This window comes from Zalophus californianus, chromosome 4 (genome assembly GCF_009762305.2).
Source record: "Zalophus californianus isolate mZalCal1 chromosome 4, mZalCal1.pri.v2, whole genome shotgun sequence".
Lineage (NCBI taxonomy): Eukaryota > Metazoa > Chordata > Mammalia > Carnivora > Otariidae > Zalophus > Zalophus californianus.
In genome coordinates this window covers 29009855-29072601 of record NC_045598.1, presented here as the reverse complement: position 1 = coordinate 29072601, position 62747 = coordinate 29009855, and the positions used below count along the sequence as shown (strand labels likewise).

General features: G+C 53.6%; 2 protein-coding genes across 2 annotated transcripts; both read left to right on the top strand.

Annotated features, from left to right (window-relative positions):
* The first annotated feature begins 7598 nt into the window (after positions 1–7598).
* Positions 7599–8060, top strand: LOC113908501 (small EDRK-rich factor 2-like). The gene is made up of 2 exons (XM_027568690.2): positions 7599–7712; positions 7823–8060. Exons 1-2 carry the CDS (start codon positions 7599–7601, stop codon positions 7907–7909), a joined length of 201 nt encoding a protein of 66 aa, XP_027424491.1. The 3' UTR covers positions 7910–8060.
* A 33310-nt stretch (positions 8061–41370) lies between these two features.
* RSPO1 (R-spondin 1) lies at positions 41371–60127 on the top strand. The gene is made up of 6 exons (XM_027623537.1): positions 41371–41625; positions 46089–46472; positions 55182–55373; positions 57365–57514; positions 57776–57964; positions 58735–60127. The coding sequence occupies exons 2-6, from the start codon at positions 46379–46381 to the stop codon at positions 58893–58895; spliced, it is 786 nt and encodes a 261-aa protein (XP_027479338.1). The 5' UTR covers positions 41371–41625; positions 46089–46378; the 3' UTR covers positions 58896–60127.
* Positions 60128–62747: the final 2620 nt, after the last annotated feature.

The window sequence follows — 62747 nt, the reverse complement described above, 5'->3', positions numbered from 1 at the left end:
TTAAATTGTAAAACAATAATAAGTGTTTTGTGGGGCTGGAGGATGGACAAAATAGGTGAAAGGCAGTAAAGGGCACAAACCTCCAGTTATAAGTTATGGGGAGGTAAAAAAAAAAAAGTGTTATATTTGACATTAAACGGAAGAGAGGGAACACCTGGGTGGCTCAGTTGGTTATTAAACAACTGCCTTTGGTTCAGGTCATGATCCCCAGGGTCCTGGGATCGAGTCCTGCATCCAGCTCCTTGCTCAGGGGGGCGCCTTCTCCCTCTCCCTCTGCTGCTCCCCCTGCTTGTGTTCTCTCTCTCTAACAAATAAATAAAATCTTAAAAAAAACAGAAGAGAGGTGGTAACTAATGGCTTGTCGGAATACTTCATAGTGACAGTGACATCTGAATTAGGACTTGGGGATGGAGAGGAGCACAGGGTGTTGCATGCCCAGGGGATAGTCTAATAAGCAAAAACAGTGTTTGAGAAAGATTGGAATCCAGCATGGATCAAAAGTTTGCTGTGTACCAGGCATTGTGCTTGTTGCTTTTATCTCCTAGAACTGGCAAATGTTAATAGTTCCACTGACCAACTCAGTAGCGTTCATAGAGGGATGGAGGAATGGCTCCCTAGGGTGGACTGGAGTCCAATTGTGAAGAGCCCTGAATGCCTGGCTCGAGAGTATGTATTTTGTTCTGCAAGTGGGAGGTGTGTGTGTGTGTGTGTGTGTGTGTGGTACAGAGCTCTTTAAATCCTGACCATAAATAGATACAAGGATTTTACAGTGCTTCATAACTATGTATTACTTATCACTTTTTATTTTGTTCCTTATTTTTTTACTATTAAAATGCAATCTTTTTAATTGTCCTTCTTAAATTTAAAATAAATTTATCTTTTGAATAAGTGACACATTCACATTGTGTAAAATTCAAAGGGTACAAGAGCACATTCAGTGAAAAGTTCACCTCTCCCAGTTACTCACTTCCCTTCCCTGGAGGCAACCAGTGTAAAACGTTTCTGATGTATTCTTCCAAAAATAGTCTTTACCCATATCCGCACAGTGGTTGGTAGCCTCTAAGATAGTCCCCAAGCGTCCCACCTCTGGTATTCATGTCCTTGTGTACTCTCCTCTCCTTCAGTGTGGGCTGGGCTTACAGATTTGCTTCTATGAACAGACTACTGCAGAAGTAGTGGGGTGTTACTTCTGAAAATAACTGATAAAAAAAAAAAAGACTGCAGCTTCCAACTTGGGTCCATCGCTCACTCTCGGATCCCTCACCCTCAAAGAGGTCAGCTGCAGTGCTCCAAGGCAGCCCCATGGAGTGCTCATGTGAGAAGCCAGGCAGCAACCACATGACAGCTTGGAAGCAAATCCCTAACCTCCCCCCCAGTTGAGCCTTCATTTGAGACCACAGCCCCAGCTAACAGCTCAATTACAACTTCGTGAGGACCTAAGACAAGGGCAACCAGCTAAGCTGTGTGCAGATTCCTGACCCATGGAAACATAATAAATGTTTTTTTTTTTAAGATTTTATTTATTTATTTGACAGAGCGTGAGAGCAGGAACACAAGCAGGGGAAGTGGGAGAGGGAGAGCAGGCTTCCCAAGGAGGGAGCCCGATGTGGGACTCGATCCCAGGACCCTGGGATCATGACCTGAGCTGAAGGCAGACGCTTAATGACTGAGCCACCCAGGCGCCCCAATAAATGTTTTTTTTAAATCATTAAGTTTTGGGGTAATTTGTCCTACAGCAATAGATAACTAATACAACAAACAAATGGGTTTTGGGGTTTTCTTAATTTTGTACGAATAGTAGCATGCTACAGACTCAGCTTTGCACCTTTTTTTTTTCCAATTACTGTATCTTAGAGATCATTCTATGTGAATACATAAGGAGCTTCCTTAATTTTTTTCTAAAACGGTTGCATATTTTTCTGTTGTTTGGGTATACCATAGTTTATTTAACTAGCCCCTTACTGATGGACATTAGGTTTCCAAAGGCTTAGTGTCTTACAGGTTTCTGCAACCTTCCTGTACTCCCACCCCCGTTCGTTATGCCTGTTTTCCCTGGAATTTTTCAGTTAGCTAATCATACCCCACCCAGTCACCCAATGAAGAAAGAACTCTGTTGGTGTTTTTACTGGACTCATATTTATAAAGGAGAATAATCATAGTGGGAATACTTCCAGTGCTCCTTTTTTGTTAAAGATTTTATTTATTAGAGAGCAGTGGGTCAGGGGAGAGGGAGAAGGAGAGAGACAGAATCTCAAACTGACTCCCTGCTGAGCATGGAGCCTGATGTGGGGCTCAATCTCACAACCCTGAGATCATGACCTGAACCCAAATCAAGGGTCGGATGCTCAACCAACTGAGCCACGCAGGCGCCCCCCACCATGCTTCTTCATGCCATAGCTTATGGGTTGAGATATTAGATGTAAGCTGTGTTCTCTTTCCCTCAGGGAAATAGATTCTCGGTGGTCAGGACCCCTTCTGTGCTGATGAGACAATCTGTTGGGATGAAATGAAGAATTTAGGTCTCTTTCCTTCCGGTCTCTACCAGATCCACATTTAGAAATTGACCTCAAAATTCTCTTGACAGAGTAGTGGTTTTTCAAAGCCGGTGGGATCCTAGGCTCTGAAGAGGAGGAATTCTGCCTGCCCAAGGAGAGTCCAGATTGTGCGGTGACTGTATTATGTCTGACTTTAATCTGGATGATGGGGGCCAGGTACCATCTCCAACTGTTCAAGTGTTTAGTTGTTTACAATGCCTCCTCTCTGCACATTTGCATGGGAGGGTGCACATTTGGAGGAGGAGGTTCAGGGAGGAGGGGAAGGAACTCGTGCATAATCAACTCGGGAAAGCTTGCTGAATTGCAAGTGACCCAGACCTGGGTTCAAGTCTCAGCTCAGCCTCTTACCAGCTAAGTGACCTTGGGTAAGCCATCTTCCCTTTCAGTTTCAATTTCTTCTGTATTGATGGAGATGATGATCTATCCCTTACAGGATTGTAAGTTTTAAGTGAGAAGAGCTATGTGAAGGGTTTTGGTAAATTTAGAAACATGGAAGGGGTTGACATTTACTCCAAGCTTATTAGTCACCTAAGTGGGCAGCTGTGCGGTGCTCTTGAGCATCTTCGACACTTAGCAAGTGGTGCAGCAAGCGTGATTCGAGAGACAGTGGGTTTCCTAAGTGCCCACAGCTCATCAGCGACAACCCTGGTTGCACCAGGGTTTTCTTGCTTCTGGTGGAAGGAGTCTTTCCCTTTCACGAATTTCCTCTCGGCATCCCTGACGCCCACTCAGCTGTGATGACAAGAGTTGGGTTTCCTGAAGACCCAGTCCTGCACGGGACAGGGTTCCTCCAAACAAGGCAAGTGCAGCGCGGCCCCCACCTGCCTGGGCAGTGGCACACGCAGGGCTCTCTCGGGGCAGCTGCCACCTTGCCAGCCAGCCTCCCCTCAGGTCCCACCCATTGCTGCGAGAGCTGGAGGGAGTCCTGAGGCTGTCTGCCAGAGTCTCACACTTTTGCCCCTAATTCCTGGGCTGGGAGGAGATAGTCGGTCCTTCTCAAGGAAGGACAGGGGTGCCCCTTCCAGGTGCTCTCCCTCCCCATCATTCCTAGAACGCTCCTCAGTTTGTCTACAGAGTGCAAAGGAAAGCCGTTGTTTTCTGAGACTGGTACCTGGTACAGCATTTGAGGGCCCCAGCCCCAGAGATTCCGACCTGGCACGTGCGAGGAAGGGCTGGATACCTGCATTCTTATCAAGGACCCTCATTCTGTTGCAGGGCCATTCTTTCAGAAAGAGCTTTAATCCTAAGAAACAGCAGCAGAGAGGGAGCTGGGTAGAGAAGCTGCAAAGATTGGGCTTCTCTGGGGAAGAACGTAGCCTTAATCACTTCCTGATTGCACCTCTTCTTCCCTCGGTGTTTCACATCACTTGCTCAGTCCTCAACCCTGACCGGCACCTCAGTTCTCTTCCCCCAACCCCTTTGGGCCGTTTGGAGAGGGGTCATAGTCACTTCTGTATAGGGCACCTTACAGTCTACCACATCCATATTCATTCGTTCAGAGGCCTCCCTGCGTGCCCCACACAGAACCGATTATGGGGGATCCAAAGGTAAATAAGAGAAGTACCCGGTCTAGCAGGCCAGACATGAAAGCCCAGGTCAGAACTGCTGTCATAAAAGGACACGTGGGGAAGGCAGTGAATGGAGGGTGATGGATTCTTTTTGTGGCTTTTTGTGGGAGGCAAGGAAGGGGGATGTAAGAGTAGATCCCCAGCAACTGAATTTCAGGGAGAATTTTCCCTCCGGTCTCTACTGGAGAAAGGAACGAGGGGAGGGTGAGCATGGGCCACTTGCCATCATGTGAGCAGGGAGCAACCCGGGTGCTTGCTTGCTCGGACTCTTCCCTCCCCGATTCCGATGTGCGCACTAGTTCTTAATTTGCACAAAGAGCCCAGACTAATAAATCCACCACTCAATTGCAATCCCCACAGCGCGTTTATAGGCAGCAGCTGACTTTTATCAGCTAGTTTGTTCTTTCCTATAAGCAGAGTTTTATGACGGTCTCCTGAGCTGGCTCATAACGTGGCGAAACGTCTACAAAACTCAACCATAAATTCCCAGCACCTGCCAAGCAGAGGATGCTATTCTCCAGGAACATTTTGTCCAGCTGGTGGCTCTGTCCCCTTGCCCGGTTTGCATTTTTGCACTTGTCTCTTTAAACTTGGATTTGTTTTCCAGCTCTCTGCGGCCTCTTTAAAGGCAACTGAAAAATGAGGGGTAGGGAAAAGGAACTAGAAAGTTACGTCTGTGCTAAAAATTACCCCTAGCTTATGTTCTGGAAGCTGGTTCTGATCCCACTGCTGAAATAGAGACATCAGGCTTCCCAGCCACACGAAGCCCAGGGCGGGGGACTGGAGGCCAGCGCTGACCAAGGCCGTTATTAATCCTTGGTCTCTTTTCTGGGCCATCACCCTTTGTACTTGCCATTCTTGGGTGTCCATTCCGTAAACTAAAGGAACAGCTCCAGACGCCTTTTTCCCAGATGGGCTCCAAGCATGACATCTTTTCCCAGCACTTCGAACTCCCCCAAGACAGGGATGAAAGTTGAATGCCCTCCCTCCTCCAAATAAGGCAGGACCTGGACTGTGCAGATGCTGGTTGGCTGAGGTGGCCTGGGTCCTGGGGGGAGGCACAGATGCCTCAGTGGAGCATGTTGTCCATCCAGGAACTGGAATTGTTCACCTCTGTGTTTACAGGTTTTCTTCGTTTTGGTCAGGAGATCACGAGGGCCAGGAGAAGACCCCTGTGGCTGCCCTTCATGGGCCCTCATCCTTCGCCTCCTCTCCCTAGATCCCACTTGAGGACGGCTTCACGGGTCTGCTACCTGTACTTAGAAGGGTCGCCCAGCTTGGCTTAATGCTCTGTCCTCACCCTCCTGACATTCTTAATAGTTTGGGAGCCGGAGGGAGTATTTTCATTTTGCACTGGGCCCTGCAAAGTGTGTCGCTGGTCCTGCTCAGCTTCCTTCTGGATGTACTGCAAACGGCCACCCCAGAGCTGGGGACAGACGCTCTCTCCTCCCAAGTCCGAGCCTGCACAGAGCCGATGACTTGCCTGTGGGTGAGGAAGCTGGCCTCGCTCCACTCCCAAAGGCTCCTGTTACCCAGTCTTCTGGTCACAGGCAATCCCCAGCATGCAACCATGTTTCTAAAAGCCTGGGAGAGGTGCCTCCCAGTCCCAACCCATGTTGTCAGCTGCTCCTGACCTATTATCGCCTTTCAGAAAAGACTTCTGGTCCATGCACGCCGCTAGGAGGAAGCTGGGGTCTAGGAGCTGGGCTGCATGATGGAAGCCGAACAGGGCAGGAGCGGACCCCCACCCCAACAAAGAGCCTCAGACCAGGCCAGGCAAAGCATCCTCCCTTCCCCAGCCCCGCCTGGCATGGGTTTCCAGATCCACCCGGCATTGCCACACCAGCGGAAATGGCGGTTGCTGTCCCAGCCAAACCCTAGGACTGTGGCGACAACCCCGAATGGGCCCAGCCACCACATCAAGGACACAGCTCCACCCTCCTCTCTGCACCCCCTCCCACCTCGGGCTTCCCCGCCTCTCTCCTTCCCAAGAACCTAGGGCGTAACCTCTGCTCGGGGGCAGGGTTGGTCATGGGTCTTTGCAGCTGCGGCTGTGTTGGGGGAGAAGGTTCTGGACCGGGTGTCAGGATATCTGCCACTCATCCCTGTGGGACCTGAGCAGGTGACCTGACCTCTCTGGACCCCACTGTCTTCATAAAAAAAGCAGAAATAAAGTGGGTGGACAAAAGTTTCAACTTCCTAGGGCCACTGTGAAAAGTAAATGTGTTGATACATGTGAAAGAACTTTAAATTGTATACAAGTAATTTTCCTCTGGGAAGTGCTAGGGCGTGATGGAAAGAAGGATTTGGGAACCAATCTCTGCTTCATGCTTCTATCTAGAGCTTTTATATCCATTACAACCACCCTGTGAGGTAGGCTCCATTTCCCTGGTTTTGCAGATAAGGAGCCGGAGTTAGGAGGGTAACATGACTTCTCCAAGGTCACAGAGCCGATCTTCGATTTTAATCCTCCATGAGCTCCATATCCCAATTTACTACATAGTCGTCTGAGACAGACCTGGCAAGGTATCCCCAGTCAAGTCACCTAAACCTCTCTGTGCCTCAGTTTCCTCCCCTGTGCAGTGGAGACCGTGACAACCGCCGGGGTGAAAGCAGCCCACGTGTGGAGCATATCCAGCACAGTGCTGGGCGCATTTTCTCTCCCTAGCAGCTCTAGCCTCGAGAGCTGCTTTGGGCCAGATGGTGGCTGACTCCAACCCTGAGCAGAGGTTCCCAGCCCAGGCCCGAGAGTCCCTGAAACAGGCCAGGTTTGGGTGACCGCTCAGTGAGGGAAGCATTGCTCACGTAGGAGGTAGGAGCATAAGTGTAGCATACCCTGGCTGTACTTGGCTATACTTCAGAGGCAAGGGCGGTGGATGTGAGACTTCCCCAGGCCCAGGGCAATCTGGGGACCTGCCCCATTTCTATGTCTACCCGCTGAAGTCACCATCATTCTCCATGAGTCATCACAGCACCAGAATCCCACACCGATGCATGGGGCAAGCACGCCCAGTGTAGGGAGCCCTGCAGACGTTTGTGAGAGTAACCAGCACCCCTGGTGCAAGCTGTGGACTCCATCACTTTGATCCAAGGCCCCGGATCCAAGGAGGGCACTCCTCCCCCATGGAGGACTCTGGCCTGAAGAGCTTCCTCCAACCCATCGCCCCTACGCTAGGCGGCCGAGTCCACAGGCGCGACACGGAGTTGCCATGACTTCTACCCTGTGTGACTCTGACCGAGTGAGGAAGAAACAGTGTCTCCATCAGTGAGGATTTCAGGATTTAGACCAGTGGTTCTTATTCTTGGCTGCACATTGGAGTCACTTGGGGAGCTTTATGAAGCACCAATGCCTGCATCTACCCCGCAGATGCTGATTTAACTACCGGGGATGCAGGCGCTTTAAAAGCACAACCCCCGAAACGTCGGACAGAACGAGGGGACGCAAGGGAGGCAGGCCGGAGCCGCTGCCATCGCCATGACCCGCGGTAACCAGCGCGAGCTCGCCCGCCAGAATATGAAAAAGCAGAGCGACTCGGTTAAGGGAAAGCGCCCAGATGACGGGCTTTCTGCTGCCGCCCGCAAGCGGAGGGTGGGAATACGGCAGGCACACGCTGAATTTTGTCCCATCCACTTCCATCTTACCCTTTGTGCCCTTCATCCCCCTGCATCTTGTCCTTTTTGCCCTCTGGTACTTCCCAGTGCCCCATCATCTCTACCCCCAGGGACTCGGAGATCATGCAGCAGAAGCAGAAAAAGGCAAATGAGAAGAAGGAGGAACCCAAGTAGCTCTGTGGCTTCGTGTCCAACCCTCTTGCCCTTCGCCTGTGTGCCTGGAGCCAGTCCCACCACGCTCGCGTTTTCTCCTGTAGTGCTCACGGGTCCCAGCACCGATGGCATTCCCTTTGCCCTGAGTCTGCAGCGGGTCCCTTTTGTGCTTCCTTCCCCTCAGGTAGCCTCTCTTCCCCTGGGCCACGCCTGGGGGTGAGGGGGTTACCCCTTCCCAGTGTTTTTTATTCCTGTGGGGCTCACCCCAAAGTGTTAAAAGTAGCTTTGTAATTTCAAAAAAAAAAAAAAGCACAACCCCCCCCCCCCCCCCATGACTTCAGTATGCAGCTAAGGCTTGAAAACAACTCATTCTTTTAAAAATCTTTTTTTTTTTTTTGAATGTCTACTGTGTATCAGGCACTATGCTGGGCTCCGAGCTGAACAAGAGTTTGGACCTTGCATGGGGCTTGCTTGCATTCTAGTGGGGAGCAACAAAGGAAGCAAGAAAATGGATAATTTCCGACGGTCATAGGACTGGGATGGGCTGCCCTGGGGAGGGAATAGAAGGGGCAGAGAAGGCTTTCTGAGGAGGTGCCGTGTGCACTAAGACCTAAATGAAGTGAAAGGGACAGATGTGTATTATCGGTGCGGCAGTTCTGAGTGTTATCTGGGGACTCTGAGACCTTGTCAGGGCAACTGCAGATGGAAACATTGTATCAGGCAAAGACACTACGTGTTACTTCTACTGGTGTTCTCTCAAGAGTGTACAAGGGTTTTTGCCACACCCCGTGATAGGTAATGATGTCATTGCTCTGACAGCTAATAAAACAGGTGCTTATGTACTCTAATGTTTTAAAACATTCTTGATTTCATTTCCATATTGGCAAATATTGATAGATATAACCCATGTAAACACAAACAGAGGCTCTTTTGGGTCCTCAATTTTTAAGAATGTAATGCGGTCATGAGGCCAAAAAGTTTGAGAACTGCTGATCTGGTGGAAAAGCCTTCCAGAGGGTCCCGAGGTGGAAACAGGAGCAGGAAGGCCAGGGGACCAGAGTGAGGAGAGAAAGGTGTCAGTGGCTGATGAGGTGGGAGGGGAAGGCCAAGGCCAGGCATACAGGGACCTGGAGAGAGGACTACCCCAGGCAGAGGAGGACAAAGAGGCTGTCCAGGTATGAGATAAAAGACCAAACCAGGACTCCAGCAGGGGAGAGGGAGAGAAGCACATTCCAGAGAGATTTGGAAGGTGGGGTCTAGCAAAGCTGGTAATAAATGTAGGGAGTGAGGGAGAGAATGGCTTCAAGTTGCTAGCCATACACCAAGGTAGGGGCCACAGGAGCTGAAAGAGTTTGGGGGTGGCTGGTGGGAGACAGAATATGGGTAGCGTCAGGGCTGGGGGACACCCGGCTGGTTTCTGGACAGATGGGTTTGGATGTCACCAGAGGAGTTGGCACCAGAGTGATAAAGCTTTGGGAGAATGTGTGCAGAGAGAAGACGAGGCATCTGAAGGACCTTGCCAGGGATTCTCATCCTGCATGACAAGGCAGGAGCCAAGGAAGGAGAGTTCCAAGAAAAGAGGCAGGTCTGGGCTGGTAAGGGTGTAGAGGGGTCCTGTAGGGTGAGGACAGAACCATGCAGGCTGAGAGCTCTGTAAGAGTTTCCTGGGTTGTGGGTGAGCTAGCTTGCACGGGCTGAGGGGGGACACGGGCTGAGGACGTGGAGTGATGAGTGCAGACTTTCAAGAGGGGAAGGAAGAAGAGCTTGAAGGAGATGTGGAGGGTCTTTTAGCATGGGGGACACAGTACCGTTTGTGTAGGCTGAGAGAGGAGCCCTGGAGCACGGGTGGAGGGGCTGGCTCGGGACTGGGGCAGGGCAGGACCAGGCAGTCACAGTGGGTTTGGGGGGGAGCGTCGGAAGCTGAGGGAGCGTCATCTGCGTGGCCAGTAGGAGGCAAGGTGGTTTGCTGTGGGGGATCAGCCAGTGGGGGCTTGAAGAGAAGGAAAGTGTGGACAGCCACCAAGGAGGCTGGGTGAGGAAGCTGCAGGGCTCACAGCAAGCCTGGCTCGGGACTTCTCTGCCCCTGTGCCCAGAGTGGCCCCGGGGGCTCAGAAAACACCACAGACTGGCTTGAAGAAGTGCTTCTCTTCAAAGAGCTTCTGGTACCTTTCCCGAAACTTTCCCAGTTATCTTCTCCACATTGGGAGGAAATGGATGGAATAGGGAATAGGGATGGGCATTAACCTCTCGCTCCATGTGGGGAAATGGACGCTGAGGGAAGGGAAGTCCTCGCAGAACTTCTGGAAGCAGCCAGGACTGTAGAGCAGCCGTCCAGGTTCCCCGAGTGGGGACCACTTGAAGGGGGGTGCCTTTAACAGAATCCTCCTCCTCCTTCCCCAGGGCCCCGTCCTGGGCTCCTCCTCTTTCCTGCCTCCTCATTCCCCACCCCCACCCCACTCCAGCTTGTGGTCCCCGCGTGGTGGCACTGTCCACCCCTCTCACAAATATGTCCTTTCCTTTCCTGCTGCCTCCGCCCCCAGGCTCCCTCCTTCCAGTCCACCCTCTACCAAGAGGGTCTCTCTAAAATAGAGCTCTAGGGGCGCCTGGGTGGCTCAGTCGTTGGGCGTCTGCCTTCAGCTCAGTTCACGATCCCAGGGTCCTGGGATCGAGCCCCTCACCGGGCTCCCTGCTCGGCGGGAAGCCTGCTTCTCCCTCTCCCACTCCCCCTGCTTGTGTTCCCTCTCTTGCTGTCTCTCTCTCTCTGTCAAAAAATAAATAAAATCTTTAAAAATAATAAAAATAAAATAAAATAAAATATAAAATAAAATAAAATAATAAAATAAAATAAAATAAAATAAAATAAAATAAAATAGAGCTCTAACCGTGTCTCTTGCCCCTGAAGTCTTTCAAAGATTCCCAGAGTGTCAGGTAGAGACTCAAACTCTTCCTGAAACCAGCATGATGTTCACGGCCCCTCATTAGCCTGCCGACCCCCATTCATCTCCCAGCACACTGCTCAGGTCTCCCCTGCCCCCAAGCCCCTGTTCATGGGGATTCTGCTGGGAAGTCCTTCTTCCTGTAAACCCCCGGGGGAGGTCCTATTCGCTTTCATGGCTCAGTTGAAACATCACCTCCTCCTTGAAGGCTGCCTTGCCTGCTCAGGCCACGCCACCTCCTTCATCTGAGTCCTCCTAGTACCACACACTCCGGGAGAACAGCCCATCCCACCCTGTGGTAACTGGCTATTTATACATCGATCTTCTTTCCTTGGACTGTGAGCTCCTCCAGAATAGGGGCCAGATCTGATCCTGTTATGTTTCAGCAAGAGGAACCGAGTTGGGAGCCTCCTGGGTGCAGAAATGAATGAATGAATGAATCCGTGTTCTCACGGTTCTTGTGTCATCAGTGTGGGAAGCACTGCTATAGCTTGTCTTTATATTAAAAAAAACCAACATGTTATCTGGTTTTATGCAATCCAAAAATGCCTGGAGATCCAAAGACCCAGGGAAGGGGCTCTGCAGCATGCATGGAGGAGGCCTCGGGCCCTGGGGAGCAGGAGTGTGTCCAGAGGACCGTGGCCCCCTGCTCCCAGGTGCCTCTGTGGAAACCATCCACGAGGCCATTAGCCAGCACGGCTGTGGAGTCACACCCTGCCGGCTGGGCCTCGGGCAGCGCAGGCCCAAGGAGCGCCGATGGCCAGGAGACCCTAAAGAGCTAGCAGCCACTCCTCAGCTCAGGCTGGCTCAAGTCTGCCCGGCCCGGAGGCGGGGAGCTGCACGGAATGAACCCTGCCCCGAGAGGCCCTGGCTCCCCAGCCTGCGTGACAGCCCAGACAGTTAAAATGGTTGTGCACAGTCACATCTGCAGGTAATTTCTACATCCATCTGCATTGGAATGGATTGCAGTCAATTAATTAGAACAACACCCTCTGTCCCAGCGCCATCTCTCAGGAGGGAGGGGGTCCCATGTCCCCCGGAGAGCGTGTTGCTCAGGCTCTGTGTTGGAACCCACTGTCTCCTAGTGGGCTCTAATTGCATTAGGAGGAACCATGAGGTCAGCGGGCATACTTGTTACGGGCGGCCTGGCCTCCAGCCGCCTGGGTGCGTGCACAAGGAGCTCCCCGGCCGTGCTGCCTGACATTTGCAATCGTTTAATCGGAACAAGTTCCATCTTTGAGCTCTGCTCAGCCTTTCATACAGCAGCCAAACTGTCCGCCCTGGACAGGACATAAATCCTGCTGGCGAGTCACTGGGCCAGTTCCCCTCCTGGGGCTGCTTCATCCCCACAGCTCGCCAGGGGCAGCTATTTGCACCTCAGTTTGGGAAAGGCCCCAGGGAACAAATGGGGGTACAGAGGAGAGAGCACTGTATTGGGAGCCAAGGAGCAGCATGCCAGGCTGGGTAAGCTACCTCACTCTTGGAGCTTTGGTTTTCTCATTTGCAAAAGGGAACGATAACCTGCTTCTCTTAGTTGTTCTAAGAACGAGAGGCCCCCACTACGCCTAACGCCCTGCAGAACACAGAAAGGGCTTCCTTCCATATGTCCCAGCTGTGTGACCTTGGGTGAGATCCATCACCTCTCTGCGCTTCAACTACCTCATTATCAAAACGAGGCCGTGGTGGGGTCCAGCTCATACGGCGGTTGCGAGGCTAGCTGCAAAGGGCAAATGGGGTGCGATTAGAATGGTGCCTGGCACGTGGCAAACACTCAGAACACGTCACTGTCGCTCAGCACAGCTGTCGCTCTCTTTATTCCTCTGTAGGACACAGTGCCAGAAGAAAGACCTGGTAAACACATATCTCGGGATGCCTTAGAAGTATCCTCTCCTGGTGGGGTTCTGAGCTGAGAGAAGTTGCAGTTTTGGAGGAGAAAGGGAGCCAGTGGGAGGGCTGAGTTCCAGACTGACCAAATGTCTTATTCTTTTAACAAATGTTGATTGAGGTCCTACTGTGTGCCAAGCACAAGGCTAAAAATGTCCAGTTGAGAGGGATGTCTATCCAGGTTACTGTCACTCGGGTAATCTGGTGATTTTATTTTTCGCTTCACTGGGCTATCCATTTTTTTTTTTTTTAATCACCCATGAAAGGAAAAGGTTCCCTGACACCAGCCCAGTTGAGCTTCTGGGTGTATCTCAGTGGGGCACAGCTCCCAGGCCACAGCGTTCTAGAATCTCCCTCTGTTTGGGGCCTTCCCTCTTTTTTCTAGTCCAGTCTCTCTTCCTCCGGGAAGTCCACCCAGTTCCCCTCTCAACTGGTTCACATGTCCTGTCATTAGCTACCGATCCTCTATCACTAACGACGTATATCTTGAAGTTGCCCCATTCCTTGTCCATGACCTAGGATGGGTAGGCTCCGTGTCTCTCCTCTGCTCTTCTCCCGAGCCTAGTAGATGCCCAGCACAGAGTAGATGCTCCACAAATATTTGTCAAAGGGGTGAAACGCAGCCTTTGGGCCTGTGGCCAGGTGTAGGACTGGGGCCCCTAAGAGGTAACCTACCTCCCACCTTGGACAGCCCCTCAGCCTTTCCCCACACCCAGCCTGCATAGAATGTCTCCAGGGCCAATGATTTCATCATCTTCCTCAAGCTCCTGTTCCGGCTTTGAAGCCCCTGTTGGTCAGGAAGTTCTTCCCGATGTCTGCCTAAATCTCTAGGAATAATTTAAACCTGTCGTCCCAGAGCCAGGCAGCATGGAGGCGGACAGGTGGCCCCCCCCAAACACCTCTCCTTCCTCCCCCAGGGAAAAGACTGCACCAGGGATCAGAGCAGGAAAGCGAGTGGGGGTGGGGGGTGGGTTGGAAATGGAACTGATGAATGTCAAGCACGTGTTCCTGAGGAAATAGAATGTAGTTGTGGTAAGTAGGGCTTGGCAAAGCAGGGCTACATCTGACCAGAATCTTCAGAGCTTCCCTGGTGGAGCGGCGTTGGCAGTGGAGCAGGGTGAGCTCTTGAGCCACGGACAGCCAGGCCTCCCTGAGCGTGGCAGGTGCTTGCTGGGGGCACGGTGTGAGGCAGCAGGGATCCGGGACTGCCTACCACGCGGGGGTGCGGGAAGCCTCGGGGTGGGCGTCTCCAGAGCCTTAGTCTTCCCTGGCTGGTGCTGAAATGAGAAATGCAGCCTGGCCTGGACAGAAGATCCCAGAACCTGGGCCAGGACTACTTACCACCTGGCAGGCCAGCATAAAGGGGCCTCAGCAGGAGTGGCTCTGCAGGCAGGAGCGGCCCCATCTACAGCCAGATGCAGACAGGCCACCACCACGCTCTCCACCCTCACCCCAGGGCCCACTGTTGCCTCTTCTGTGCAGGCCTTGTGCCGGCCCAGAGAGAGGAAACCTCACAAGGGCCCGGGGATGGAGTGGGGGAGGGCTGCAACCCACACTCTCCTTCCCACCTCCTCTCTCTTGAAAGTGAGGTTTGTGGTCTCTGGTTTTCCTGAAGTCACGGTGGTTACTCTGGCAGAGGGTGGGGGGGGGGGGGCGGACAGCTCTGGACCAGGACGCAAGTAACTCGCAGTCGGCTTCCAGTCTGTGTGACCTTGGGCAAGCCTCTTCTCTCCAGGCCCTGGGCTATTTCGGCTGCACGGGGTGGGTGAGGGCAAGGACTTTGAAGTGCTTTTTGTTTTTTACAGTAGTGGACACTTCAGTGGATTTGGAGAGAAATCCCAGGCAGAATGTCCACAAGCAAGACCAATAAAAACAGGGCCGCTCTGGTGGGAGTGGGGGAGGGCCTGGGGCCCCACTGTGCCCCTGTGCGTCTCCCCCAAATCCATGGCCAGAAGCCACGGGACTACATGGTCTCTAAGGCATTTGCTGTTCTCAAGCTCAATGGGGCTTCCAAGCAGGTCAGGACAGGAGGTGAAGAGCAATGCTATGGGCTGGAAAGATGTCTACAGCCAGTTCAGGAGTGGGGACAGGGGCTGCTGGGCCCCTTGTAGCATGCTCATGAAGAGGACATTGCTCACACAGAACTAGGTTCCCGGGGATGGTCCCGGCTCCGGCCGAAGGAGCAATCTGATCTGCCTCGCTCCTGAAGCTGTGTGTGGAGGGAGCCCTGGACGTTCCTTAGGAGGCTACTGGGGACACGCTGCCTAGAGGCAGGAGGCCGATTCATTGACCCCTGGGAGCCTGCACCTTGGGCAGGCGTGGCAGGAAGCAGATGTGGAGGAAAGCTCGGAGCATGAACCCCCCCACCCCGTCTAGAAGTGCTTTGAGTCCTTGTGTCCAGCCTTGCTCTCTCCTGGGGGAGCTAACTTTGGGAGCACCAGTCCAGCCCCTGCCTCCAGCCCCTGCCCCGGAAACCCCCTCATTCCACGCGATCTGCTTAATCCCTGTTAACAGCGGGCTGACCTCCCGCTTCTGTGGCCTCATATTGAGCCTGCCCCGGTCTTCACAGGCCTCCTTCGAAAAATAAATAAATACTTTCTCCATTATCCCATTAGCAGCTTCACAGGTTTTTCTGCTATTTGTTCCCAACTCCAGTGAAAGTGGAAACACGTGTCCTGAAGAGCCTCCGCTCCCCACCAGCCGCCGGGGGACGGGTGCTGAACGCCAGGTGGGAGCTGTGCCTGTCCACCTGCAGCTGCCCGCTTGGGAGAGAAGGCTTCCCAACCAGCTCAGCTCCCCTCAAGTTCTGCCAAGGCCAGGATACACCGGGGGCCTCCACACCCCGGACGGACAAGGAGCCGGGAGATGCAGCTTCTGCACACTGCTCCTTACTGGCTGTGTGCCTTCAGGCAAAGCTCTTTCCCTCTCTGGGCAAGGTTCTCTCTTCAAGTGGTGAGTATAATAATTCCTATCTGGAAGGATTGCAGGACCAAAACAATTTGAGAGAACAAGAAAGGGATCTTAAAAGGCACAAAGTGCTTTGCCAGTGGGGGTGGGGTATTTGGGAAATATTTTACTTTTCTGGCTTTTGCTTCCGCAGATTTTTTTTTAAAGATTTTATTGACTTATTCGCGCGCGTGAGAGAGCGAGAGCACGAGCAGGGTGGGGGGCAGAGGGAGAGGGACAAGCATACTCCCTGCTGAGCACAGAGCCCCTCGATCCCAGGACCCCGAGATCATGACCTGAGCCAAAGTCAGACGCTTAAACAACTCAACCACTAAGGCACCCCTGCTCCTGCAGATTTAGAAAAGGAATCAGCCAGGCCTTCCCTCACCGTGCTGACAGCCCAAGAGAGGGGCCTGTGGAAGCTCACATACTCTGTGAGTTGGCCTGTCTGCCTTCCACTCAGTGCCTACCTCCACTTATCGTGGCCACAGCTCTCTGAGAAGGTTCTAGAATGCCAGACTGTTGGCTCCCCAAGGTGGGGCAGGGAGCTGCCCCGCGGCCTCGTCAATACCCATCACAGGCTCTGGCATAGAGCGGACTCAGGCTGGGAGCTGGGGGGTGTTTGTCTCCCCAGCTCTTGGCTGTTTCTCCCTTCCTCTGCCCATGGCCCCAGGCGAGGGGCCCAGGCAAAGGCAAGGCTGGCCCTTCGGCGCAGGTGTGCGGGGGTGTCGGCTGTTTCTGGCTGCCCACTGGGCACCCGGGCTGCGAGCAGGCAGGCGGGCATGCAGGCGGGCAGCTCTATTAGTCTGAGCAGAGCGTGTCAGCAGCCGGGATCTGTCGACAGTGTCTGTGAGGTCACCGTTCTGCCCTCCTGTTCCTCATGAAGTAGGACCAAGTCCCGGCTGAAGCCATCTCTGAAACCCTCTTGTACTATCTTGCCTCCCCTGGTTGTGCCCCTCCCAGCCTCTGCCGGAAGCCAGTCCTGCTTCACTTCTCTGGTGCGTGAGTTCCGCAAGGTAGCACGGGTGCCCGGCCCTTGGAGTCAGCCATGCTCCAGTCAATGCCATTCAATGCCGAGCTTGAATGGTGACTTTTTTTTTTTTAAGATCTTATTTATTTATTTGAGAGAGAGAGTGTGAGTGAGAGGGAGAGAGAGTCTGAAGCAGACTCTGCACTGAGCACAGAACCCAACGTGGGGCTCGATGCCACAACTGTGAGACTGTGACCTGAGCCGAAACCAAGAGTCGGACCGACTGCACCACCCAGGTGCCCCGAGTTGTGACTCTTGATTGGCTGTGTGACCTTAGACAAGCGACCTAACTTCTCTGTACCTCTGATTTTCTCATCTTTAAAGTGCAGACAGCATGTTGCACTGCTGTGAAAATCTAGCGAGACTGTGCATGAACGCGGTGCCTGCCACTTTGTAAGCCCTCTGGGGGATTCTCCCTCTTGTTAGGATTCTCCCTCCATCCCTGGGGCTCAGTGGTGGGAGCGGTAGAGTGAGAAAGTGAGTGAGTGAATGCATGCTCAGTCCTGGGCCCCGGGCCCCAGCCCCCCAGCCCCTCCTTCCCGTTCCTGGCCAGGTGAGAAATGCTGTCTGCTTTGCCGAAGCGTGGTTTCCTGACGGACGGAAGGCTGTCCAGACACCCGGGAGCCGCAGGATGACTATGCCTGGGCAGCCTCAGGGCCCTCAGCCTCCCCGGGCAGACAGGACCCTGGAGCACATTCCTGGCTGGCACTAGCTGTGCCCACCTGTACCACTGGACTTGGCCTCAGTGTTCTGTCGGATGAGTTGGCTTCATCTTACGCACCCCACTGCTCCTCACTGTGGGTCAGTGTCGGCTGCATACCAGCACCTGGCCTTCCTTTCCCTGAGATTGAACCAGGCTGTTCTTCTACCCCTGACCTGCTAAGCCCCTTTCCCAATCACCCTCGGAGGGTGAGGTGAGGCTAGGGGAGGCCTATAACCTATCTTGGCCAATGCAGGTCCTCAAGGGGGCAGAGGAGAGGGCTGAGGCTTCTCCCTCCCAGGACCTTGGGCTCTCTCCTGTGGGGGCTGGGGCCTTTGGGGAGGGTCTTGGAGTCAGCTGAGCACTTTGGCATCAGGTTCCTCCCGGGCTGGGATGGGGGTGGGCTGGCCCAGCCCCATCTTGGCAGACATCGGTGGGGGGGCTGGGCACAGCCTTGTGGGGAGCTGGCCTGGACGCGGCAGGGGGCTGGACTGCCTGGCCTCCTGTGAGTCCAGAGGCTACAATTCATGAGTGATTCTCCCCTCTGAGCAGCTCTCCTGGGAAAGCGGGCAGGTCTGGGTCAAGGGGAGGGAGTCTGGTATGGTATGGACCATATTCAGGGGCGGATTAGCTGGGGGGACTGCTCCCACCAGCAGGGAGGGGAGAGATAAAGCCTGTGAGCTGGAGAAGGGGGCCCAGCACGGAGACATTCCCTCCCCTGACCCCAGGCCCGTGCAGAGCCGCTGTCTGTGGTGGGGGAGGGGGCAGCCCCCTTTCCCAGGGTACTGGCCGGGGGAGCCCAGCACTTTCTCAGGCCCTTTATTAAATTTCTCAGGAGCAAGAGGGGAGGTTATCCCTCCCCCTCTCCCCTGAACTCCCCTCCTTTTGTCTCCCTCCCCAGGAGGGTCGGAAAGGAGCTTTTCTCATTATTGTGGTTATTAAAAAATAAATGAGCCAGAGACACACACACAGAGACAGAGACAGAGACAGAGGCAAGCAAAAAGAGACAAAGAAAACAGGCAGATGGAAGAGGGAGCTGGGAAGACAGAGACCAAAGGAGGGAGACGTAGAGACTTTGAGAGACAGAGAGAACCGGAGGGCGGGCCATCAGAGGCCGCTTGGCGAACTGGGAAGAGCGGAGGAAGCTTTGGACGTTCACCTACTTCTGAAGGCCCACCTGGTGCGCAGTTGTGTGGCCTTGGCCAAGCTCCTTCATCCACTTGAGTCTCTGTTTCCTCATCTGCAAACTGGAAATAATAATTCTTACTTTGTAGTATTACTGTGAAACGCAGAAATGAGTACCGTACAATGCTGCGTGTAAAGCCTGGCATTTAATAGGTGCTCAGAACACAGCTTTAAATGTACAGTATATTGGATGAAAAGCTAATGGCATCTCCACTGCCCCCCTCCCCCGGTAGGGCAGCAGCCCTTTGCTGGGGAACAACAGTTTCTGGGGCCCGTTGCCCACTCCTTGTTCCTCTCCTCACTTCTGTGAGTCAGTTCTTGGATACCAAGTGGAGAGCCAACTGGACTCAGAATGTCCACCTCAGGTTGTTTGTCTGTTTTTTATCTCCCAAATGAAAGGACTTGAACACTAGGCTTTGGAAGCAAACAGACCTGGCATTGAACTCCAGAAATTTCCTGTGAATTGTTTTGAGCACAAAAGGGATAATGTTCATCTTATAGGCTGTTATTTAAATAGCTTTTTTTCTTTTTTTTAAAAGATTTTATTTTTTTGAGAGAGAGAATGAGAGAGAGAGAGAGAGCACATGAGAGGGGAGAGGGTCAGAGGGAGAAGCAGACTCCCTGCTGAGCAGGGAGCCCGATGCGGGACTCGATCCTGGAACTCCGGGATCATGACCTGAGCCGAAGGCAGTCGCTTAACCAACTGAGCCACCTGGGCGCCCCTAAATAGCCTTTTTAAAGGAATAAAACTCACTTGTAAAACCCACTGGTTTTAAGTGTACAATCCAATGATCCTTAGTGAATGTACAGAGTGGCACGACCAGCACCACAGTCCAATTTCAGGACGCTTCCGTCACCCCCAAATATCCCTTGTGCCCGTTTGTCCTCCCTCCCGGGTTCCACCCTGAACCCCAGGCAGCTACTTGTCTGTGTTCTGTCTCTATAGATTTGCCTTTTCTGGACATTTCCTGTAAGTGGAATCCTACAGGGCGTGGTCTTCAGTGTCTGCCTTCCGTCCGCGCTGTAGCAGGTCGCCACACCTCCCCGCTTTCTAGAGCTCAGGACCATTCTGCTACAGGTGCACCGCGTGTCTGTCCGTTCACCAGCTCACGGACATTTGGCTTGTCCCTCTGGCATTTTAAGGGTTAAATACCATACTGTATATAAAGTGCTTCGATCAGGGGCACCTGGGTGGCCCAGTCGGTTAAGCAGTTAAGTTTCTGCCTTCAACTCAGGTCATGATCTCAGGGTCCTGGGATCGAGTCCCTGCTCAGCGGTGAGTCTGCTTCTCCCTCTCCCTCTGCCCCTCCCTCCCCCACTCATTCTCTCTCTCAAAAAATAAATAAAATCTCAAAAAAAAGTGATCAGTAAATATCCGATGGTTTTGAATAGATTAAGAGAGAGACAGAGAGAGAGAGAGAGAGAGAGAGAGAGAGGAATTTCTTTGCGGGCTCACCCAGCGCCAGGCACCTCCGGGAGCCCTTGATGGATCTTTACTTCTGAGGTCGCCGCTCTGAGGTAGGTAGGACGAGCACCCTCTCTGCTTTACCAAGGAGGAAATCCTGGTTTGGACAGGGCACTGGCTGGTCCGCGGTCACACCTGGTAACCCTGGGCAGGGACGGAGCCTGGCAGTTTCTCCTCTACGCTCTGTGGTGGAGGGGCCAGGACCTGCCCACTGCCCCAAGGGAGCCTGGGGGCACAGCTGGATTTCCCACAGGCCTCCTGTCTGAACACCCAGCACTGGCCTCCACCCACAGGGCCTGCTGCCTCCTGAGCTAAAAAATAACACACCTACACACATCCCTGCGTCCTTCCCCTCCTCTGCATCCCCGAGGAGTCGCCTAGTGGGAAGCACCTACCGCCCTCCGGCACTGCTTCATAGTTGTTAAGTTCATGATCTACTTTAATCCTCGGGCAACCCCTGGCCGTGGCAGTGTTGGCACGAAGGCTCAGAGAGGTCCGGAAACTCACTCAAGATCGCACAGCTCATGTGCAAGTGGTGGAGCCTGAATTCCAGGGTATCCATCTGTTTGATTCCAAGGGCCACTCTCCGTCTCTCTCCCTTGGCTCCCCTCCCTTGCAGAGGCTGGAGCTCCACATCTGGCTCCCAAATGACCCCCCAGGAGGGAAGGCGAAAGGCCTGGGGACCCTGTTGCAGGGAGAGGGGGGAGGAGAGTGGGGGGCTGGAGGGGCTGGGCAAAGGGACTGGCTGGCCTCCTTCCCTCCGGCTTGGAGGCCCTCCCGAGGGCGGCAGGGTGCTGAGCTGCCCTCTCCTCTCCTTCTAGCTTCTTCTGGGAGACAATATGCTTCTCATTAGGCTGGCGTTGGGTTTTGCAAACCGCACGTCTAATTGTGAAGGTTTGGGGGTGTGAGTGACTGTGCATCTCGTGTGAGGGGAGAATCGTCAGGCCTCTCCCACTTCTCAGAGTGAGTCTGAGCTGTGCCCCCAGCCCTTGCTCCCTGCCCAAGTGCCTGCCCAGAGGGGCAGGGAACAAACAGGCTTTTTGAGGGGAGTCCTTTAAAGCATGGGTCTGGTGGGGGCTGAGACCAGCCCCCACTGCCTTCATCCCTTGTCCTTTAGGGGGATGGAAGAAACATCCCGCTATAGGCATCTCTAGTCCCCTCCCTCTGCTTAGGGCTCCCTGAAGGCAGGGCTGGGGCCCCTCATCCCTTTCCAGGGCTCCCTCCCTCTGCCTTTCCCCACACCCTGAAGGAGGACATGGCGGGGTGGGGGGGGGCAGTGGCTGCAGAGCTGGTAGGGGTGGGGGACATATGGCATCCTGCTCCGCCCCCACAGTGTTGGGTTCACAGTGGAGAAGCTGCGTAATGAGCGTGTAACTGAGTTAGGCCCACGGGAACCTCCAAAGGCTCGGGTTTCTTCCCCACCCAGCAGGTCTGTCTGGGTGACTACAAGGGGCCGGGGTGCCGCCTTCTCAAAAGGTCCAAAATCCTCTGAGTCCAAGCCAGGCTTCCGGCGAGGCAGAGGCCACTGCAACGGGGCAGGGTGTGAATGTCAAGCAGCTGGCGCTCCTTATTCCTTCCCACTGCACACCAACCTGCCCCATCACAGCCGTGTGGGCCCACGGAGACCTACGTAGACACTTGAAGTCACTTATACACTCAAACACACTGCTGGAGTCACATGCTCGGGCATGCACAAACAGGCATACCCAAAGACACACGTGCTGATGCTTGTTACAGACACACTCAGACGTGTTCTCATTCTTAGGGCAGGGCTACATGCAAGGAACCCTAGGTTCCAGTGCTGGAAAGGACCTTGAAAGTGTGTCATCCAGCCCCTGCCTGGCGGGCTCTCCCCAGCCCTCTCAAGCTGCTGCAGCGTCACCCAGGGAGAGCCCAGCTCTTGGTCCTGGCTCCAAGGTCAAGGAGTTCTCATGATATGAGAACTTTGGTCAGATGGATCTTATTGCTCTGGTCCTTTGGGAACCACCTCCAGTGACTCCAAGCCTCAGGTGCTAGAGCCTGAGGCTGGTCTTCAAAGAGATGGGGCTCTGGGGACGGGTGGGTGGGTAGGAAGATTCACAGGGAGCCCTTGCCAAAGGGAAGCATTGGTTTGGATTAGGGAGGACACCTTGTCCAGTCCAAGCTGAGCACATTCGGCTTAGTTGTTGCTTAAACAAAGGAGGAAGGGCAAGAGGCTCAGGCCTCTGTCCCTACAATGACCATGGCTGATGGCCAAAGGCCGATGCCCTCAGCAGACAGGGAAAATGTGGGGGTGGGGACCAAGACAGGGTAGGTCAGGAAACCTGAGCAGGTGAGCTGATTTGGCCCCCCAGGTCTGGGCAGGGGCTTAGCAGGGAGGGCCAGGGGCCTGGGCTTTGAGGTAGGGGAGAGGCAAGGGATGAGGGTCTTGTGAAGGAGGAGGCGCCTCACCCTGTCTGGGGCCAAAGGGACCAGAATGAGCACCTTGACAGTGAGCTATAACAAGACTTGCCTCTATTGGGCCTAAGGCCTGAGCTCTAGGTCACCCCGGCTCCTTTCATTTACTCCCCTCATTCATTCCTGGGTTAAAGCCTTCCTCCCAGGGTGGGAGGGTAGGGGGGGCATGGTTTCTGGGACTCATTCATTTACTCATCATTCTTATTAGCTGCCGAACCTGCGGCCATTAATTATCTTCTCTAAAAGATAGTAAGAGTACCCTCCTCAAGGATTGTTAAGATTGAATGAGTTATTGTAGGTAAACTCAGAGCGCACCAATGGGTACACAGTCAGTGTCAAGTAAATGTTAGCTAAAAAAATTGGCAACTGCTGGCCACACCCTGTAGGTGCTGGGGTACGGCAATGAGTAAGGTGTTGGACGATGTAGTGCCTGCCCTCGATGAGCTCCAAGTCTCGGGGGCTAGAAAACAAAATGGGATGTCATCTTTGATCCAGTAGTCCCAGTGATGTGCAATGGGCGCTGTAGTGGGTGAAGGCAGGGTTTTAGGGGAGCACAAAGCAGGGGGTCCTAACCTAGGCACTGGATTGGGGAAGGGTCTCCTGAGGCAGGGACGTTCAAGGTGAGACCTGCAGGGTGAGTAGGATCAGCCAGGTGAAGAGTGGGAAGAAGGGTGTTGCAGGCAGAAGGAACAGCAGGTGCAAAAGCCCAGAGGGCAGGATGTCTAGGTCATTGTTACAAATTCCAGAGTTGAGCCCAGAGCCTGGCCCAGAGTAAAGCCTCAGTCAACAGCTGTTGAATGGAACATTGATCTTTGCCCAAATCCTATAGTGGGTGCTCACATTTCATCCCATAGAATCTTTGTAGCAGCCCTGCGAGGCAGGGGCTAATGTACCCCTATTGTACAGAGACAGACTGAGGCCCAGCCGCTTACAAATGTGGTCAAGGTCACACAGCTGGTGGGTGAGTGGTGGAGTCAGGACCCTCCACCTTCTCTTTTATTTGGCTTTGATGGATCAGGGGAAAGTTTCTCTGCTACTTAGAGACCCCTCAACAAAGACCCAAGAATGAAATGGGGACCGGCCCCTGAGGCCCTTTCCTTGGGGATGCAGCCCCTGGGGTTTCTGAGACAAATTCCCCAGAGCCCAAATTTCTCAGAAGCCTTTGTCCATCCTAAGCCCGTGGTCTGACCTCCTCCCACACCTGGGCTCTCAATGGCCTAGACTGGAGTCTCCCACTCACTGGGCCCACCTCTGCCCATCCCTCCTTCCCTGGAATTCCTGGGTGCTGCATCCAGCTCCTGTCAGGTCGAGGCCCCTGGGCCTCTATTCCTGCGTGGTTCTCAGGAATGTGTGTCTACCGCTGTGGCAGATGTGGGCCTGGGGTGAGTCCTGCCAGGACACCCCATGTTGGACACCCGTCTCCAGGGCCCTGCCTGCCCCCACCAGCTCCAGCCTCTGTAGTTTTCTTAGTGGACCCTTCAAACCCAGACATCTGGGGGCAGAAAGGACAACGCACCTTCCTTTGGAAAGCTGAAATCCAGGAGGAGGCCTTGGTGTGCGTCGTCAGGGGGGTGCAGAAGCCAGGCCGAGGAGCTCCGGGCTGAGGGGGTGAGGGTGTGTGTCTGCGGGATTGCTTGGGCCAGCTTATTAGCCTTCAGCATCACGTGTGGTCAACTGTCACCCTGTCTCCAAGCTAACAATGTTTCCTCCTCAGGGTGCCAGGCTTCAGACCCCAGAACTGACACTAAGCCCACCACGCGGACAGAAAAACCAGCCTTGTGCTTGCTAGGAGGGGCTGGGGGCAGGTCTCCCTGCCTATCCTCCTGGGGCAGCAGCTCCATCCCGAGAGAGGGGAGGCCAGTCTGTCTGTCTTTCCCACCCACCCATCCTCCGGCCACTCTCAATTCCCAGCCCCTCTGGATACTCCCTGGAGCCTGTCCGCAGCGACCCCCTTCCAGGGAACGTGATGAAAGGTCTATTTATTACACTTCAGCTCGGACAGTTGTTTCAGATGTTTCCAATTCGTTAGCCTCTCAGACATCTGTTCCTGGTTGAAGTCAGCGAAGAGAGAAGAAAGGAAAACTGGAGCTTCACACACCCTCACTCAAACGCACGGAGACTCCCACATCACCCCCTTCCTCTCCCCCCTCCCTCCCTCCCTTCCCCCCTCCTTCTCCCCTCCCCCTCCCCGCCAACCCAGACCTTCCGGGTCCACTCCCTCACCCTCCCCGCACTCAGGTCACATTCACCTCCACTCCACCACGCGTGGGTGTGCACACCGCCATCATGCCTCGGCTGCCACAGATGTGCATGAGCCCACACGCACCGCCCGGTGTGCACAGCCTCACGCCTGTGAACCTGTCCCCCCCGGGGGCCTCACACGCAGCCCCCCACCCCAACCCCGCCCAGGTCCTCCACTATCTGAACAGGTCACAAGTCACAGGTGAGCCTTGCATGCCAGAGGGGGGCCGGGATGGAGTCTTGGGCTCCAGTCTAGATGCTGACCCTCTGAGTCATGTGACCTTGCCCTCGTCCTCCGAGCCTCTCAGTTTCCTTGCTTATAAAATGGGGTCGTCAAACCTTCCTTACCTCACGGGATTGTTGGGGCAGCTGAAGTCCTGTGTGCGAGCACCTGGCCTGGTGCCTGGCAGCCAGCCTGCGCTCCTGGAACAGAGTCCCGCTCATTGTAACTTACTACTCCCTCCTTCCTGTCCCCACAGGCACCCCCGTGTGCCTATTTGCTCCTACACTAAGTGCAGGGGCACCGGGTGGGGTAGAAAGATTTCCAGGGTCCCTGAGAACAGTGAGGGTCCGTGATGCCTGACTCCACCCCCCACTTACACAGCTGTGCATGTGTGCATGCTCAGCAGCCAGGTCTCCCACAACACAGACACACACGGAAACGAGGGTACCTACCCTCAGAAGTGAAACCTCCCACATTCACACTCCTTAACACACCCACACTTTTCTACACACTCACGCACACTTTGCATACTCAGCTCATTCCCACATTCCCACCCAGCTCCACTTGCTGGGAGGCCTGGGGGAGGGGCTGGGGATTAGATGGGTGGGAGGGTTGCTGGGTTCCTAGGACCAGAGGTGGACTTGCTGGGATGGCGGCTGAGGGAGGAAGTCAACTGCTCCCCTGCTTCTGGGCAGGCTGGGAACATTACTGAAGGGGGACCAGCCCCACCTGACTCTGGGGGCCCGGGGTGGGTAGGATGGGAGATGATAAACACCTCTCCTAATGCCTGTCAGGGCTCAGCCTAGTCACACACACACTCCAGGAGAACTCTCCAGAAGCTCCAGGTGAAAGGAAGGCTGTGGGGGGGGGGGGGGAGGGACAAATCACTAGGCTGAAGGGTCAGGGTGATGACTCCCTGCCCCAATAGTCCATGGGTTGGCACCTCCTGTCCACCAATCCTAGTTCCCAGATCTGAGCCATGAACTTGGAAACAAGAGTCCCCCCTTTCTACCTCCCCACCTACCCCAGTGCCTGCCAACCACAGGTGGATTCCATCATGGCTCAGTCAGACCAAACCAGACAGCTCCTGCCTGGGGCGCTCCAGGCAGGCTCACCAACCCTCCACCAGGCTCCCCAGGTCCCTAGAGGGCAGGCATCGTGGTGAGCTGCTGTGGGGCTGAGGAGCTCTGAGAACCGGTGAGTAAGGAGCTGGGTTGTCCAGGGCTCACCCTACCTCCCTCTGCTTCCCCCACGCTGACCCTCCAGTCTATGACTCACAGCCACTGCTCCCCCGGCCCAGACCTCCAAAGCAGGTGGGAGGATTTTCCTTGTTAGATCTCGCTGAGCCCAGAGCACCTAGGGAGCTCGGCACACGTATTCGTTGGGGGCCCAAGTCAGAGCCCTGCTGTCAGAGGCCCCCCAGTGCCCCCATGCCCCTCCCTTCCCTGCTCATACTCTGGGCTCTTAGGCAAACCAGGGCCTCCTCCTTCTCTCCTCCGACCTTGGAGTCAGAACAGACCCAAGTTCAGATCCTCTCAGCCACTGACTTGCTCTGAGATTTGGGGCAAAACATTTCACTTCTCTGAGCTTTGGTTTGCTTCCCTGCAAGGTGGGCACAATATAAGCTTTGTGGTGAGGACCCTCTGAAGTCGTGGCCACCAAAGCACCTGACCCTAAGTAGGTGCTCAGTAAAAGCTTGGTGACTCTATCCTGAAGCCAGGTGACCTGTCCCCACTCCAGGATAGGCTACACCCTTAGGAATTCTCTCCTTTGGCAAACATTCTCATTTGGGCCTCCACCTCTGTTAAGACAGCATCCTGCCTGGATGAGGAGGAGCAGCAGCCTTTTCTGGCTCTTACTGTTTTCCTGTCCAGCCCCCAAATCCTCAGGACCATCCGCCTTTGGGAAAGGAGGGGTGCTGCGGGGTGGCAGGTGGTGCTGGGGATGCTTGGGGCTGCCCAGCGACCCCTGATGGGGACCTCTTCTCCCAGCCGCAAGGGGGAGCAGTCAGGACAGAAACTCTTCTTCCCCTCCCTGCCCCAAGGCCAAGGGCAGCACTGGCTACTGCTGTGCTTTTAACTATTGCGCACCTGCAGGGTTCACAGCATTTCCCACCCGATTCCTGCCCTTGAAGCAGGCTTCTGCAGGAACCAGGCCTGGAGTCAAGAACGGCCGAGCTCCTCACCTGGGAAATAATACCAGGTAGGAGGAAAGGGCAAGAAGTAAGCATTTATTGAGTACCTACTGTGTGCCAGGCATTGCCTCAGGACAATGCACATATTAGTATGTACATACCAGAATGTAACTCCATGAGGGCTGAGATTTTTCTCAGTGTTGTAACCCCAGTGCCTAACACCATGCCTGGCACCTGGTAGGCACTCAGTAAATACATGTTGAAGAAATGAATTTGTACCGGTCATTCTGTCATACCTCTAGGAGGTAGGTCAATTATTTTCTTCGCCTGAAGCTCAGAGAGGTTAAGTGACTCTCAAGGTCGCACAGCCAAGTAAGTAGCAGAGCTGGGTCTCTCTGGCTATAAAGTCCTTGCTCTGTCCACTTCCCTGCTAAGCAGGCCCAGATGACCACAGCTATTTTGTGTGGGTAGGTGCCCTAGCATGAGAATGTCATATGATGGGTTATGTTGTCCGGCCCCCCCCCATTCTCATGGACACACACAGAAATCCTTACATGTTCTCAGGATGCCTGTGAGGGCTTCCATGTATGCTCTGCATTCAGAAACCTGGGCCTCTACCAACCCCAGCTGGTGCAAGCATGTGCCCATAACCATTGATTGCCACACATCCAAACACACACGCTTGGACACACACACTGACATGGGCTCATATCCCCATGGACGCAGGTTCATATCACAGCCATACACCCACGTGCCACTGATGAGCATGCAGATCCACAGACATTCCCACCACGATGCACAGATTCACTCTCCTCAGAGGAGCTCCCGCCTGACTCCTGCACCTGCCCCAGCCACCCCGTCCCTCCACCAATACCCGTTGTCCCCACACCTGGGCTTGCTCAGGCCCTGAACAGCACTAGAGGGTCACCCTGCAGGATGGCGAGGGGCTGTCCATTGTCCCCTCCCTCCAGAGTCCCGGGGCCCCAGCACCTGACCCTGACGAGCTGTGTGGGCTGTTCTGGGTGACTCGTGTCTAGGGCAGGCTGACAGGAGGAGGGGCCGGCACAAGCCTGCGTGCACTCAGTCTCAGGCCGCCCCCAGCAGCTCTGTGTATGTAGCGTCTTCTCTCAATTCCCCCCTCCCCCGCCACACACACACACTGCACTCAGATACCTCCTACCTCCTGTGGGTCTCTGCTGATAACTGACCTTCAGCCTCCAGGACTGCCCCTGTGCTCTTGCCCTCAATATAGACCTCCCCTCCCACTCTTGGCCTAACCAGCTTGTGCTCTCTGGACCCAGCTGAGAGTCACTTTCTTCAGGACCCCTTCATGGCTTGTCCACCTTGCCTGGGGGTCCTACTACCTCTGATTGATCCCAAAGCGAGCACCATTCCCCTGAATTGTGATTGCTATATTACTTGTCCCTCTCCTCCTCTGGGCTGCCCTCAAGGGCAGGGACCAAGTCTGTTTTGTTAGCCATTGCTGTCTAGTTTTGTTTGGTTTCAGTTTAGAAGTTGCTATATAGTAAATGCTTCATATGTACGAGTTGAATAAATGAAATGAGTGAGAGAGTGAATGAGAGCTTCAGCCCCGTCTCCTTATAGACACCCGGGTTTTTTTGAGATGCTGGGTGGTTAGGAGATGGGAGCTTCAGCTGGGAGTTGGGACTCCTGGCTTCCAGTCTCTAGATTGTAGTGTGACCTTGGGCAAGTCACCTCCCATAGCTGGACCTGCTTCCCTCCTCTGTGAGGTGAAGGAGCACTGATGGCCAAGACTTCCTGAGGTTCTCTCAGCTCTGCCACCTCCCACGGCCAAGGTCTCGGGCTTCCCCACCATGGGCCCTGCAGTCTGGGTGGGGCTGACCCTTGTTTTCTGGAAGGGGCAGGGATGTGTGTGGAGAATCTGAGTATCCTTTACAAAGTACAGTCTGACTCTCTGGTTTGGCATTCAAGGCCTTCCACAATCCTTCTCAGCCCCATTTTCTTCCTTATTTCATTCCCTCCCCTCCTCCTATGCAACACACACACACACACACACACACACACAGAGTCATGGACACTGGTGAAAACAATAGCTCGGCAGAAGCTGTGAGTCCAACCTGCAAGAAAAAGGAGTTCGGGGCCTAGATCAGCTGTAGTTGCTGCAGTATTGCTTGGGGCTTTCCGCCGCATCTCGGTGGCCCGACAAGGCATGGACATAGGGCCAGACGGTTTGAATTCAGATCCAGGCTTGGTCACTTACAATTGGTCCGGCTCACAGGCAGGTCACTTAGCCTCTCTGTGCCTCATTGGCAAAATGGAAATGGTAATCCCTTCCCTGTGGGGGAACGTTTGATCAAAAGAAGTGAGAGTGTCCACAAAGCACATGAAATGTCACGTGACCCCGAAGAATGATTCTTAGGAACCTGCTTTGTGCTCAGGCTCCTGACAAGGATCTGAGAGATACAGGAAAAGTCTGAGGTGCCATGGCTGCCTGCTTTTTGAGCCTCATGGTCGAACCAAACGAATGGATGCACACTCAGGAGCCCTTGGGGACAAAATAATGTAATCCGAGGTGAAGGGCTAACAAGAGGCCGAGGGAAATAGTTGCAATGAATCTGATAAGCAGATAATTCATATTCTTGTCGTATAACAGTCTTATGCAGCTTACGGCGGGGGGACCCACAAAGACCCCAGTAGATTAAGGGGGCAAATGATACGGATACAAAATTCGCAGGAGAGAAATGAGAGACCCTTTAAAAAATTTTTTTATTGTTATGTTAATCACCATATATTACATCATTAGTTCTTTTTAAAATTTTTTATTGTTATGTTAATCACCATACATTACATCATTAGTTCTTGATGTAGTGTTCCATGATTCATTGTTTGTTCATAACACCCAGTGCTCCATGCAGAATGTGCCCTCTTTAATACCCATCACCAGGCTAACCCATCCCCCCAACCCCCTCCCCTCTAGAACCCTCAGTTTGTTTTTCAGAGTCCATCGTCTCTCATGGTTCGTCTCCCCCTCCGACTTACTCCCCTTCATTCTTCCCCTCCTGCTATCTTCTTCTTTTTCTTTTTTCTTAACATATGTTGCTTTATTTGTTTCAGAAGTACAGATCTGTGATTCAACAGTCTTGCACAATTCACAGCGCTCACCATAGCACATACCCTCCCCAATGTCTATCACCCAGCCACCCCATCCCTCCCACCCCCCACCACTCCAGCAACCCTCAGTTTGTTTCCTGAGATTCAGAATTCCTCATATCAGTGAGGTCATATGATACATGTCTTTCTCTGATTGACTTATTTCACTCAGCATAACACCCTCCAGTTCCATCCACGTCGTTGCAAATGGCATCGAAATGAGAGACCTTTTTAAAAAAGATTTTATTTATTTATTTGACAGAGAGAGACACAGTGAGAGGGGGAACACAAGCAGGGGGAGCTGGGGAGGGAGAAGCAGGCTTCCCGCTGAGCAGGGAGCCCGATGCGGGGCTTGATCCCAGGATCCTGGGACCATGACCTGAGCCAAAGACAGACACCCAGCAACCGAGCCACCCAGGCATCCCTAAAGACGTTTGTAAAATATACTCCATTTTATCAGTCATCGAAGAAATGCAAGTTAAAGCAATGAAAACGTTTCTGCCTGTCAAATTAGCACAGGTTTTTTTTTTCTTTAAAGAGACTAGCCAGTGTAGGTGATATGATGAAAAAGACAAACACTGTCACCTTTTTCACTTGTCAGCTCGGCATTTCTCAGGCGTCTCCCGCGTGCCAGGCACCGTCGGGTTGCAGGAAAGCACATTGGCGAGACTGATGAAGAGCCTTGGATGCGTTCACGCCAGTGCCTACGGCATTGACTGACCTGGGGGAGATGGGTGGCCATTCACACAGATGTAGACCCAGACCCAGACCCAGAGTGTGTCATCAGTGGCTGGGGCACCTCAGGGGGAGCAGCCTGAAGGGTCAAGCCCTGTCACCTCGTCCCATACGATGAGGACGATAACATCTGCTCCCAGCATTGTCATGAGCACTAAGTCAACTGCAGGTGTAAACACCAGGCCTCCAGCGGCAGGGCCCGTGCAGTGATGCTGTGCATTGTGCATTATTTGCCACCCCCAAGTGTCTAACAATGGAAGGGGGTAAATATGTGTTGTTAACGTTCACCACTCTGCCTCCAGAAGCTGTTCAAAATGATATTTCAAAGGACCTTTAATGGCCTACCCCAATACTTGCAAAATGACAATTGATACACACTGTACATGATAAGTGACATGATTGTTGCAAAACAACATACCTGGAAGGAAGGAATTCTACTACAGAGTGGGGATTAAGGGCCGTTCTAATCCTCCTATATGTTTTCTAAATAATCGTCATTGCTCTTATAACTGGGAGCTAGTTAAGTATAATTAATGTTATACAATATAATGAGTAGTTCATGTATCGCCAGAGGGGCCTTGTCAAGCAGGAAGTCAAAAGGCTATTGTTGTGAGTGACGCAGACCTATCAGGAAATTTCAGGTTTCTTAAAGCCAGGGACTCTGTCTTATCTTTGTTTTGCTGGCACATTTTGCTAGAACCTAATCAATCACTGAGAAAATATGCATATGCCTGCTTCACATGAATTATATCAGTTCTCACAATGGCCCTATGAGGTGGGAACGATCATTATTGTCATTTTACACACGAGGAAACTGAACTTGTCAAGTTCAAGAGACATAATGAACGAGCAGAGCTGGTCGGAGCCCAGGTTTGTCTGGCTCCAGAGCATCAAGCTTCGCCACTGTGCTCTGCCCTGCGTTGGGCGAGTGTGGACACTCACTCTCAAGGGATAAAGACCAAGGGTCGGGAGGAGACAGTGATGCGCCCCGGGGGTGGGGGCAGGAAGGCAGGCACTCCTTCCGAGGGCCTGAGATGGGTAAGGGAGATGCAGGGTTTGGAGTTGGGCTGGGTCAGAGACAGGAGAACTGGGGACATGAGCCAATTTCAGGGGAAGAGGAATCTGGCTTTTCCTTTTTTTAAAAGATTTTATTTATTTGTCAGAGAGAGAGAGAGCACACGCAGGGGGAGCAGCAGAGGGAGAGGGAGAAGCAGGCTCCCCGCTGAGCAGGGAGCCTGACGTGGGACTTGATCCCAGGACCCTGAGATCATGACCTGAGCCAAAGGCAGATGCTCAACTGACTGAGCCAACCAGGCGTCCCAATCTGGCATTTTCTAGCCTGAATCTGAAGACATGGCGGGCAGCTTGAAGTATTGACAGGTGTGAAGATAAGAGAACCAGGCTGGAGACAGGTGTATTAGGAAGCCAGAGAACTACGGGCCCAGAAAATGGAAGGGAGGTGGGAGGGGGGAGAATGTTTGATGAGGACGCACTACGTGTCGGAATGTGACAAGCGCTCTGCATCATGGCAGCCGTGTTTTGAGGGTGCCTGCCTGGTCACGACACTCCTTTCTTTAGAATTGTTCCCCGTCCACAATCACTCCTGAGGGCACGTGCCCAGGCAGCAACAGGTGTCTAATGACCTCGTCATCCTGCCTACAGGTGACGGCATCAGGGGTCGATAATGGACTCTCTGCAGGGCAATTGGATGCTCTCTTTCTGGAATGGGCTGGGGACCCTGGGAGACAGAAGTAGATCCTGGGCAGCTATGCTGTAAGGTAGCAGAGTTGAGGCTCTGTTGGGCCATGAGTGGCCATGTGGAAGCAGAAGAAGCTGGTCTGCAGAGAGAAGGCACCCTTGCGCAGACAGAGTGGTGATGAAGGACCAGGTGGCCTTTAGAGGGAGGGATGGGGAATGATGACCATCACCTCCCTGGTCCCCAGGAAGCAGCCCATATCTCCTATTTTTGTTTCCTCTCCTTAGATGTTTACAGATTATGGGTTGCAGCCTTCCAATAAACCTCCTTTTCCTCGAGCTGGCTTGCCACTAATGACCTTGAGCTAAGACATGAACGTTCTATGTTAAGGGTAAAGTTCCTAGTGCAGGGCTTGACTCATTATTGGCAACAAAAAGTGGTAGTTATCATTACCTCATTTACTCCTCAAAAGAAGCTGACAACGGGGCGCCTGGGGGGCTCAGTCTTTTAAGCGTCCAACTCTTGGTTTCGGCTCAGGTGATGATCTCAGGGTCCTGGGATCGAGCACCATGTCAGGTTCTGCGCTCAGCAGGAAGTCTGCCTGAGGATTCTCTTTCCCCTCTCCCTCTGCCCTCCCCCCATGTTCCCTCTCGCAAACAAATAAATTAATAAAATCTTAAAAAAAACAGAAGCATAAGACAGAACGTATGATTATTGGGAAAATGAGAACAAGGCTCAACTGATGCATTCCACGAATACTAGCTGAATTCCGGGGCCAGCGAAACTGGTGCGACAGGGTCCTAGGTTTGAAGATGTCTGTATTCTAATGGGGGAGATGAACAACCAACAAACAAATAATCAACAAGAGAACATCAGGCAGCGATTAAGGGCAATGAGGAAAATAATTCAAAATGGCCCATGAACGCTACTTTGGACTAGAGAAAGCCTCTCTGAGGAGGTAACATCTGAGCAGAGGCCTAAATGACAAGAAGGAGCAGAAGAACATTGAAGGAAGAAGGGAAAGCATGTTTGGTGCACGCAGGGGACAGCGATGTAACTGCCACAGCAGAGGAGGTGAGTAGGGGCAGGCCCCGGGGGTCTTTGAAGTGGGGGGGGGATGTTTGCCTCTAATTCTAAGTGCAGAGGGGGACCCATTGGGAGGATTTAAGAGCTATGCTAGACACCCCCAATGATGTCTGTATCTGAAGCCCCAAAACCTGTGCATATGTTAAGGCTCTTGAGATGGGGACACTATCCTGGGTCATCCAGGTGGGCCCATAGAATCACAAGGGGTCTAATAAATGGGAGGTGGGAGGATCGGCATCAGAGGAGATGTGATGACCGGAGCGAAGGTCAAAGTGATGCAAGGAGGGGCCATGAGTCCCCGCAGTTGGGCGGCCTCTGGAGGGTGGAAAAGGCACGCAGCCCCAGTAACCCATCTCAGACTTCTGACCTCTAGAACTGTAAGATGATACATTTGCGTGTTTGAAGCCGCTGAGGGGGGGTGATTTGTCACAGCAACCATAGGAAACTAATACATTGCTATGAGATGATTTATGTTTTTTTAAGAATCAGAGTGATTTTAGAAATCGCTCTGGCTGCTGCGGATGGTGGGGTAGGAGGGCAGGTGGGAGACAGCACCAGCAGGCCGGGTGCTGGCCGAGCAGATGGAGCCCAATGCGTGCGTCCAGGAGACCCTCTGGAGGCGAAAGGGAAACAGCTTGCTGCTGGATCAGACCTGGGGAGTAAAGGAGATGCCAACCAAATCTCTTGGGTTTTGCCTTGAGGGGTTGGGCAGCTGCAGTGGCTGTCGATTGATACCAGCAAGACTGGGACTTGGATAAGAGCATCCACCCAGCCACGGGCAGACCCGGAACTAAGACCTGGGCATCTGGACTCTCGGGCCCAACAGCCTTGGATCTATGAGAGTAATCTCACTAAGGAAAAGAGTTTGGGAGGGTTTTAGTTAACATTTAGTTATCACTTAGTGTATTAGAGTTCACGGAGAAACAGAACCAAAAGTGTGTGTGTGTGTGTGTGTGTGTGTGTGTGTGTGTGTGTGTGTGTATTTTAAGTAATTGTTTCACATGATTGTGGAGGCTTAGCAAGCCCAAAATCTGCAGGGTAGGCTGGCAGGCTGGAGACCTGGGGAAGACTTAGGGTTGCAGTTTGAGTCCAAAGGGTGTCTGCTGGCGGAATTCTTTCTTGCTCAGTGGACGTCAATCTTGTTTTTATGAAGGCCTTTGACTGATTGGATGAGGCCCACCCACACCATGGAGGGTCATCTGCTTTACTCAGAGTCCACTGACTTAAATGTTAATCTCATTAAAAACTACCTTCACAGGGCGCCTGGGTGGCTCAGTTGGTTAAGCGACTGCCTTCGGCTCAGGTCATGATCCTGGAGTCCCGGGATCGAGTCCCACATCGGGCTCCCTGCTCAGCAGGGAGTCTGCTTCTCCCTCTGACCCTCTTCCCTCTTGTGCTCTCTATCTCTCATTCTCTCTGTCTCAAATAAATAAATAGAATCTTTAAAAAAAAAAAAAACTACCTTCACAGAAACATCTAGAATGATGTTTGTACCATGGCCTATCCAAGTTGACATAAAATTAACCATCACATTTACTTCTCTTACTATTGGATATTGTGCTTTTTATCTGTAGTAGTACATGGTGGAAGAGAAGGGCAGAGGGCCAGGAATAAACTTCCGCCTGCCTGCAGGTAAGGCCTGGAGGAGAGGTGGGCAGAAGGACAAGAAACTGGAACCAGGACAGTGGAGAGAAGCATTCCAAGAAGGAGAGGGTATCAAGAGTTGCAGAGAGCTAGACAGAGAAGGAGGAACACAAAGGAGTTGCAGAATATGGCGATTGGGAGCTCGTTGGTGACCTTAGCAATGGGTCCTGTAGGGCGAGAGGGCCAAGAAAGAGAGGAGGGCTCTCTCACGCACAGGCACCAGGAACCCGAAGCTGGGAGGGGAACAAGCAACAAAATCATTACCAAACACATGCCCAATAGAAGGTAAAGGAGAAGGAGGCGGTGGTTGGGAAGGTTGGGGGAGCTACGGAGACAGAGAGGTCAGGGTGGCCCTTCCGACAAAGGGATGTTGAAGCTGCCCATCTGAAGAGCTATGCAAAGGCCCTGAGACGAGGAAGTGGTCCAAGACTTGAAAGAAGCCCAGTGAGGCTGAAGCCAAGAGAGGAGACAGATGAAGCCGGAGGGATGCGGCCTTATAAGGGATGGTGTTTGGATGTGATTCCAAGTACAATGGAAAATCACTGGAAGGTTTAAGCAGGGTTGTGAGTGATGGGATCTGCCTTATAATTTTTAAGATTTTTCTCTGGCTACTGTGTGAAGCCTGTGCTGGTGGGGGGAGGGGGAGGAGGAGCGAGCGGAAGCCGAGGGGACAGTCAGGGACTTTTCCGATCGGCCAGGTAAGCAGCAGCAGCTGTGAGGTGAGCAGTTCCTGGGTCTGGGGATGGTCCGGAGGTAGATCCAACAGGACTTGCCAATGGAGTGGGTGTGGGAAGGGAGAGGGGTGAGAATGAAAACAAACCCCAGTTTCCTGTTTATCAGGTTCACTGCTGTTTACCAAGAAGGGGGAATCTGGCGAGAAAGTGGTTCTGGGTAGGGATCACGAGTTTAGAGGTAGCAGAAGGAAATTGAAGGAGTCCCCTGGCTGTCCCGGCTGTTTGGGCCAGGGTGGGGCCCCAGGTGGCTTGAGGGGTCAATACCGGTGGCCGACGGCCCAGTTGAGCCTGGCTGTGGATCTGCAGTGACACCATCCCAGGTAGCTGGGGGTGCTCCTGCAGAGCTCAGCAGGAAGAGGCAGAGGGCTTGCCATGCTGTTGAGCCTTTGGGGCAAGGCCAGCACCGAAATCATTACTGAGTGGTCAAAATGTCAAGAACCTGAATTAGGAAGGGAGCAAGAGGTCTGGCGCAGAAGGAGGTTATGGTAGGGGTCTGGGGTCTGGGGGTCTTAGAGTCTGTGGTCTCAGTGATGGAGCCATTGGAGGCCATGAGGGAGTGGCCATGTAAGCGGGAGGCTGAAGGGAAATGGTGCTGAAGACCAGCACTGTCCGGGAGGTCCAGGGGGTGAGAGCGGCTCAGACATGGACAAGGAGGTCCCCAGGAGGATGCCTGAGCCTGCTGTGGAGAAGAGGACCTGGAGGCGGTTGTCAGAGTCCTGTGTGAGCAAAGCGGGTACCACAGGCTGTGTGGCAGGGATCTTAGGCGAGGAGAAGAGGGAGGTAGAACAGCAGGAGTCGGAAAGATGGGGGGCATTTGGAGGATGATGGAGGGAGGACCATGAAGGGAGGGTTCGGGGGTGGGGGAAGGAGGTGGTGGCATAGGCTCCTCACTCCTCGTGGGGAAGAATGAGTGGTTTTCCCAGACCCGCAGGATGAGTACTGCATGTCCCAGGTGTGTGTTCGGGGAGCTCCATCTCCATTACGACGAGGTGGAGAATCTGGGAGGGTGTGTTTCTGGCGTACCGGGCTTCTAGAGGACACAGCCAGCCCTCTGGAAGGGATGTTGAGGAGGGAAAGGGGAAAAGCAGAGCCATGCTCTTTGGAACAACCCCCTCCCATCTCTCCTCTTCAAACTCAGCCTTCACAAGAGCTGTCAGGCAGCCCCAGATCTGCCTCTCACGCACCTCATAAACTCTAGGGGTCGCCCACTGCCCTCAAGGTAAAGTCCCTGCTCTTCAGCCTGGTACACAAGGCCCTTCTGGAAACATCTCATCTCCTGCCCTCCTCCCACCTCTCTCATCCCAAATCTCCACACAGCAGAACCACTTCGGTCTCCAAGGGCACCATAATGCATGAGGTCTCTGGGCCCTTGCACTCGCTGTCCCCTCTGTCTGGGACGCCTTTGTCATCTCATGTGCCTAGAAAATGCCAACAAGTCTTTCAAACATCTCCTCCTTGGAGAAGCTTCTCTGACTCCCTCAAGGAATCACGATCACTCCTTCCTTTGTGCTGTCACCCTACCTCATCTTCCTTGCCTTATAAATCTGTCTCTCCCACTAGACCTGGAGCTCCTTAGTAGGACAGACAACGTGACGTTCATTTCTCTGTCCTCCATTCCCAGCCTGGTACCTGGGATACAATCACACTCAGTTAATATTTAATGAAGGAAAGGACAAATGTATAGTTAATTATAAGAGCCAGCACGTACTAAATACTTACTATCATTCCCAGCATTGTGTTAAGCTCTTTGAATGCATCACTGTGTGTTATCCCCATAAGAAGGCCGGTGTATGTATTATTCCTATGCCCATTTTACAGATGAAGGAACTGAGCCTCAGGGAGGTAAAGTGACTTGCCCAAGGGCATTGAGCTAGTTGGTGGTAGAAATGGGCTTCAAACTCAGGGCTAATTCCAGTGTCCATGCAATTAGCTGTTATGCTATATTGCCTCTATGAAAGAGAGAATAACAAGATCTCAGAGAATAACAGGATCAACGAGACTAAGGGTGCAGGGGACTCTGTGATAAATTGACAACAAAGGTCAGCTTTTTTTTTTTTTGAATAACAGTGATGATCACAAACATTGTTAGTTGCCTGCCCCAAAGCCCATTTTCCCTTCTTCAGTGCAACAGAGTTCTGCTTTAATCTGTGAACGCTCTTCCCCGTGTAATCCTGACGGATGTATGCTAATCCTCAGTAGCATCCTTCTTGTCTGTAATGGGTTCATTGGTGGGCATGTGATCCAGTTAACTTAAAAAAATTTTTTTTTAAATTGTGATAAATACACATAACACAGAATTTATCATTTTAATCATTTTTATTTTTTTAAATATTTATTTATTTATTTGACAGAGAGAGAGCGAGAGAGAGGGAACACAAGCAGGGGGAGTGAGAGAGGGAGAAGCAGGCTTCCGGCTGAGCAGGGAGCCCGATGCGGGGCTCGATCCCAGGACCCTGGGACCATGACCTGAGCCGAAGGCAGACACCCAACAACCGAGCCACACAGGCGTCCTAAAGACGTTTGTAAAATATATTTTTGACCTGAGCCGAAGGCAGACGTTTAACAACTGAGCCACTCAGGCGCCCCTCATTTTAACCATTTTTAAATGGCAGTTAACTCTTTAGAAAGAGACTGCTGGACTTGTTGCTAGACTTAGTTGGTGAAGATGTGGAGCCTGGAGCTGCTGCAGCCATCTTGTGATCAGAAGGGCAGTAGCTGATGCACTGAGGATGGCAGAATGAGAATAGGAAAGAATCTGATTCTTGATGTGGTTGCTGAGCTGCTGGATCATTCCTACCTCTGCCCTTCTTGATACATGAGATAATAAACCTCTCAGCTGTCTAAGCTATTTTGAGCTGGTCTTCTATTACTTGTAGCTGAAAGTATACTGGTAAAGGGACAACCCAAGTGGGCAAATAGTTCTCACCTGGTAAAGGATGACATAAACTATAAAGAATTATGCTAATCTCCAGGAGCTACTGCCCAGGTCTGGATCCACTGACCTTTGGTCTTCTAATAAGAGTGGTGATCTTGGTTTGGGTGAGGAACGATAATGACCTAAGACATCATCTGAATAAGTGGTCAGGATCTATAAAAGGTACAATTCTAGCCATCTGGAGGTTCAGTTCAGCAAACATCAGTTAGGCATGTCCATGGTGCTGGGATCCTAAGGATGAATCAGACAGTTTTTGCCCATAAGGGGCTCACAGTTCAGTGGGAGAGACAATCACAGGCCAGTGATGAGTGATGGACAGGTCCACACAAGGTCCAGAGCCTGATGTGCAAGGTGGCGGGGTGAAACTTCAGGTAGGCATTTTGAAGGATGATAAGAGAAGGGTCAGAGAAAAAGACATTTCTTGGCAGGATGAACAACATATGCAAACTCAGGGCAACATGGCTCTCTCAAGGAAATTACAAGTCATTTAGCATATTGGGAACCGGGCTGGCCACTTACAGGCCATATGTCTCTGAGCAAATTGCTTGATGTTTCTGAGGTTCAAAATTCACATATATAAGAAAAAGAGAAAAGGAAAAAAGGAGGAAAGTAAAGTGGTTGTGAAATTAGGCAACAGAATATATAAGCAAAGCCCAGGGCTTGGCATATAGTAGGTGCACAAGAAATGTCCTTTACTGTTGTCACATGGTTCTAATTCATTATCTTCCCAGACCCAGGTGGCTTTCTTCCCTTACTCATTCCTGAGCCTAGTAGTGAGGCCCCCCACCTCCCGCAGACTTTTCCTCAGGCAGGAAACCCGAGCCCACGGTCTGGCCTAAGACATCTTCTAGGGCTGGGTGGTTTGTGTGATTCCTTCTTTTCTCTCTCTCTCTTTTTTCCCCTAAATGCAACAAAATAAAACCAAACAAAAAAGCCCAACGCCTGGCGTGGCTTGTCAGGGAGTTATGCAAGTGTGTAAAAAAATAAAATAAAATAAACATTGAGTTTTCAGCATTTGGGGCTTGTTTGATTAGGCGCGGAGCAGAGCCAAGGGCCGGTGAGAATAGGGAAAGCTCAGGGCAGAGGAGAGAGGGGAGTCGCTTGAGAGGGAGTTGGGGGTGGGGGCAGGAGCAACTTGGAAGTGGCTGTTATCCTCCCGCACACTTGGCAATGCTGTGGCTGAATGAACCCAGACACTGGGCATTAGGGACCCAAGAGCTCTACATTCTCTGGCCATCCACCATCCCTGTTCCCTGGTCATCAGGACACCCCAGGGGTCATTCCATCTACTCCCTTGTCACTGTAAAACACCCTGCACCCTTGTCTCAAGGGGACTCAAGAGTTAGGGCTCCCACCTCCCCTCCTAAGGAGATTCCACAGCCTGTCTTGATTACTCACCACCCCTATCCGCCTCCCCCCATCAGTATAGCTTTTCTGCTCTAACTTAACTCCTGCTAACTACAGTTTTAGCCCATTTTCCTTTACCCAATCTGAAAGGAAGCTAGAGAACAGCTGTCGGCTGCCCCAAGAAGTGTCTCCCTCCCTTCCTCAGGCTTGACTTCAACACCATCTGGGTCACCGCAGGTGTCTGCAGCCCTTCAAGACTCATTCCACACGCATTCGTAGAGCCCCTGCCATTTACTAGGCTGTTGGATCTTTCATTTCCCTGAACCCTCAAAACAGATGAGGCTCAGAGAGGCTAAGTAACTGAGGTATGGCCACACAGCTGGTAAGTGATGGAGCAGGGATTTGAATCTAGGGTTTATTTAAAAATTTCCCTCACTTTTCTGCAGCACCTCACCCGGATTCCCAGAATCTTACAGCCTCACATTTCCTTTGAACTGGGAAGATGCTCTGAAGACTTGACCCTGAGAGGAGGAGGGGTGGCCAGGACCACAGGCCCTGGTGAGCCTGTTCCTTGTCACTTTCTGGATTCTTGATAGGGAAACTGAGGTTTCTCGAGGCTCTCAGACCCTGTTCTAACCCCCCAGATGCCTGGAGCTGCGGCTGCGTGGAATCTCCAGGGTGCGGGGCGTGGGGAGGGGAGGAGGCAAGGGCAGAGGGTCTGCGCCGGGGTCCGGAGGACTTGTGCGGTTGCCGGTCCGGCGCTCCAAGCGCAGCGCCCCAGCTGCGGGCAAGGGCTTGAGGGAGGGGGCTAGGGACTCCCGGGCCTGGCACTCCAGTCCGTTTTTTGCTGCGGATCCCGGCAAGGGGGGCCGGCTCGGGGGGTGGAACTGCAAAGGGGGGGATTCCCTCCCTCGTGCGAGCGGAGGACTGGCCCCTCTCCCGGCTGGGAGCTCGGGCAGAGCTGAGGCGCGACGGAGAGCCCCAGCACGGGGCGGAGAGCGGGGAGCGGACCGCCGGAGTGGGGCATTGCGGGGAGTGAGGGCCGGACCGAGCCGCCCCAAAGGACCGATGCGCCGGGTGGGGCGCTGGCCCCGGAGGGCGTGAGCCGCCCGCAGATTGAGCAACTTAGGAACGCGCGGGCGGAGCGCGGGCGAGCCGGGCGCCCAGGACAGTCCTGCGGCAGGCGGGTGAGCCGGCCGCGCCCTCGCCCCTCCAGGGCCTGCCCCCGCCGCGGCTGGCAGCGCGGAGGTGAGTCCCCCTGAGCTGCTCCGTCCACCTCCCTAGCGCCCCCTTCCCCGGGACCTGGGGTGCCGGGGCCCTCCCGTCGGGGCTCGGCTGAACTGAGTGCCGTTGGGCGGGGGGCAAGGGGGCGACCTCGAGGGGAAGGGGACTTCTGGCTGCTGTCGGGTCAGAGGGTGGGAGAGGGCACCTCCTGCAGCCTCTCCTGCTACTCCTTGCCGCCTCCAGCCCCGTCATCCCTCAAGCCAATGGGCAGCCCCCTCCCGGTTGCTGGCTCGGGTTCCGCTCAACCTTGCAGCCCCCTGTGATCGTCCTCACTCTGAATCTGATCTCATCCGACTCTGAATCTGAAACTGATCGCAACCGATCGTTCTGGATTCCCCAAGCCGCTCAGTCCTATTCACTCCTCCTCCCCAGTCCAGAAGCTCTTGATCCCTGGTGCCATCGCCTCGGATTCCCGAGTCCCAGGGCCCCTGGTTCTTCCCACCTCAGTCCCGCAGTCCGGGTCCGGGTCCGACGTGGCAGGCTGCGAGCACGACCGCCCCCAGTGTGCTGCGAGGTGCCGCGACTCACTGGCCCTCGGGTCGGGCGCTGAGGGACGGATGGTACTGCTTGGTTGGGGAGAGGCGGGGGGGCTGTGTTCGCCCCGGGCTCAGAGGAGGGCAAAGACGGATTCTGGGTGCGGGTGGTTGGGGGCAGGGGCTTTCTTGTGAAACTGGCCTCTTGGATTTGGAGAATTCTCTTGGATTTGGGGGGACAGTGAGAGGGACTTCAGGCCCGCCTCTCCTCCCCCTGCACCTGCTGGGCCTCTCCGGGACAGTGGGGAGGGAAGAAGAATTTGCGCGCATGGGGCAGAGATGGAGAGACATAAAGGAGCCTTTCCTGGCTGCCCTCGGTGTTGGAGGGGTGGGGGGCGGCCCCAGCACCTGGCTTGGCTCTGGCGGACACGCTAATCCCGACAGGTCGGGCAGGCACGCACTTGGTCCCGCCCCCCGCCCAGCAATACTTCTGCCCCCGCCCGCCAGCCCGCTCCGCGGCCGAAACTCCCCACCCGCAGCCGGTCCCGGGGAGGGTTGATGAGAAATTATCGGGATGGTTTACATTTTTGGGTCTGTATCCGGCCCTGGACGGAGTACCAATTTATCCTGATATTGTTACAGGCAAGAAGGTGAAAGTTACTGCAACCTTGTGGGGGCAGCGAGTCCCCACCCTCAGCCCCACCCGCAGCTGTGTTCCCCTCGGCAGCCTGTGTCCTCCCCTCCCCAGACCACCTAGCCTGTGCACGGCCTCCCGCCCCAGCTCTGCCTCTGCCGCCAGTTCCTTCCCCACCTCCGTGGTCAGCTCCCTGTCCCCTGCCCCGCCCTCCAGACACCCAGTCCTGAGCAACAAACCCCACTCGCTGGTCACTGGACTAGGTTTGTCACCCCGAGACTCTTAACCTCTCAGTGCCAATAAAATGGGAATATTCTACCTCCTTCTTAGAGTTATGCTGAGTAAATGAGGGCCAGCCTAACACATGGCAGGTGGTGCAGGCACCTCATGAATGTAAGCCCTTCACCCTGAACCTGGCAGAGACAAAATGATGCCTGAGACGGTGATTACTACCAGCAGTTCCCACTGCTGGCTCTGTCTGTCCAGGGTAGTCTGTGTGTGTGCCCACTGCGCTTGTATGGGGGGGGGGGGCAAGGACTAGCTGCGGGGAGATGGACGCAGGGACCTGTGATCTTCTGGGGCTTGGTGCTGCAGCGTCCTTAGTCTGAGACCTGTCCAGCTTTTAAAATCGGATTTCATATCAAATTCTGAATTTTCAACTTCTCTTTAAAAAAAGAAAATCAGAAGATCTGACAATATTAAATCATTATTTCTGCCTATCGACAGTGCACTGGAATTGAATAGCACATGCTCCCTTTAGATGGGACATTTGCCCTCCAGTGCACCCCCTCCACAACTAGCTAGCTGCCCTCCTCTTTGTTGCTTATACTCCCGGCATGAGGAACACTTAGCTCCTTTTCAGGGTTGATTCTATATGTATATACTTTTTAAAGTGCTGGAATCTCTTCCCATCCAGTGGTAGGTGAGCGAAGCCAGTTTTGGTGATATTCAGATCTGGATCATCCTGTCCATTTCTCAGCTGAGATCACGGTTCCATAGTGATTCACGTGGGAGTGGGCCAGAAGATCTTCACGGGCAAGGACCGGATGAGCATGGCAGAAGGAAGGCTGAACGCTAAGACAGAGGAGGATTGAGGGGGATAGAGGCGAAGTAGAGAGAGGGCGAGGAAGGGAGCTGACCGTTTGTTGAGCACCCAGCCTGGTGTGCCAGGCACCAAGCCAGGCAGGTACAGGAGAGGCAAAGATCTTTTCTGCCCCTAGGATCCCACTGATACTGATCACACCGTGAGACCAAATTCTCAGAGGCCCCAGATTTAACACCACGTTTGTCCGATGTGGCCTTCTCCTCCAGTGTTTGCCCAGTGTCAGGATTTTGGGCGCCCTGAGAGTGTATCTGCCAGCAGTCCTCAGACCTCAGTTTCACAAATGCCTCGATTAAATGTTTACCCTGCCATAGTGAGTGATCACACTGGGTTAAATGCAAATATGGAAATTGCATAATAGTGCTCAATATTAAGGTCCGTATCCAGATGATACGAAAGCAAAACAAAACACCTGTATTGCTTTTTAGATGACAATTGGCATGTAGACACACAATTGCGTCTTCTTGGTCATAGAAAATACAACAATTATTAGTGAGTCCTCCTGATGTGCCGGGTGCCATTCTAAGCAGTTTCATGTATTAGCTCATTTAAACTATAAAAAGCCACCACCCTCCCGCAGATAAGGAAACCGAGGCTCGGACCAGCTAAGCAACTAGCCTGCGGTAACAGCAAATACATAGCATTGCCCACATTGGAAGCCAAGCACTCTGCTTCCTCCCTTAACCATCATGCTCTACAGCCAGCCTCTGGCTAAAGACCCCAGTTTGATAAGCTCAGCTGGACGACCAACCCACCGCAATTTGCAGGTGAGGGAAGTGTGTGGTGGGGGCTGGGGAGGAGGAAGGCTCCAGCTCACGCAGGGAGTACTGGAGGGGCATGCAGAGGCTGGTGTTTGGGGGTGGCTGGGGGCGTCCCTGCCCCGGCTTAGCTTGGCTGCAGAGCCAGGTGGGACCCGTCAGCCTCGTGTAAACACTTCTCACAGGGGCAGCTTAACCACTTGAGTGTGACTGGCCTTCAAAGCTGGTGGGAGAGGCCGAGAAGGGAAGTGCTGAACTCCCTTGAGGGATAATGATTTATCTCCCATGCAGGTGGGCTCCCTGGGGCCTCCCCCAGAGGCCAAGGGGAAAGGGGTTGGGACAGGGTGGGAGGGGCACTGCCACTCCAGCATTTCAGATTTCTCATTAGTAAGCCAAAACTCGGCCAACTCTGAGAGCAAGCCTGTGAAACCGGCATCTTTATCCCCATTTTATAGATGAAGAAACTGACAATCCGAGAGGCTGAGTGACTTGTCCAGAGACATCTAGCTAGTGGGTGGGATGGCGATGCTTCCCTGGCATCTTCAAAGCTTCCTGAAGGCTGGCTGGTTCCTCCTGTCCCTGGGCGAGCACGGGTGGGTCTGCAGCCAAGTGTGCGGGGCCACGCTTTCGAGCAGGCCTCGGCTGGGAGAATGTGCGGAAGTGTGTGATCCCGAGTGTGCAGTGCGGTGTTCGGGGCCCGGACTCCCAGGTCGGGCTCCAGACACATTGCACTGGAGAGGGACTGGCTCCCCCTGCCCCCATCACCCGGCCATCGGGTCCAGAGACCTGGCTCTCGCTGGGCCGGGGGATTATCCCCATTCTCTGTGTCTCTGGCCAGGGCGGGCATCACTGCCTCTTTTATCCTCGCACAAAGGCCAGGCCCGCAGGGCCTGCTGTGTCAGAGTTTCTGTGGCCGGGGGAAGCCTTACTTCCTTTTCTCCCGCCAAGCCCAGAGGGCCACGCAGAGTCTGCCAGCTTGTCGGGGGCCACTGCTCTAGTTTCACAGGTGAAAGGCACAGGGGTGACTCAGCACACAGGGAAGAGAGGGCTGAGGGGTCACTCACAGAAGGGCAGAGAGAGCTCCTCTTCAAGACACAGGCTATTACTGCAGCACGAGGCCTGGAGGGTAGATCTAAAGAAGCACTTCCAGTTAGAGCTGGCCAATATTGGGCAGGGGTGGGGCCAGCTGGTTCCCAGGGATCCACAGATTGGATGTGAGTGTCCACCATATTCCAGCTGTGTGAGTAGCCGGCTCCAGGCCCAGGTTAGGGGATTCTGCAAAATTCCTAGGAGAAGGAGCAGATTTCTTCTACAGTGGGGCCAGGTGGGTAACTTGTCATATTCAACCATGCTGAGTTCTCAGTCTTCAGGGTAGGAGACCACATGGGAGGGTAGGAGGTGTAAGTTGGGGGAACCCCATGGTTCCCCAGAATTAACCTTTCTTTCTTCTCCCCCAACAGGTTGGTTTTTGGAGGTGTCCCTGCTGAAGTGACAAAGAGTTCTCCCATGTGACACACCCTGAGGTGCCTTTGGGGAAAGCTCTCTGGACCTCCCAATGGGCTGATGAAGAAGTGGGCTCCCCACACCCTCTCTGTCCCCAACTAAGATTATGGTGGATTTGGGATACGGCCCAGGCCTGGGCCTCGTGCTGCTGACCCAGCCCCGCAGGCATTAGCAAGAGCCCTGTGCTGTCCACCCCCCCCCCCAGAGACCACCCCTCCTACCAGGGGACTGGAGCTGGCAAGTGACTATGCGGCTTGGGCTGTGTGTGGTGGCCCTGGTTCTGAGCTGGATGCATCTCGTTGCCGGCAGCCGGGGGATCAAGGGGAAGAGGCAGAGGCGGAGTGAGTAATGGAGTGGGGCTGGACCACCCCTGGCCTTGGGAGCGGGAGGGGGCCGCCTGGGGACTAGAGGGCCATCAGTGGTTTCATTCTGTGATGACCATTGCAGATTCTACTTTGTCTATTACAATTGCGTAGATTACTCAAGAGATTATCCTGTTTGTGGATTATCCGGTGTGTGGATTAATTTGTTGAGATTACCCACTCTGTAGATTACCCACTTTGTCTATTTTCCCCTTTGTAGACTCTGCTATCTAGATTAACCTCTCTCTTGTGAGGATCCAGTGTGTGGATTATGCCCTTTGACATAACACCAGCTTTGTGTGGTATCCATGGAGATGTGTCCCCCTGCTGCTGTGGCCCCAGCCCCAGGGTGTTTGGCCCCCTCCTCACGGACAGGAGTTCACGGCTCTTTTCTTTGGGTCTTGGCTGACGTGCAGCCCCCAGTAGCCCCTTGGGGCCAGGAACCCTACTCAGCTTGGGCAACAGCTTTCCCTGCCAAGATCCCCGGGGGCAGAGACAGCAGAGTAGGGAGGCTCGTGAGACTGTCCACTCCTGTGGTTTTTCACTCTGCGCGGTAGGATTCAGGGAGCTGCGCTGGGGGCAGAAGGGGAGGCAGTGGGAAGGAGTCTGGCCCCACTCCCCGTCCAACCAGAGTGCCTCACTCTTTCCTGTTTTCGGCAAGATTTCATGTAAGATGTCACTGGAAGGAGGGGTTCTCACAGTTTTAAAAAAAAAATGCATTCTCTTAATGTACAGATAGGCCTAAGGACACCCTGTCGATACTGGAACCCAATTCCCATGAGTCCCGTCTTCCTAAAAACGAGCTTGATGGAGCTCACGATGAACCTGTCCCCACAGAATCCCATTCCAGGCAGCCCTGAGAGCGCTGGGGCCTCAGCCAGGCTCCTGTGATGGGGATGGGGGATCCGAACCTGCCCAGTACGGATGGGAGTGGCCACTCCTGGGGCTAGGGAGTGGGAGGGGGCCTCTGGTACAGACCCCAAGGCCTCTCTCCCTTTCAGCGTCCCCCATCAGGGATGTCACGCTCCTCTGACGTGTAGCACGAGCACCTCTTGCTTCACTCTGAGGCCTTCAGACCGAGGCCCACCCGGAAAGGTCGAAAGGCAGCGGAGTTTGTTGGGTCTTGACCGACAGGGCCAAGGCCAGAACCCAGCCCAGGGAGAGAAGCTCAGAGAATTGGTGAAGCTGAAAATCCCTGGCTTAACACACAATTAGAGACGGTTAGGTTTAATCAGCAGCGAGGCCTTGATTTTCCTCGCTGCTCATCTGTTGCGGCCGGTATTTTGGATTCCACGGGCCCGATGCAGTTTAGCGGTCTGTAACCAGTCTCCTCTGTTTCCGAGAGGAGAGAGCGAGCACACGAGCGAACGAGAGGGGCCACTCATGCTTGTGCAACGCACACTAGTGGTCACACTTCCACTCACAGGCAGAGCCACACACCCCCCTCCCTAAGCCAGGGGTCGAAGATCGGGGTTCAAGTCTGTTGTACTGAAAACAGCAACAACAGAGGACTGGCCTGAGCATCGGAAAGGCCCGGCCCCCTCGACAGCCAGGCGACGGCAGCAGTTTGACGGGTCCACTTATGAGGCAGCCCCCGGTAACAGCCCTGGCAGTGGGAACCCTGTTCTTATTACCAAGTGGTGTGAGTGACAAACGTCCCTCAAAGTGACATGTGAGGGTGGAGAAAGACTTCGGGGTGCAGTGAGGACCCAGAGAGGGATGAGGGTAGATGTTGCTGGACGACGCTTGTTGAATAGAAACCATAAAGCTGCCAGGGTCATTGTAAAGGGGTATATTAAAGCCTATGGGAGATTTTATTTCTGTGTATAAATTGGTTGGGAACCCTTTATAAAATATCAAGCTCTGTCTAGACTTCGGGATGCATGTCGTCGTTATATGAACCATGTGGCCCTAGGGTTTCCAGGGAGTGGGGAGGGAAGAAGGAGGCCCACGAAGCGGTGTGTGGCTCCTCAGACCTTGCAGCCACGGGGAGGGGGCGGGGGGCAGTGGGGAGCCAGCATGCGGAGGTAGGCTGGCTGTGCGGATGAGCGTCAGGTCTGTCCACTCTGTCTGCCATCCGGAACTGCAAGTCGGTAGGACTGTCAGAAGACACCAGATAGAGCTGTGATCGGGAGGCATACACCAGTTTTGAGTCCAGAAATGGCTGATCTCAGGCCTGGGTGATGGTCTCCCTGCACGGAGGGGGTGAAATTGAACAAAGCACTCTGGAACCCTGGCGGAGCAACTTCCTCCTCTCCCATTCACTGAGGACCCATCCCCTCCCCGAGCCCTCTCTTCACTCACTCAGCCTCTTGTCTCCTCGCTGGCCCTCACCTGCTCTCCTGAATGTTTTCCTGCCTGGGATTTCCTGCTCCTCAGGGTGCCCACCTTTATTCACTACTCCTGGCATTGAGTACTCCTTCCGCTTACTGAGACCCTTCTCCTGTGTGATTCCTGGGCCCCTTACTCAAGTCCTGCCCCCGTGAAGCCCTCGTTCCTTCACTGAAGCCCGACTCCCCCATCCGACCCCCTCCAGACTTTGTGGGGAAGTGAGATCAGGGGAGACTTCCTGGAGGAGGTGACTTTAGTTCTGAGGCTTGAAGGAGTTCGTCAGGCTCAGGAGGTGGCAGAGAATGTTCCGGGTGGAAGGACCAACTTGAGCAAAGGCACAGAGGTGTGCAATAGTGTGATGTGTCCAGACAAACAAAAATAGTTCTATATAGCTGCGGGGTAGTGTTGAGAGATGAGGCGGATAGGATCAGCTCACGGAAGCTTTTTAGGCCAGGTGGAGAAGTTAATAAGACCAGATGGGTCTCAATTCTGCTGGTGATAGGGAGGCATGGATGGACTTTAGGCAGGGGTGTTTTGGTTTTAGGAACATCAATTTGCAAGCGTTTTACACAAGAATGGATGAAGGAGCCTAAGAAGCCCCTGGGGAATGGAGGGGAGCACAGCCTTGCCTTCCTGGCCTGACTGAAGTGGGCTTCACTGAAGACTTGGGGGAGGGGAGCAGAGCTGTGTGAGCGGGGGTTTTGTGAAGAGGTTGGGAAGCAGGCTCCAGGACCTCTCCAAGGGCCCTCCACTTCACCCAGCCCACCCAGCCTCCACAACGAGGCTATAGCCCTACAAGGCTGCCTCCCCTGCGCACCTCCCTACATCATAGGCATAGGAACCTTGCATGTGGTGAATCTGGCCACGCCCTTCCGAGGTCCCCTTCCCTGCCAGTAGCATAAAGCCCTGTTTTCCATTCTGTGAATGCACTAGGATGTTCAGTGCCTCAGAGCCTTTGCACAGGCTGTTCCTTCTGTGTGGCGCACCCTCTTCACCTAGCCAGCTGGGTAAGGGAGTGCCTTCCATTACTCATCCACTTACACGGTGTGAGCCAGTCCTGCTTGCCGCATCCCTGGGTGGGCCTTTGTTTATACCTCAGCTCTAGCTCTAGGTCCCCAGCTCCTAGCACTTCTGGGAACGTGTTAGGTGTGCAGTAAATGTCTATGGAATGAACGAGCCTCAGTTTTTCCCTTTGAATCATTATGCACCCCCCAATGCCCACCATCTTCCTTGGACTCCATTTCCCACACACAGAGTCCCCTCCCTGTGGCTGTCTAGCACCCCACTGCCCATGCATCTGTATCACTAAGCTGAGAACACCCTTGGGTTCCTATCCTTCTTGACCAGCATCCCTTTCCTCATTGAACTGACCCCTGCCCATCACTGAACCCCTCTCCTCCTTGATAAGCTCTCCTTCCTCTTCCTGAGCCCCCAAACTTCATGGAGCTCAATTCCCTTTGTCCCTGTCTCAAGCCTCAGGGCCAGTCTTACCACCTGAGCTCTGCATTGCCACTCTCCTGTATCCTTGGGTCTTGGCTCCATCAGTTCACCCAGCCTCGGAGTCTCAGAGGCTCATGATCACAGCCCCTGCTCCCAGCTGCTCTCCCCTCTCTATCTATGTTCTCCGATGCTCTCTGGCCCTCTCCTCCCTTTACCTCCACCTCCACCCCTCCCACCCACTTCCCATCCCCCACTCCACCAGAACTGCTCCTGTTGGGGTCAGCCAGTCGGTCACCTCCCTGTGCCAGCCGTGGTCTCTCCCCAGCTGTCCCTGCACATCTCCCCCCTTGCAACGTTGTTCCTGTGCCAACTCTCCCTCAGCGACCCACCCCCACCCCAGGATTCCTTCTCAGATTCTCTCCGAGCCCCTCCACCACGCTGACCTGTTGAGTGGGTGTTGACCCACTGCTCAGCCTCTGCCTCGGGATGACTCCCACTCGCATGATTTAACCACTGATGACCATGGTTTCCACAGATGGATCCCTGGGTTCTCTCCCCTGCTCCACAGCTGATTTCTTGAATGAGATGGCTCTCCTTCCTCTACTCCTCGACCACTGCCCTCTGCCCTCTGCCCCCATCAGGGGCGCTATTGCTGCCTCCTTGCCTGACACCTCAGCAGCATTGGCATGGTGACCCCTCTCTGCCCTGCCCAGTGCTCTCTGCTCTTGGCTTTCATATTCACTGTGCTTTTGAATGGCCTTTCTTTTTTCTGCCCTTCCCTTAAATGCCTGGTTCCTTTGCTCACTCCCTTGACCCACTGTCCTTGCTGTCTCGTGGACCCCCATGCCTTTATGACTGTTTTCATGTTAAGGACTCCACATTGCAGTCTCCAGGCAAAATGTTTCTCTTGAGTTCCAGACCCACAGGTTCAACTGCCTAATAGACACCTTCCCCCGGATGTCCCACAGGAGCCACAACCTCAACACAACACATCTAAAACCTGACTACTCATCATTCCTCCACCCAAACCTGCTCCTCCTCCTGTGCTCCCCTTTCGGTGAAGGGCCAAGGGCAACCCTGTCACACAAGCCCAACACCTTGGAGTCACCCTCAGCTTGTGCATTCCCCAGCCCTCTGTCCCAGGTCCAGCCCACCACCTGGTTTTATTGATTCTCCCACCTGAGTATCTCACCTGTGTCCACTCCTTGGCATCTTCTCAGTTCAGCCCTGTCTCTTCGAGCTTGAGGCATCTTCTTGCCTTCAGACTTGCCGTCCCTGAAACCCATTCTCCATATCACAGAATGATCCTGACCATGTCTCTGATTTTAAAGCCCCCAGTAATTCTTCACTGCCTTCACAATGTCCAAACTCCTTTGTACAGAGTCAAGACCCTTCTTCATCTTGGTCTGCCTCCCTCTCCAGCTTCATGTTTAACCACTCCCTCCGTGCTCCCCCCCAAGTTGGTTCCAGACCCCTAGTGCTCCATGCTTTCTCTTGCTTTGTCATTGAGAGATTTGAAGAGAAATGCACACAGAGATGAGTTGTTGGTTGAATGGGAGGTGGGCAGCAGGATTCTGAGAAGGCCTTTTGCAAATCTGTCATTACCAAAAGTGACAAGGATGGAATCCATAAGCATGGGAACATAGCTATCTGGCTGGCAAATGGGAGGCCGGGATCAATTCAGTTATTGAAACCAAGGCAAGAATAGAGGGGACATTCATTTCATTTCTTTTTTTTTTTTTTAAAGATTTTATTTATTTGAGAGAGAGAGACAGCGAGAGAGGGAACACAAGCAGGGGGAGTGGGAGAGGGAGAAGCAGGCTTCCCGCTGAGCAGGGAGCCCGATGCGGGGCTCGATCCCAGGACCCTGGGATCATGACCTGAGCCGAAGGCAGACGGTTAATGACTGAGCCACCCAGCTGTCCCCCCTTTTTTTTTAAAAAAAGATTTTTTAAATTTTTATTTGGGAACATTCATTTCAACAATGAATTCAGTAAAAACCTTGAATAATAGAGGATATAGTAGCTTTGAAGTAGAAGTAGTACCTAAAATCTACAGTAACTTATTAATTTGTAATACAGCCAAATAAAGGCCCAAAGTGGAAAAATAAACCAAAGGGCTCCCTCATAATGCCAAATGCAACATTTGAGTATTTTTGTTCTTAGAAGAACTAAACCAAGAACAATATTAATTTTTAGGGGCACCTGGGTGGCTCAGTCGTTAAGTGTCTGCCTTCGGCTCAGGTCATGATCCCAGGTCCTGGGATGGAGCCCCGCATCGGGCTCCCTGCTCGGCAGGAAGCCTGCTTCTGAATCCTCTGCCACTCCCCCTGCTTGTGTTCCCTCTCTCGCTGTGTCTCTCTCTGTCAAATAAATAAATAAAATCTTAAAAAAAACAATATTAATTTTTTAATGTATTGATTAATTAACACTGGCTCTATACAAATCAATTCTATATTAAAAAAAAATCAGTCTACCTGTACTTCTGGTCTCCACATCCCCTCGTGTGATCCTGCCCTTGGCCTTCCTAAACTTTGTTCCCTCTGCCTGGCACACATGCTGGCTGCGAAGCCTCGTTCAAGTCATTTAACATCTCCATGTCCTCCTGTGTAAAAACGAGACTTACAAACTAAGAACCGCGCCTGCTTCGTGGATTGTAACGATTAAGTAAGTGAAAGCGTGAGGAGCCCTGGGAACAGAGTAAGCGCGCCACATTTAGGAGACAGCAGCCACTACCATGGTCCTGGTCATCGTTCTATGGCTGTTTGTTCCTGACTCTTCCCCTTCTGCTCACCTTCTTAACTCTTGCTCATTCCTGTTCTGAAATCAGGGATCACTCCTGCAGCAGGTCACTTCTCCCAGCGGTCCTGTAGAGAGGACATCCTCACGTCCATTTCCAGTGGTGGGAAAGGAGGCGCACGAGACGCTGTGTTTTGCCCCGGGGCACGGGTCCAGCCCGAGCCTGGGGTCCACTATGCTGCGTGATCCCCTGCCATCCATTCCGATCCCCCCGGCGCTCAGCTCCCAGCCTGCATCTCCGGCTCCTCGCTTCATGCTTGCTCCTAAGTGGCTCACAAACCTCTCTTTGTGTTACCTTCTCCACTTGCCTCTCTTCCCGTGGGATGGACCTCGTTTGGCGACCGGCCCCACTGTTCCACCACCTACCCTAGCACTCACCCTAGGCTCCTCCCTCCTGTCGGTCTCCTTTGCCAGATTCTCTCAAATCTTCTTCTGTCCACCTCCAACGGAGCAGAATTTTGTTTAAGACGTTTCTCATCTTTCTCACCTGGATGATCTGGTCAGCTTCCTTCCAAATGGTCCTTCGGCCTGGTCTCCATCCAGGCTGCCAGCGGAACCTTCCAACGTGTACATCAGCCCGGGTCCCACACCTTGGCCAATAGCTTCCAACTATCTAAAAAGTATTCATAAAATAAATAAATAAATAAAAATAGCCAGTAGTCAGAACGTTCCCAAGGAAAACGCTGCAAAACAAGGGTTCTTTGGCCAAAATATTTGGGAAATAAAACTTCCCCTGTCCCCCTTTTAGGGAGTCAGTCTGCACAGGAGCGTAATAAGGGTTGAAGAAGCCCTGTGGTAAGGAATCCTCTTTAGGCCTGTCGGACCCAGTGGTTCTGTCTTCCCTGACGGAGTTGCCTTTCCTCCACAGCCTCTGATGAACATCTAGGGGAAAGTGTGTTCCAGGAATGCTCTTTGGGAAACGCTGCCTGGCAGGGTCAAGTTCAGGTTCCTTAGCATGATTGCCTTTCACCATTCCCCTCCCCACCCCTGCTGCACCCCAAGTCATCTGCAGTTCCCTTTGGGTTCTTTTCTACCTCTGTGGGCCTGCTCCTAGAAGGACCCTCATCTCTACTTTGTGGTGGACAAATCTCTACTAATTCTTCAAGAGTTGGCCCAAAAGGCACCTTCTTCGTGACTCCTTCCCCTCTCTTCTTTTTGGGTTCACTATTGCTAGGCCTTGCGGCTGTCAGCATTTGCCTGTTTGCAGGTCTGTCACCGCCGAGAGATCAGTTTGGAGTGGTCAGGTGAGCCTCCCTCCATGTCCCCAGCGCCCACCTGGCACAGGGTACTTGGGAGGGGCGTGGGGAGTATTGGTTAAACAAGTGGCATCAAAGGGTTGAGACCCTGTGCTGGGGCTGGAGATCACACTGCCTCAAAGAATGGCCAGGGTTTCCCAACCTCAGCATCATTGACATTTTGAGCCAGACAACTTGTTGTGGCCCCCCCACCCCATGCATTGTAGGATGTTTAGGGGCATCCCTGGCCTATCTCCCCTAGATGCCAGCAACAACCCCCTCCCCAGTGTGACAATCAGAAGTGTCTCTAGACTTTGCCAAATACCCCCTGGGGAGCAAAATCGTCTCTGGTTGAGACCACTGTTCCCCACCTCCCACCTACTGTTCCCGCTGTTCCCTGTTCCAGTTTTCCTGTCTCTGAGCAGACGATCTTTTTCTCAGATAGTTTAACCCGTTGTCCTTCTTGACCTTAAAACTTTCTCATGGGTAAAAAATCCCCTTCTTCCACGCCTGAGGCTGAGCTTTTCTTCCTCTGGGGAGGGGCAGGGCAGGTTCCAGGAAAAGCGCAGCTTCAGTAGCTCCTCAGGAAATGGCCGAGCCAGCCTGGAGAGTGAGCCTGTGTTGTACCTGGAGCTGGGGAGACATTGGGGGGGGGGGGTGGGCCTCTTGCTTCGGGCATCTGTGCCAGTTCTCCTGGGAGATGATGCTGGGAGGTTTGTCAAGCAGCTTTTTGAGAAGCTATCATCCTGGCCTGTACTTTCTGAACAGCACATTCGTTGTGTGCGAAGAAACTCCAGTCTCCTCACCTCCCACCCTTGTGGGAGCCTGGGAAAGCGGGAGGTCTCTCCTACAGCCGCCTTCTCACCCCTGTTCCACCCTTGCAGTCAGTGCCGAGGGGAGCCAGGCCTGTGCCAAAGGTTGTGAGCTCTGCTCTGAGGTCAACGGCTGCCTCAAGTGCTCGCCCAAGCTGTTCATCCTGCTGGAGAGGAACGACATTCGCCAGGTGGGCGTCTGCTTGCCTTCCTGCCCGCCTGGATACTTCGATGCCCGCAACCCCGACATGAACAAGTGCATCAGTGAGTGCGGGGAGGGCTGGAAAAGGCTCTGGACACTGGGGGAGGGTGCTTTGAATTGTTGCGGGCAGGCAAGAGGAGTAGAGGGGACACAGAGGAGGGGAGACGAGGCTCCTGATTCAAGTACCCAGCTGCCAGCCCCACGTCTCAGAGAGTCCATCCGCCTTTCCAGCTCCACGCGTCCATATCAGAGCCGTATCTCCCTCCTCTAAACCTGCACTCCCGCAGTGTCCTGGGCCACTCACGCCATCCACCTGAGAGCCAGCCTGTCATTCATGTCCTCTCCCATCCATCTAATGACCAAACCGTGCCTGCTGCCTTTCCTTTCCATCCTCATGGCTATAGTCTCTCCTGGACCATCCCAATAGCCTGCTTCTCTGTCCTCCAGCACTCATCCGGTTCCCTTGAGCCCTCCCTCCATGCTGCAGCCAGAAAGATGCTTCTGAAACATGTGTCCTGTCCCATCACACTTCTGCTTGAAAACCACCCCAGCTCCCCGGACCGCAGGGAAAATCCGAGCCCCTGTCAGCCTGTCCACTCCCCGCCCCCCACCCCTGTGCCCAGGTCTTCCTGCTGGCTGGGCGCGGCTCTCCCACAGCGGCTGCAGTTCCACGTGCTCTAAGGCATGTGCTGCCCCACCTCTGTTCAGACTCACTGTGACATACTGGGGGACAGGCAGGGAACCCACTTCCGGTGAACAATGCCGGTGCCCCTCCCGTTTGCTCAGACTTTAGGAGATTAGAACGCATTTCCAGATCGCGTATCAGTTGAGTCTCACAACAGCCTTTGGAGGGAGATGCGACCTAAGTGACAGGAGCCCTATTTGGGGGCTGACAACAGTGAGGCTGCCAGGGGAAATGGCTGACCCAAGATCGGCCTTGGGTTCTAATCTCTACTGCTTCTTTCTCGTTGGATAACTTCAGGTGTGTTGCAGCCTCTCAAAACCTCATCTCTAAGATGAGAGTGCTAGTTTTCACCCCCTAGGGCTGTCGCCAGGGGCATATGGAAAGCCCTTAGTGTCCGGCGCTCGACACACGGTAGTGGCTGTCCTTACCATATGTCACCTGCCACCAGACCCAGGGCCCTGAGCAAGAGAGGAGGGAGGAGGCGAGACGAAGAAGCCACAGAGCCCAGGAGGCACAGAGGAGGGGTCTGGTGCGGTAGGGTGGGGAGCTTTTGAGGATGGAAGGGGGACCCCGGGGCTGCCCTCTTGGTCCTCAGGGTATTTGGGGTAGGAATGCCTGGCTGTGTCAACTCCTGTGAAACTGGCAGCCCAAGCCTCAGGTGCCAGAGGCTGGGAGGAAGTCAGCCCTGCCCACGGTCTGGGAAGGGAGAGGTTGTGAAAGACTCTGCTTGCTCCCAGCCGGGGCCCTGGGACCCTCCCTCCCCCACTTCCCCAGAGGAGGGAGAGATGGCTGGAGGGGATCAGGGAGGGACCCAGGAGTCCAACCAAGGTCATTCCTGGAACTGGGCCTCGCAGAGGGAGAGGAATTTGCCCTGGGATCTCTCCTCCCGCTCCAAGCAGATTTTTTTCTCAGGGCAGGAGGGGAACCAGGGTTTGGGGTGTTGTGGATGCCCAGCAATGGGGAGAGGAAACCACACAGCCATGAGCGGGCGTCATGGCATCCCTCAGTTCAACTCTGATTAGGTGGCCCTCTGGGGTGCCATGACATGCCGGGACCCTTCTGTCTCCCCGCCCAGGAATCCCAGAGGGTCCCGCCGTCCTCCTCTGAAACCAGCTCCCTTGGGCCTCGCCTCGGTTCCAGGGCCTGGGATTGGATTTGGGGTGGCGTTGGCTGGCCGACCCGGCCAGCCCTGAAGAGTGGCCACTTTGGCTCCCTCTGCCCACTCTGTCCTTGCCTTCCCTCCCAGGATTCTCCTGTGGTCATGGCAGGTCCAGGCCAGGGTCTTGCCCTTGGGGGGAGGTGCCCTCAGGTGGGGGACTTTGGGAACGGGGGATGAGCCAGAGGCCCCCAATCTGGCCCTCTCCTCAGAGTGCAAGATTGAGCACTGTGAGGCCTGCTTCAGCCACAACTTCTGCACCAAGTGTAAGGAGAACTTGTACCTGCACAAGGGCCGCTGCTATCCGGCCTGTCCTGAGGGCTCGGCGCCGGCGAACGGCACCATGGAGTGCAGCAGTCCTGGTGAGTCTGTGGGGGGGGGGATGGGGCGTGGAGGCAGGGGAGGGACAGAGAGAGCCAGCTTACCTCCCACCCGCACCCCCTCCCCCGACCACCCTGTGGGGTTCGTCCCAGGGCTTTTCTGCCCTCTGGACTGAAGAGGCCTCCAGCCTCAGGCTCAGGCAGAGAGCAGGTGGGAAGGGCTCCCCTGGGGCATTCTGGGGTACCCAGGGGTGACCCCCCTCCTCCCCTTCTTTCTCCCCCTCTTCCCTCCCTTCCTGCCAGCACAATGTGAAATGAGTGAGTGGTCCTTGTGGGGGCCGTGCTCCAAGAAGAAGAGGCTCTGTGGCTTCCGGAGGGGCTCTGAGGAGCGGACTCGAAGGGTGCTCCATGCCCCTGGTGGGGACCACGCCGTCTGCTCTGACACCAAGGAGACCCGGAGGTGCACAGTGCGGAGGACGCCCTGTCCCGAGGGTGAGCTGCGGCCTCTGCCTCCCCCGGGGCTGGGAGTCAGGGACAGCCATGGAGATCTGACCACTTCTGCCTCCTGGCTGTCACCCCGGAAAGGGCTGCAGGCCAGGGCCAGACAGGAACCCCCAACTCAAGACGCCATGCTGGGGGAACCAGTGCTGGGTGCTGGCAGAGAGCAGTCCCCAGAACTGTGTGGTGGGAGTTGGAAGCTTCAGTGTCTGTGTCCTCCAGTTGCCCCATTTCCTCTGAACTGGCAGATGTTGGCATTGGAAGGACCCTCAGAGGTCAGATGGGGCTGCGGAGGGGGGTGCTAAGACCCAGGGAGGTGTAGTGATGTGACCAAGGCCACACAGCCTGTAGTTGGCAATGATGCGGCAGCTACCCCGAGAGGCAGTGGAGTGGGGCAGAGGAGCTCGGTCTGTCCTGCTTGTCCTGAGAGCTGCGCCAAACATCTTAGCCCATTGGGGTCCAAGGTCTGAGAGACGCACAAGGAAGAGGAGGGTGTTTGGTTCATCGAGGGATGGGGGCGAAAGGCTCCTCGGACCCCCGGCTCCGTACGCATGTTGCAGGGTCCCCTGAAGTGGCCACTAGTCAGAAGAGGCTTTGAGGGGGACCCCCACTGCCAAAAGGCAGAGACTCCAACCCCCCCCCCCCCCCCGCCCCCTGCCCAGCTTCCTCCCCACTCCCCTCCTAGAGCCCTGGGCCATGCCTGGGGCCTCCTTACTTTGCTGCAGGACATCCTTTGTTGACTCTTCCCGCTGTTGGGATTGCAGGACAGAAGAGGAGGAAAGGGGGCCGGGGGGAGAACGCCAACAGGAACCTGAGCAGGAAGGAGAGCAAGGAGGTGGGTGCCGGCGCTCGGAGACGCAAGGGCCAGCAACAGTCGCAGCACCAAGGGACAGTGGGGCCGGTCACACCTGCGGGGCCCACCTAGGGACATTCATCACCTCCAGGCCCTCGCAGAAAGAGTCCAGCGCTGCTCTGTGTGATGGAAGCTTTACCGAACTGGAGCGCTGGGGGCAAAGTGTGCACACACTCTCCATACATATATGGACACACAGACACACACACACAGGGCCCATGTCCAAACATGCAACCAACATACATGCGCGTGCGCGCGTGCGTGCGCGCACACACACACACACACACACACACACACACACACAACCAAGGCCACCGGAAGACACTTCTCTCTTGGACATCACTGCATGAACAGGGTGGGGAGGTGGAGGGGTCACCTTTGCCTGGCAGAGGGCCCAGTGGAACAGACTTGGTTTGAGATGCTCCCAAGGGATATGTCAGAGGGACCATTTCCCAGCGTCCAAGCCCAAACAGAGTGGAGCCTTCTGGAGGAGCCGATAGGATCTGCCCGGTGTGGCAGACAGGAACCAAAGCTTGAGGACTGTTCAGCATTTTCAGCTGTGTGACTTTATCATTGGAGAGTATTGTTTCACACCCATGATCCATATCAGGGCTGCCCCGACTCTGAAAACTGCTTTCAGGTTTATTTCAAATTAAAAACAAAACCAAATGACAACGGTAGCCACAGGCACCACATTCCTTCACAGGGTGCAGGGATTCGTGGGGTATGTGGGAGCAGACGGGACAGGGCTGAATTTCCAGAGACCCTCCCTAATGGCCTCCTGGACAGAGGGTCCAGAGCAGGAAAAAAACTTCGAGGATACTCTGAGGGTGATACCCAGCTTCTCTACAGCCTTGTTACTCAGAGTGTGGTCTGTGGACCAGCATCCACGTTCTCACCGGGCAGCTTTTTAGAAGGGAGAGTCTCAGGTCCCATCCCAGACCTGATGAACCAGAGTCTGCATTATAACGAGGTCCCGGGTGACGGGCATGCACATTCAAGTTTAAGAAGCTCTGCTCTGATCACCTCTACGGATAGAACAAATGTCCTGGCCAGCTTGCCACAAGAGGGATTCTGGTCCGCTATAAAGGAAGACTTCCCAACTGGGAGAGGTAGAATCTGAGTCCTAGAACACTATAGTGGCACCCTAGGGGGAGGGGGTGCTCAGCCTCTCTGGGACGGTTGGGGACCGTTGGATCCAAAGGCAGGACAGCAGACAGCATGACCTCCTGTGGCATCTGAAGTGTCCACTGGCAGACATGTGCGCCAGGCCCTGGACTGAGTGGTTTCTTGGGGGAGCCAGGCATGGGCCTTGCTCTCCTGGAATGAGAAGTTGATAGGGGTGACAGGCATAAACCAAGGGATCATTCCAATAAATGTGTAATTACAAATGGGTGGGGTTAAGGCCAGGCAACTACTGGCACATACACAGAGCTATGAAAGTGAATAAAAGTGAATAAAAATAAGACTTTATCTCAGGGAAGCTTTTCAGAGGAGGTGGTATTTGAGCCAAGCTCTGAAGGTTGAGTAGGAGTTAAGACAAAGAGAAGGAATGGCATTCTAGACCAGTGCTGTCTGCTAGAAATACCAGATGAGCCACTTATGTAATTTAAAATTTTTCTAGTAGCCACATTTAACGAGTAAAAAGCAACAGGTGAAGTTAATTTTAATTATAGCTTTTATTACACCAAATATATGCTATAATGCTATCTTTTTAACATAATCAATATAAAAATTATGAGCAACATCTTTTACATTCTTTTTTTTTGTTTTCAAACTAAGTCTTCAACATTCTCTGTATTTTTACACTTCACAGCATATCTTAATTTGGACACTATAAATTTTCACCAGAAATACTTGACTTGTATTTAGATTTCATAAAAATTGAAAAGTAGACTCACATCCTGAATTCCTGCTTCAGGAATAGTTAACAGTTTTCCAAAGATTGAATTGACTGTGTTTTAAATTTTAAAATTTAATAATTAAAATTAGGTAACATTAACGATTCAGTTCTTCGGTTGTGCCAGCTGTGTTTCAAGTGCTCGCTAGCTACACGTGGCTAGTGGCTACTGTGTTGGACAGCAGAGTTCTGTATAGACGGCATTGCACATGCAAATGTCCAGTGGCAGAAAGGAGCATGGTGTTCAAGGAACTGAAAGAAGGCCCAATATAGCTGGAAGGCCTGGAGGGCAAGTGAGATGAGATGATTCTAGAAAGGTCTCTTGTAGCTGGGTCTTTATTCTCAGAGCCAGAGGAAGCTGCTAAAGGGCAAGTGAGGGGCAAGTGAGATGAGATGATTCTAGAAAGGTCTCCTGTAGTTGGGTCTTTATTCTCAGAGCCAGAGGAAGCTGCTAAAGGGTTTTTAGCAGCCAGCCAAGATGACCAGATTTGTATTTGGGGAAGATCCTGGTGGCTGTCGTGTACAAGACAGACTGGAGGGAAGCTGCATCAGGGGGTATTGCTGTCATCCAGGTGAGAGGTGTTGGAGACACGGACTAGGGTGGAAATGGAGAGAAGTGGATAAAGTGACAAGGCATTTGGAGAATAAAGTTGGCAGAGTTTGGTGATACACTGGATGTGGAAGAGGGAAGAAAGGGAGAGGAGGTGTCAAGGACAAAGTCCCCATTTCTGGCTTGAACACCCCCAGGGTGATGGTTCAGTGTTCTGAGATGGGAAACCGGTCAGGAAGACCAGTTTGGGAGGACAAGGTTTTGATCATGTTAAGTGCGAGGTGTCTTTGAAACATCCTGGTGACCATGGCGAGTAGATGGTGTGTAGACACAAATGCAGGTCTAGCGTGCGCAGGGCATGTCGGAGCTGGAGCATGAACTGGTGTAGAGAAGGTAATTGAGGGTTTGGAAGAGGTCGCATAAAAAGAGAGTTGGAGACTCAGCTGTGCGGCCTTCCAGGTACAAAGATCAGATAATGGGGATCAAATCGGCTGAGAAGGCAGAGCAGGAGCAGAGGAGAGGGAACCAGGGAGTCCGCAAGCCGTAGAGAGGTCACAAGGACCTAAGGTGCCCAAGGGACCAAGTAAACGAGGACTGGAAATTGACCGTTGGACTTATAACACATGTGCCAATGGTAACCTCAGCAGGAGCCGTTCAGAGCGGGCATGGGGGCAGAAATCAGTACAGACAATTCCTTCGGGAAGTTGAGCAGAGAAAAGGGGAAAAGCCTGACGGGCTGGAAAGAGAGATGGAGGTAGAGAGAGTCCTTTTCTTCTTTCCTTTTTTTTTTTAAGGTGGGAAAGACTTGAAAATGTTTAAAAACCCACTGGGAAGTGTCCAGTTTAGAGAAAGAGGTTGCATCCACAGGAGAACAAAGGGGAAATCAGTGGTGGAAAGCTCCCAGCAGAGGGACAGCTAGACGGGAGCCCGGAGAGGCTGGTGCAGGTGAGGGAAGGATGGAGGTTTGGAAGGTGGGGGATCTCAGGTGTGGCACTTGACCCTCTGTGGGGCTCTTCCCACCCATACCAGAGAGCCGCCCTCACTGCAGGCCAGGATTTGGAGCCGGAGCTGCAGCCTGGGGGTCCGGCTGCCCACCGCCTCCTCTCCCTGACCCTGGCGCTATCTTTGCCATCTCCCTGGTCATCCGTCTTCATCTCCGGTTTTGGTCTCTACCTCTGCCCCTCCCTGTTTCTCTGACTCTGTCTTCCTCTGTCCCTCTTTCCATGACCATGTCTTTCTCTTTTCCCACCTCAGCCTCTGATTCTCGTCTCTCTGTTCTTCTGCCTCTCTTCTGGGCATCAACCCTCAGCCCCTCTGTGTCTTGGCTGCCTCTGGCTCTGACGAGTCCTGATCTCCCACATCCTCTAGGTCAATACTCACAAGTGTGGCCATGGATCAGCAACCTCAGAGCCTAAAAGTGCAAAATCTCATTCCCCTCCTCGACCTAAAGACTCTGAATCTGCCTTAGATCCCC

Coding starts and splice junctions, on each gene's coding strand:
- LOC113908501 (XM_027568690.2), top strand. CDS start 7,599: ATGACCCGCGGTAACCAGCGCGAGCTCGCCCGCCAGAATATGAAAAAG. Junction 7,713..7,822: donor CTGCCGCCCGCAAGCGGAGG/GTGGGAATACGG, acceptor GGTACTTCCCAG/TGCCCCATCATCTCTACCCC.
- RSPO1 (XM_027623537.1), top strand. CDS start 46,379: ATGCGGCTTGGGCTGTGTGTGGTGGCCCTGGTTCTGAGCTGGATGCAT. Junction 55,374..57,364: donor CGACATGAACAAGTGCATCA/GTGAGTGCGGGG, acceptor CCCTCTCCTCAG/AGTGCAAGATTGAGCACTGT. Junction 57,965..58,734: donor GAGGACGCCCTGTCCCGAGG/GTGAGCTGCGGC, acceptor TTGGGATTGCAG/GACAGAAGAGGAGGAAAGGG.